The sequence below is a fragment of the Salvelinus namaycush genome, chromosome 1, assembly GCF_016432855.1.
Source record: "Salvelinus namaycush isolate Seneca chromosome 1, SaNama_1.0, whole genome shotgun sequence".
In the NCBI taxonomy this organism is placed as follows: domain Eukaryota; kingdom Metazoa; phylum Chordata; class Actinopteri; order Salmoniformes; family Salmonidae; genus Salvelinus; species Salvelinus namaycush.
Window position 1 is genome coordinate 33297480 of NC_052307.1, and position 72089 is coordinate 33369568.

The window sequence follows — 72089 nt, forward strand, 5'->3', positions numbered from 1 at the left end:
TCTGTGCACACGAAATGACTCCCACTGTTTTAACATGACAGTTCTATAATAGGGACGTCAGTCTCACGGCCAGGCGGCAAATCTCAGGATCCATGCACATAGGCCAAGGTATATATATATAACTACAGTCATTTGTGTATGTAATGTAGCCCTTTGGCCCTGTGTCATACGTTATGACAAATGAGCTCAGTGCCAGAGTATAGGCAGGGTGATCATTATGTGGAGGCCTATACTGTTGGAACAGTATCCTGTTGTGTTAGGCACTCACCTTTAGCCAGTGACAAAATATCTCTCCATCCCTGCCCCTGCCACTTCCACTGACTGGGATGGGAAAGTCAAGAGGACATGAACTTGGGGAGAAATGCCAACTTTCCCTGTAAATATGGAGGAGTTCCAGGAGTAGGGTATGTATCCTTTCCCTGCTGTGGCTGACACTTACAGTAAGTGACCATGAGACCATGAGAAACAGCCAGGGCTGCACCATCCGCGCCAGCAGGAGGGGGGAGTATCACAAAGCCCTGATAAGAATATTAACTTCAGACACTGTATGCTCCCCCCTCCTCTCGACCAGTCCAGGGGAGGATGTCTTGATGGTGGTGTTGCTGATTATGACAGTGCATCTGCTATGTTCTGTTGTGCTCTCCCATTGCAGGCTGAACAGGCCAGGGTCTTCATTAAAAGTGTGTTAGGTTGCCTCCCCTGTGCTCCGGCCTCACCCATCTCTCCTCACCTTCCCTGGCCTGAGATCTCTCCGCTCGCACCCCAAGCCAACAGCCCACCTCACTTCAGCACTGACGTCCAACAAAAACAGCAGGACCTGGGAGAACCCATGGATCACATTTTCCATACTACCTGGTTGTGCACATCTACCCCAAACCTCCCACACGCACACTATTCTCTCCCTCTCTTTCTCTCTCTCTCTCACACACACACTCACACACACTAGATTTTCTTACAGAACAAAACTCCAGCATCATGTAAGATTTGTATTGTTTTAATGTAATGAAAAATAATTGTTATGCTTCAAATTGACCAATTAACTTATACAGACATCTGTGCCGGGCATGAGAGCCCATCCTTGAACAGTATTAATCATTGGATTCACCAGGATGTTGAATGCTTAACTTCAAACTTTAGTCTTCCAATATACATTTTGGTAAGACTCTGGACTGTGGCCCATTGGCCAAAATCCTCTGAAAGAGTCACTGCCTAGAGTCGACTTCAGACTTGACCACATCCACTGGATACATGATGGACAAAAACCTACATAGTTAGTACATAGTTTATTATTCCCTTGTGAGAATTTCTTGAGCGCAGTGCAAGGTGGTGACTTATAGTGGCAAGTGTTTGTAGGTGTTTGAAGGTCTGTAGACAGTAGATACAGGTGGTCCAATATCTTAACACACCACAGCACTCTCCACATTAACCTAATACCTCTACTCCTCTTCTTCAGGTATTTCCAACACTAAGTTTACCTGACAACATGATACACCTAAACAAAAAACGGAGAATGCTTGAGGTTTAGCTGGATATAAAGATGAACTTGTGTTGCCATTTCCTGGTAGTTGTAATGGATAGCTCATGCTGTGGTGGCTGTTGAAAGGCTTTGCCAGTTCCCACAGCCATGCAGATGTGGCCCTAGCTGGCTGCAGTTCTGTGAGAGTCTGCTCCACTGTCAGTAAGGGATCTGTACTGTCATTAAGGGCTCTGAACCAAAGGAAAGACAGCATGGCACAGCATGGTAAACCGGGTTAGACGGCATGGTAGACAGGGTTAGACAGCATGGTAGACAGTGTTAGACGGCATAGTGGACAGGGTTTAGACAGCATGGTGCAGCATGGCAGACAGGGTTAGACAGCATGATGCAGCATGGCAGACAGGGTTAGACAGCATGATGCATCATGGTAGACAGGGTTAGACAGCATGATGCAGCATGGTAGACAGGGTTAGACAGCATGATGCAGCATGGTAGACAGGGTTAGACAGCATGGTAGACAGGGTTAGACAGCATGGTAGACAGGGTTAGACAGCATGGTAGACAGGGTTAGACAGCATGGTAGACAGGGTTAGACAGCATGATGCAGCATGGTATACAGGGTTAGACAGCATGATGCAGCATGGTAGACAGGGTTAGACAGCATGGTAGACAGGGTTAGACAGCATGGTAGACAGGGTTAGACAGCATGATGCAGCATGGTAGACAGGGTTAGACAGCATGGTAGACAGGGTTAGACAGCATGATGCATCATGGTAGACAGGGTTAGACAGCATGATGCGTCATGGTAGACAGGGTTAGACAGCATGAGGCAGCATGGTAGACAGGGTTAGACAGCATGGCAGACAGGGTTAGACAGCATGGTAGACAGGGTTAGACAGCATGATGCAGCATGGTAGACAGGGTTAGACAGCATGATGCAGCATGGTATACAGGGTTAGACAGCATGATGCAGCATGGTAGACAGGGTTAGACAGCATGATGCAGCATGGTAGACAGGGTTAGACAGCATGATGCAGCATGGTAGACAGGGTTAGACAGCATGGTAGACAGGGTTAGACAGCATGATGCATCATGGTAGACAGGGTTAGACAGCATGATGCGTCATGGTAGACAGGGTTAGACAGCATGGCAGACAGGGTTAGACAGCATGGTAGACAGTGTTAGACAGCATGATGCAGCATGGTAGACAGGGTTAGACATCATGATGCAGCATGGTAGACAGGGTTAGACATCATGATGCAGCATGGTAGACAGGGTTAGACAGCATGATGCAGCATGGTAGACAGGGTTAGACAGCATGGCAGACAGGGTTAGACAGCATGGTAGACAGGGTTAGACAGCATGATGCAGCATGGTAGACAGGGTTAGACAGCATGATGCAGCATGGTAGACAGGGTTAGACATCATGATGCAGCATGGTAGACAGGGTTAGACAGCATGATGCAGCATGGTAGACAGGGTTAGACAGCATGATGCAGCATGGTAGACAGGGTTAGACAGCATGATGCAGCATGGTAGACAGGGTTTAGACAGCATGATGCAGCATGGTAGACAGGGTTAGACATCATGGTAGACAGGGTTAGACAGCATGGTAGACAGTGTTAGACAGCATGATGCAGCATGGCAGACAGGGTTAGACAGCATGGCAGACAGGGTTAGACAGCATGGCAGACAGGGTTAGACAGCATGGCAGACAGGGTTAGACAGCATGGTAGACAGGGTTAGACAGCATGGTAGACAGGGTTAGACAGCATGGTAGACAGGGTTAGACATCATGATGCAGCATGGTAGACAGGGTTAGACAGCATGGTAGACAGGGTTAGACAGCATGGTAGACAGGGTTAGACAGCATGATGCAGCATGGTAGACAGGGTTAGACAGCATGATGCAGCATGGTAGACAGGGTTAGACAGCATGGTGCATCATGGTAGACAGGGTTAGACAGCATGGTAGACAGGGTTAGACAGCATGATGCAGCATGGTAGACGGAGATCTAGACATAGTGTCTGATGGATCACTAAGGGCTGTTGCTTTTAGCTGCGTTATCTAAAAAAATGGCTCAATTGTCTTGTTCTTGGGTCAGATACTTGGTTTTTAGTTTTTTTGCTGTCAACAAGAATATATAATTTAGCTGAATAATAACAGGTATTAGGCACAACACAAGCAATAAACATGTGTTCTATAGATTTGATGTTAATGTTCCAGTTTCCACTGTATGTATCAATTACTGTATGGTATGTATCCATTACTGTATGGTATGTATCCATTACTGTATGGTATGTATCCATTACTGTATGGTATGTATCCATTACTGTATGGTATGAATCCATTACTGTATGGTATGAATCCATTACTGTATGGTATGTATCCATTACTGTATGGTATGTATCCATTACTGTATGGTATGTATCCATTACTGTATGGTATGTATCCATTACTGTATGGTATGTATCCATTACTGTATGGTATGTATCCATTACTGTATGGTATGAATCCATTACTGTATGGTATGTATCCATTACTGTATGGTATGAATCCATTACTGTATGGTATGTATCCATGAACTAACGCTGCAGTCTTGTTTGTTGAGTGTTTTGCACTGGATGGTTGGTGTATCTCCTCTGTGGTGAGAGAGAAGACTATTCTGAGTGAGTGACAGGAGAATGATTCTAGTTCTATCTACGGTTTGGCTGCATGGTCAGGTCCAACCAACAACAGGACCCTGCTTGGCTGGCCAACCTAAAGCCTTTCTAATTTGGTGATGAGCTGTAAGATGACCTGCTTGCCCCTTCTCTCTTGGTTGGATGGATAATAGTGATCATAGTACCCCCCCTCCCCCTCCTTGGACCCAGGGAGACCGGGGCACTGGCACCCAGGTGCATTGGGCTGGCAGACATTGTCATCCACACGGGGTAAACTGAGACACAGCCACCAATAATTGATGAAGATGTAGGGCATGGCATTTGACCAGGCCAGTCAGCAGACACGTTCCTGTGGCCCTCCACTGAAGGGTCATAATCCTGCCACCTCCATTAGCTGTAATTGATTTAACCACAGACGCCCCTCCTTCCTCCTCTCCCCTCCTCTTCATTCCCTCCATCGACCGTCTGCATTATCTTCCTCCTCCCTCCCATCGCATTAGGTATAGGTAGATGAAGTGGTTCTTTCTCTCCCACTTCTTTTTGGTTTTTCAGCTGTGGTTGATGTAAAATAATAATTCATGACCATGTGTGTGGTCAGAGGCATATTTCCAAGCCCTCATAAAGACAATACGTCACACTGTACTTGAATTCTTCTTCATGCCAAATTCTTCCTTGGTCCCTAACAGTATTTTTGACCGAACACCTGTGATCTTGTATTCTTTATTGTTTCATTTAGGAGTGAGGGGGAATGGCTCAATGTAGCCATCTTCCAGCCTTAATCCATGGCCCCTAAAGAGGTTTAAAACACTCTGGTTTCATCTAATCTTTTCGCTCAGACCCAGCCGAGCTTGAAACCTCCTCTTTTCTATGATAGGAATGGACAAATAAAGGTCTCTCCCAGCACACTCATGAAAGGACACTGTGTGCTCTGTGGATTAGGGGCTTGCGTTTTTTTCTCTTTCTCAATTAGACTGAAAAATATATATTTTTAAAAATAAAGAGTCTCCTGTTTGCTCAGTATTATACCTTGCCAAAGGTTTTGCAGATTCTACTCGTCTATTTTCAAACCTCAGCTGTGCTCTCCAGAAACAGCGTATTCTGTCTTTGAAGGGACTCAGGATCTCTCAATGTTTTTGATGCAAGTCAAATCCAGGTTTCAGATTGAACATATTCAGAGAATATTTAGATTGCATTGCTAAATTGTCCGTGGTATCATTAGTAACCACCTTACAAGTTGAGTGGCTTTTATGGGGCTTCTTATTTTCATATGCTATGACTGAATCTGATAGATTTAATAAATGTGAAATTTGTATTATCCTTGGGCTATTCATATAGGCCTACATTCAGATTCAGACGTGTTAGGTTGTGCCATTAATTAATTGTAAACACAGCACACATCTGATATAATATATAATTCATTATATTCTGTTATGTTATATTATCATGATAATGTCTCGTTAGCATTGTATTTACTGTAGGCTAATCTTTAGAAATTCAAATTGTTTCATTTACACTACGAGAGAAAAGGGCACTCAGTTGGCGTTGGTCCAGCCAAAAGCTCAATGGTCCAGCCTGTCAGCGCATGAACTGCAACAAAAAAAATGCAGGCACTGGTAAGGACGACTGAAAAGAAGGGTCCTTCATGTTCAACCGGCGCTTGTTTTGCATCGCTTCCCCACGCTTTGCTAAGGTACCTTCCTTGACACCTTTCAAATTACATGCACATTGATAATGTATCGTTTTTCCTATTGTTAGTATCACTGGTATTTGGACTCACGTTAAAGAGCTAGTGCTGTGTTTTGTTTGCAAATGTTGCTAGCCTGTGGACTTAGCTAGCTAGTAAGTACACTGCATTGGAAAGCCTGTGCTAGCTAGGCTAACGTTAGCTGGGGTAGAAGCTTCTAGCTAGTAGTTAAATATGAATTTCTTAAACGTTGACAATACATACAATTGTAGTATAACTGCATCTGTATAGGTAAGTCAAGCTAGATTGCGTTGTTTACAGCAAACTCATAGATAGGAATCCCTGCTAGATCCCTGCTTCCGGTTTAACACCAACGTTAGTAAGAGACTAACACCAACATTAATAACAGACTATCAAGGAAGACTAGTGTCACACAGTTTGTTATGCACACACTTTAAACATGTCATGAGAATGTGTGATACAAGAATGCAGATGAGAACAGTGATTAAATTGAGAGCCAAAAAAGTTAGTCTAACTAGTTAGTCCATTTTATTGATTTGTTGTGTCTTGGAGAGGGCACATCGGGTGGTTAGCAAGAGGAGTACAGCAGTGGTGTAGGCTGGTGATGAATAGCAGGCATTCCTCTTGTCCCGCTATCCTGAAGTGTGCAGGTAAAACCCCAAGAGGAGGGAATTGGTGATAATACAAACAGATAAGACAGAGGTACCCGTTGCCCTAAGTCAGGACGATGCAGCGACAAAGTGTTCCATCAGTGCCTGCCTGCCTGATTGAGGCTTGTATGGTATTAGAGTCCCTTATCTACCATGGCCCCAGTTCAGCAGTCACGCCATTGACGGGAACAATGCCTCCTCTTCCCCCCCATTGGCGCCGTGAATGACAGTGGGCGTGGGTGCACTTGTGTCTGACTTTACCCTCTATCTAAGCTAGCTGCCGCTGTGCTGCGGTGTCATGTTATTTCAGTCCAGATACCCTCACCAGCAGCCGATCAGTCACACAATAAAAGGGTGTGTGTCCCTTCCACTTCCTATGCTGTTGAATAAACTGGAGTTTTATCATGGATCCGGGTCTCCATTCAGCTTGTTGGTTTCCTCCTCGGGAGAATCTGATAGTATTGGCAGAGATGTGGGGAGGGTCTCGGAAGAAAGGCTGACTAATGGTTAAAGAGTCAAGGCAGCCTGGCCCCCAGTGAAGTGGAAATACCCATGGAGGAAAAGGGAAATGCAAGATAAGACTTCCGAGGCGCAAATTGAAGATGTTGGAAAAACCGTCCACGTTTACTTTTCGTCAGCCAGCAAGATGAGTAGGCCTAACGAACAGCAAAAGCACTGGCCTATGTCAATCTACTATCCCCTATAGTACAAAAGTTGACCTATTTTATTATGCGAGAAATAAATATTCCAAACAGTACAGCTGTCCCCGACTAAAAAATAATATTGGTTGACCGAGAATCGTCCTGTTCTTTCAACCAATCGATTGGTCGAAATGTTTAAACTTATTTTGCCACATCATTTTATCCGTAAATTTTATTACTTGTTTCAGACTGAACATTTCTGTTACCGAAATCCCTAATTTGTTTAAGAAAAACATCCCCTATTCCCTCAACCCTTGCTCTCTTTACGTGAAACATGTAAGCATCGCATGCATATGACCAATAGGGCCTGACCTATAGCCTATCATAATCACATCAATAAATTGGTTATAACAAACTCTGAACACAGTAACACATGAAGGTAAAATAGATGCGGAGGACGTGAAAAATGTACTTGAAACGGGCGAATGTTTACTGGTTGCTCAGGAGGGAAAGGGGAAGTCAGATCTGTGGAAGACATTGAGTTAGTTGTTGAAACTACTGGAGATCCAGATAAAGGAGGGTATATGAGCAAGAGTTGCGAGAGGTATTGTGTGTCATGAAGTTGATGTCAGATTACAATATACATTTTTCTGACCGTTTGGAACAGTGTAAACCACTAAATAAATACATGTACCGGAGTGTCGTTTCTAACGAGAAAAAAAGATATCTGAAGCCTTTATTACAGCAAAAAAAGTGTTGCATGCGTTTGTGAATTGCCGTTTATTTATTGTTTAGGCTAATTATTCAAAGCTGAAAGCTCCCTTTTTGATATTTATTTAAAAACTAAAATGCTTGATTGCATTTCAAAGCATGAATGTCTTGCGATTGCATGGACGAATGAATGATTGATTGATTGATACACTAGGCCAGGGCTGCCCAATCCTCTTCCTGGAGATCTACTGTCCTGTGGGTTTTCTGTTCAACCCTAATTTAACACACCTGGTTCTACTTATTAGCTGCTCAACAAGACCTTAACTAGCTGAATCAGATATGCTAAATTAGGGTTGGACTGAGAACCTACAGGACAGTAGATCTCCAGGAAGAGGGTTGGGCAGCCCTGCACTACACTATATATTGAAATATAGGCCTAAGTAAGTTACGGTATTAAGACCAAACAGGATGTGCTCTTAAGGCTACAGTTCAATGGTGGTTTTACAAGGATACTATACTAAGCCTACTAATGATAACGACATTACTTATTATTATAATGATGATCATCATAATAGTAACTATAACAATAAGGAGATCAAGAAAAAGGAGTGTATAGGAGCGAGAGCCTCTTTCGAACAGTGTAAAGAACACTGAATAAATGATAAGCAATACCAGTCTATTATAACCAAATAAATTGTAAAGCCTTTATTACAGCATAGCACAGATTTAAAAACAGCTGAATCTGTGAAATTGCTTTATCCAACGTTTTGCCATTGCATGAGGCTTGGTGCTCGCGGAATCAGTAAGCTATTAAACAAACACTCAAACAGGCAACAAAAGCTAAATCTGTCTCATTTCTGTAGATCAATATGGACTATTTATAAAGCCAGGCACATTTTAACAGTTAGGCTATTGATTATAGACCTAATTAAGTTTAGTTTCCTCTCTCCTCAATTTTCTTAGACAATTAGGCTTAGGCAAGGGCTGTTTTCTTGTCTCTGCTGCTGCTGGCGGCTCCTCCTCTGCTTTCCCCGTGGTTCATTTTCATGCCAGCCAGGTAGGGTATACTCCTGTTGTAAAGAGAAGCAATGTGCGTAATATTAGGAAAGTTGAAAAAAACATATAGTTGGCCTAGCCTATAGAAAGCTGATGGGATCCTCCTCTTTTTATTAGCGGCCATCACTCTGTTTTCTCCCACAATTACATAGCCTATAGAAATGTTGCGCAACATGAGCTCATGGGCTCTCATGAAGTGTTTGATAGATTTTTCATATACGTTTCTATTGATGTCAGAGTGATTTAAAGGGACAATAGTACACGTTAGCAAGTTTGGTAGGCTACTAACGACCATCGGCAGCATCAGAGCTTGGAGAAGCCTAGTAACCGTAGCTAAACGGTCATGTGGAATTTGACTGCGGTCATGACTCGTGACCACCGTTGAGGCGGTAATACAGTCACCGTAACAGCCCTAGATGTGGGGAGGGTCTCAGAAGAAAAGTCTGACTAATGGTTAGAGTCAATGCAGCCAGGCCCCAGTGAAGTGGAAGTGCCCACGGAGGAACAGCGAGAAAAGGGGGAAATGCAAGATAAGACTGTTCCGATAAAGAACAATGACTAATAGCTGAGGTATGATCTCACTAAAGGAAGCATTTCTTAGTTGCCATGGAACCTACCGTAGTGTGTTTAGCCAAGTAGGTCAAACCTGTAGTAGAAATATATTGTAGTTAATTAAAATGACCTGTAAAAGCAGGCTATTCAGAATGTGTGTGTGTGAATGCTCTGCAAGGTGCTTGTCATTTTCATCATGCTTATCAAGGCTGAAATTTGATGATTATAATCAGACCCTGGCCCTGTTCTCTCTACATAATGGGTTTTGTGAGACTGGGTAGTATATTTTCCGTAACAGCCTCCCTGTGATCTGTATGTCCTGCTCGTATTTATGAATGGCATAATATGACAGGGGCAGCTCAGGTGGGTAGCTAACTATCATGTGAGAGGCAGCTACCAACTCCAAAGAGCCACTGAAGGAATGTGGTCTGGACAGCCGTTATTCCACAACTTTGAAGCCCCCCCCCCCCCCTTCATATAAGCAGCAAGCTCTGCGAAGCAGGGGACACAGGTAGTGGCTGCGTTTGATCTGAAGGTCGCCAGCCCCTTGCCGGTGTTGAGCGATACCTGGCTGGAGGAGCTGGCTCTTATTTAATAACATGAAGGGGAAGCGGACTCTCATAATTAGGCCTAATTACCCCGCAGGTGTTGACAGATGGGCCGAGAAGAGACACGCTGCCTTTATCCACAGACTTAGAGTCAGATTACCAGAGCTGTCTTATCTGTTACAGGGCCAGTAGGAGACTCACTCTTCCCCTGGCCTGGCGGCCTGGCTCTTCCCACCGGGACAGGCAGGCAGATCTGGTCCGGAGGAGCTCAGGTATATTAATCAGTCAATGTGATTTATTATTCCCTTCCTCCCTGTCCCACAAATTTAATTAACTGTTCTATAATTTCTTGCGGGTAGGCCATATGACAAATTCCCTGACTGACCCACTGGTTTTATGGTTATCTGTTGGTTCAATCATTTTTAAAATGTCGGGTATTTAGTTTTATTAACTTGGGGGGGGTTTAAGACCTGTGGTTTGCCCAACAGTGATGATCCTCCACAATAGCGTGTGGCCGACTAGCCTGGTGTCCTATTTGACTTCTATAGACCTACTGCTACTACTATCCATTCCTCCACACAAAAGGCGAGCGTGCGAGGCGTGTGTGTCATATATTTTAGAACGCATTGTTTTGAATTATAATGACCCAACCGAAGCCAGGCGGGCAGGTTGTCCGCTTTGACGCCTTTCTCAATTTTGTCTGGCACTGTAGTCACACATGGAAATGTTGTCTTTGTTCACTTTTTTTCCCCAAGCTCATTTCAGTTGAGGTAGCTACGGGTTAAGGCGTTACCGTACATGTTAAATAACATCAACGCATCCACTTAATAGAAACACAACATCGCTATCAGCGAAGGTGATTGGAGATATGGACTATCCTGCTAGCATACAGGCACTGCTCTGCCTGTCCCATCCTTCCCACCCGCCTCGCTCTGTTTGTTCCGCCCACCCGCTTCGGGTGAGTTTTTCGCTTAAGTACAGTATTTGTCTTGATTTTACATCAGTTTTCATACAACATTTGGACTAGAATACCAATTACAGCTTTGTTTGCTTGGTTGCCTCCTCAGGTTAGCGTGAAACAATTGAAGAGCCTCTCTGAATGGGTTTGAGTGACACCCTGTCACTGGACTGTTTATTTGTCTAGTTTCACTGCCTCCCACATGTTTGTATTGGGGTTCTTGGGTGACTTGCTAACAACCAACCACCACAACAGCTCCATTGTTGGGGCAATCACAGGCAGCGGCTCTGGAAATGCTGACGCCACTAAACAGAGGATGAGGACAGTGGGCTGAGGAAGCAGTGGTGTGGTAGATGGGTTGTTTCTATTTCCACCTTCAACATTCTATTGGGGGGGGGGGGGGGGGGGTGTGCAGGCTGGGTGGTGGGCGTGCAACCTACTTCTGTGATATTTCCCCAACTGCAGTAGTTTCCTTGTCAATCATCCAAACACCCCCCCCATGCACAGCCAGTGTGTTTGATTGACATGCAGGCGGTTGGTCAGGGGAGGAATGTTCTGAGGCCCAGGCAGTCAGTGTTTGTACAACGAAAGCACAGTGTGGTTCCAAACTAGTTGAGCCTCAGCCCAGCTCCAAGAGCTGTAGGCCTGCAGTAGTACAATAAGGGAAAGGTACCTTAATCCACCTGTTGTCAGGGTGAGCCTCCCTGTCACATACAGAAACGGCCACAGAAACAGCACGATAACAGCTATGGAATGTAGCCTGGCCTTCCCACCCATCCTTTCACAACCTCAGGCTTAACTAATATATCTTCACAAACTTCTACGGTTGCCGTTTTGTTCAATTTCTTCATACCCCAATGTAGGTTACTACACTGAGTGTACAAAACATTAGGAACACCTTCCTAATGTTGCACCCCTTCCTTTTTGCCTTCAGAAGAGCCTCAATTCGTCGGGGCATGTGTCGAAAGCGTTTCGCAGGGATGCTGGCCCGTGTTGACTCCAATGCGTCACACAGTTGTCAAGTTGGCTGGATGTTCTTTGGGTGGCAGAACATTCTTGATACGCACGGGAAACTGGGGGTGAAAACCCAGCAGCGTTGCAGTTCTTGACACACTCAAACCGGTGCGCCTGGCACCTACTGCCATACCCCGTTCAAAGGCACTTAAATCTTTTGTCTTGCCCATTCATCCTCTGAATGGCACACAGTATTCAGACCCCTTGACTTGTTTCACATTTTGTTACGTTACAGCCTTATTCTAAAATAGATTTAAATAGTTTTTTCCCTCATCAATCTACACCCATTTACATAAAAAAAAAAAACTGATATCACATTCACTTAAGTATTCAGACCCTTTACTCAGTACGTTGTTGAAGCATCTTTGGAAGTGATTACAGCCTCAAGTCTTCTTGGGTATGACTCTACTAACTTGGCACACATGTATTTGGGGAGTTTCTCCCGTTCTTCTCTGCAGATCCTCTCAAGCTCTGTCAGGTTGGATGCGGTGCGTTGCTGCACAGCTATTTTCGGGTTCGGTCTCTGGCTGTGGCACTCAGGACAAGTCTCTGAATGTCCTTGAAACCACTCCTACGTTGTCTTGGCTGTGTGCTTAGGGTTGTTGTCCTGTTGGAAGTTGAACCTTCGGCCCAGTCTAAGGTCCTGAGCGCTCTGGAGCCGGTTTTCATCAAGAATCTCTCTGTGCTTTTCCCCATTCATCTTTCCATTGACTAGTCTCCCAGTCCCTGCCACTGAAAAACATCCCCACAGCATGATGCTGCCACCACCATGCTTCACCGTAGGGATGGTGCCAGGTTTCCTCCAGACGTAAGGCTTGGCATTCAGGTCAAAGAGTTCAATCTTGGTTCCGTCAATCCAGAGAATCTTGTTTCTCATGGTCTGAGAGTCCTTTAGGTGCCCTTTGGCAAACTCCAAGCGGGCTGTCGTGCCTTTTACTGAGGAGTGGCTACTGTCTGGCCAATCTACCATAAAGGTCTGATTGATGGAGCGCTGCAGAGATGGTTGTCCTTCTGGAAGGTTCTTCCATCTCCATAGAGGAACTCTGGAGCTCTGTCACCTCCCTGAGCAAGGCCCTTCTCCCACGATTGCTCAGATTGACTGGTCGGCCAGCTCTAGGAAGAGTCTTGGTGGTTCCAAACTTTTTCCATTTAGGAATGATGGAGACCACTGTGTTCTTGGGACCTCCAATGCTGCAGACTTTTTGGGGTACCCTTCCACAGATCTGTGCCTTGACACAATCCTGTCTCGGAGCTCTACAGACAATTTCTTTGACCTTGTGGCTTGGTTATTGCTCTGACATGCACTGTCAACTGTGAGACCTATATAGACAGGTGTGTGCCTTTCCAAATCATGTCCAATCAATTGAATTTACCACAGGTGGACTCCAATCAAGTTGTAGAAACATCTCAAGAATGATCAATGGAAACGGGATGCACCTGAGCTCAATTTCGAGTCTCATAGCAAAGGGTCGGAATACTTCTGTAAATAAGGTATTTCTGTCTTCGCTTTGTCATTGTGGGGTATTGTGTGTAGATTGATTAGGGGAAAAAATATTTAATATATTTCACAATAAGGCTGTAACGTAACAAAATATGGAGAAAGAGAAGGGGTCTGAACTTTTTGAATGCACTGAATGCACAATCCATCCACAATCCAATCCATGAAAATCCTTCTTTAACCTGTCTCCTCCCTTTCATCTACATTGATTTTGAAGTGGATTTAACAAGTGACATCAATAAGGGCTCATATCTTTCACCTGGTCAGTCTATGCAATGGAAAGAGCAGGTGTTCCTAATGTTTTGTACAGTCAGCGCTTTAGATTGTTAGGTCGCTTGTGGTAAACCTATAATATGCATACGATGTAGGCCTATGTCTCTGGTTTCTGGTTAGACTAGTCATTTATGATGATGCAGTGACCGATTCCAGAAGCTTTCGGGGATCCTCTTTCTCTCTGCTTGAGCGGTCAGACCCTGGGTGATAGTGTGATAGTGGTGGCTGGCTGGCTGAAGTGGTAATGGGATAGTGGTGTGGTGTGGGACTGGGGATGACTGTGGTCTTTGTGAAGGTTCGAGTTAGACGGTGGTGCAGGTGCCCTCTTCTTAATTAGGGAGGCTGTCCAGAGGTCTGTCTCTCTCAGCTTCACAGATTAACATGGACAATTGAACCAATAACCTTCTGAAATGAGCTTCTCCAAAATACCTGCGGCTCCAGTTTCAGCGTGTGCCGATGTGGAGGGCAAGGGTTAGCCTATAGGAGTAGGGGTGGGGTGTGATTATAAACTAAGATTGCCGATAAAGGAGTAATACAAAAGTCTTGAAACAAAATCGTCCTATTCTCACGTTTCCTACGGAGCAATTTCAGTGCCAACAGAGATTGTATTTTAATTCCAGAATGTTTTACTTTGTATTAAGATAATGAACTTGAATTTGTTTTTCAGTGGTAGTGCAATTGAATCATTGAATTCATAAATTTAATTTATAGTTCACGATTTGAAACTGAATTGAATGAATTGCATTCAGCTTTAAATTTCCATTTCAATTTATATATTCAATATTTATATATTCAGTTTCAATATATATGGTATATATTGCATTCATTGTCCGTGTATCAAGTTTACAACCAATAATTTAAGTTGTCAACGTTTCATATATTCAACTTCTCAGGTGCATTCAGATTCAGTTCTCTAAATTCAGATTCAAAACCAGAGATAAAATCCAGGTATTTTGCCAGCCAACAAAGATACAGAATCAAACGCTCTCTGTTGTCAACAGTAGCCTCTGGCTTCAGAAACCGCCAATGTGACATGTTGAATTTATTTCCTTCCTATGAATTTGTCTCTAGCGTTTGAACCGTTGTGTCTATAAGCTATTATGACCCCATTCCTGAAAGCGAAGACTCTCCCCTCTATGATGATCACAGGGACTAGCCTTTCCACTCCTTGTTTAATGTGTGACTGACTGGTTTCGAACCAGGTCTCCCGCATTTTACAAGACTGTGTTAGCCCACTTAGCTTAAGCCCATGGGGAGGAGTTCAGGAAGCTGACACAAGTCTTCAAGTCTCCAGCAAGGTTAGGCCTTCTCATCAAAACAGCATGGTTCATCAAACCACCGCAGTTAGATTTCACCCCCCTTTGACCTCACACTGAGGTCACAGCACCAATATAAGTGACTGGGTTTGAAATCAGGCCTACTGCACAACACTTTCCGGAGGATCTGTGCACCCCATTTAATGAGAGTGCAACAGATCCATGCATGTGATCCAGCAACCTTGCCTGAGACCTGAAGACGTGTTAGTTTGACTGATGCGGTTCTAACCATAGATATAAAACAGTTCTGTCTCGATGGTTCTAACCCAGGTCTCCTGTTCGCCAGACAATGCAATTTTGCAGGTCTCAGACAAGTTGCTCATCATGCAAGCGTGGTCACTGAACCACCTGTCTTACACATCACCCCCCCCTTTGACGACCTCCTTGAATAGACGAATCCTAGTCATAGGACCAATCCTTAGGCTTTAGCTCAGCAGGCTAACACAGTCTTAATCTAGTCAGTCACACCCTTATAATAACTACCCTTGCTGGAGACTTGAAACTAACACGTCAAACGAATACGTCTTCAGGTTGCTCATCACATAAGCATGGATCACCAAACCATGCTCTTTTAAGGCGTAACCTTGCTCTATCTTGAAGACTTGTATTGGTGTAGCAGGTGGAGATCTGTGAAAGTCACTCCTCGGCCTGAAGTGTTGCCCATTACGCAATTGAAGAAGGCCTTTTTTAATAGCACGATGGGTTGGAATGCTTCAGGAGGGCGGCCAAGTGTCTTTCCGGGGCAGAAGTCTTGAGTTCGAGTCTCCATATGAGCTGAATCAGGGGGAAGCGGTACTCGCTAAGCAGGTGGAAGCGTGACGTCCCTTACAATGGTACCACTGGACTCAGATCTACAGTTGTGCTGAGCTCAACCACAGGGGTCACTGTGGAGTGAGTTTGGGGGGTGAATGTAGCAGATGGAGTTCTGTGAAACTCACTCATCAGCCTGAAGTGTCACCCCTTGTGCAATTTGAAGAAGGCCTTTTCAATAGTGTGTTGGGTTTGAACGCCTCAGGAGGGTGGTCACGTGTGTTTGTGAGGCAGATGTCCTGAGTTCGAGTCTCGGGATGAGTGGAAACGGGGGGGGGGGGGGGGGGGGGTGTATGGAAGCGGTAGGCTACTTGTTAAGAAAGCAGCTTGTTGTCCTTTACGTGAACCTCCTGAACGTTACAGGGTTATTGAACTACATTTTTATAGTGGCCAAATTAAGTTTAATACAAAAGTTTTTTTATACACGCCATTCTAACGTCTCCTGCACGGCCTGTGATTATCATAAAGGTGAACAGAAGACACGTCCATGTTCAAGAGAGTCTTCGCTTTCAGGAATGGGGTCATAATAGCTTATAGCCAAAACGGTTCAAACGCTAGAGACAAATTCATAGGAAGAAAATCTATTCAAAATGCCACATTGGCTTCAGAACCGCCAGCAGCTACTGTTTACCATACAGCGTTTGATTCTGTTGAATCTGTTCTCTACCTTTCCTGGCTGGAAAAGTACCAGGATGTTGTTTCTGGTTTTGAATCAGAATTGAATTGAATATATGAAACTTTGATCAACTTGAAATTATAAACTCAGGGAAAAAAGAAACGTCCCTTTTTCAGAACCCTGTCTTTCAAAGATAATTAGTAAAAATCCAAATAACTTCACAGATCTTCATTGTAAAGCGTTTAAACACTGTTTCCCATGCTTGTTCAATGAACCATAAACAATTAATGAACATGCACCTGTGGAACGGTCGTTAAGACACTAACAGCTTACAGACGGTAGGCAATTAAGGTCACAGTTCTGAAAACTTAGGACACTAAAGAGGCCTTTCTACTGACTTTGAAAAACACCAAAAGAAAGATGCCCAGGGTCCCTGCTCATCTGCGTGAACGTGCTTTAGGCCTAAGAGAGCGCTACAGGGAGACAGGATGGACAGCTGATCGTCCTCGCAGTGGCAGATCACGTGTAACAACACCTGCACAGGATAGGTACATCCAAACATCACACCTGCGGGACAGGTACAGGATGGCAGCAACAACTGCCCGAGTTACACCAGGAACGCACAATCCCTCCATCAGTGCTCAGACTGTCCGCAATGGGCTGAGAGAGGCTGGACTGAGGGCTTGTAGGCCTGTTGTAAGGCAGGTCCTCACCAGACATCACCGGCAACAACCCACTGTCGCTGGACCAGACAGGACTGGCAAAAAGTGCTTTTCACTGACGAGTCGCGGTTTTGTCTCACCAGGGGTGATGGTCAAATTTGCGTTTATCGTCGAAGGAATGAGCGTTACACCGAGGCCTGTACTCTGGCACGGAATCGATTTGGAGGCAGAGGGTCCGTCATGATCTGGGGCGATGTGTCACAGCATCATCGGACTGAGCTTGTTGTCATTGCAGGCAATCTCAACGCTGTGCGTTACAGGGAAGACATCCTCTTCCCTCATGTGGTACCCTTCCTGCAGGCTCATCCTGACATAACCCTCCAGCATGACAATGCCACCAGCCATACTGCTCGTTCTGTGCGTGATTTCCTGCAAGACAGGAATGTCAGTGTTGTGCCATTGCCAGCGAAGAGCCCGGATCTCAATCCCATTTAGCACGTCTGGGACCTGTTGGATCGGAGGGTGAGGGCTAGGGCCATTCCCCCCAGACATGTCCGGGAACTTGCAGGTCCCTTGGTAGAAAAGTGGGGTAACATCTCACAGCAAGAACTGACAAATCTGGTGCAGTCCATGAGGAGGAGATGCACTGCAGCTGGTGGCCACACCAGATACTGACTGTTACTTTTGATTTTGACCCCCCCCTTTGTTCAGGGACACATTCCATTTCTGTTAGTCACATGTCTGTGGGACTTGTTCAGTTTATGTCTCAGTTGTTGAATCTGGTTATGTTCATACAAATATTTACACATGTTAAGTTTGCTGAAAATAAATGCAGTTGACAGTGAGAGGACTTTTCTTTTTTTGCTGAGTTTAGTTTGTAAACTTGATACACAGACAATGAATGCAATATCTACCATATTTAAACTGAATATATTCATGTTGAACTTTGAATAGTCAGTTAAATTGAATTTTAAAACTGAATGCAATGTTAATTCAATTCAGTTTCTAATCATGAACTACAAGTTCAATTTATGAGTTCAATGATTCACTTTGTGCATGACAAATTCAAAAAGATTTAAATTCAAAATCCTAATACAATTCAAAATTGTGGAATTCAAATGCAATTTCTGTTCTCACTAAAATCGATCCATAGTTTCTCAATTGTTATTGTGTCTCGTTGTCAAATCGGTGTGACTTGACATTGAAACATAATTTCCTCTCTACATTTTTGTGGTCGGGGCGGATTTCCCGAGCAGCCCTACCTACACAAACATAAACGCCTGTGTGCTGCTGCTGCCTTTTGAGAAGCGTATGCCGATCGAAACTCGAGTGAAAATCCTGACTCTCTCTGTGTTTGCAGTAATTAAGCTGTCAAGTGGTGTGATTTAGGACGTATTGAGTAAGATCAGTTCTTATGTAGGCCTAGAAGGACGAGGAATAAGTATCTCATCCACTTCTTCACCTAATGCCCGCAGGCCTTATTTGTGTAGTGAATAGATAGACTGTCTGTTAGACATTCTCAAATTATTACCATAATGGAAGATGGCTGAGGATTTGAGGGATGAATGAAATATAGTCCTTTGACATGGTCCCAAAAATATTTTTATAGCAACAAATTAAGATGGATACTAAGGCTTGTTTTTTGCACATTATTATTATTATCCCTCTAACTTGCACAAATTCTTTCTACAAGAGTCAATCTAATCAGCTCTGTCTGGAGAGTAGTCTTCATTAATCCCCTTTTTGTTAATGGCAAGGTCTTTCTCAATCACAGCTGACACTGTTGACATCAGCCCAGGCTTCTTAATGGCAAGGTCTTTCTCAATCACAGCTGACACCGTTGACCTCAGCCCAGGCTTACATGTTAGCCAAACTCCATCTCACTATCGATTTGGATCTGCACTGATTGGAATAATTCACCTAAATGAAGTTAAAATTACACCCTCATTCCTTTCACTTATTATCAACCCCCTCAATTCCATTGTAATCAGAACAGGATTTACCCAACTCACTTCAAACAGTCTCCAATGTTTGGTTGACCTCTCTCCTTTTTAACACAGTTCAGTTGTGACTGTGGGATCTTACTTGTGTTCCAGTGGATGAGATGACTGTGGTGGTGACCTCCAGAGCTTCGAGAGTGACCCAGTGATGGCTCGTCCTGCCCCTGCTCCTCTGTACACCCTGAGGGGGGCTGGATCCCCCCTTAATGCCTTGCACTTCGGCTGCTGTGAAGGGGACCCTCCCCTGCTCTTTTCTGGGTAAGGGATCACGCCCCGTCTCCATAGAACAGCAGAGCTGCATTAGTAGCCAGACACGCAGCATTTGTCTTTTTGAAAACATGTCCTTGTGAATGGTCGGGTATATGATTGTTGTTTTTGAAAACGTCTCATACGTAACAATGTGATTTAGTTACATGCAGATGAATCTTTATGACGTAAGAATGATGAGGACTTGAATGTTGTGTTGTGTAGCTCAGGCCAGGGGTCAGTCCATGTGTGGAACCTGACCACCAGGAGAGCTGAAAAGGTTCTAGAAGGTCATTCTGGAGCCTCTGTCACCTGGCTCAACACGCTCCACTCCAGAGACACTCTCATCAGGTAATGACAAACTACCTTACTGACAATACCAGGCCTCAACTGCTCATCAGTTTTTACTCACAATGCGCATTGTTTAGCTGTATGAAATTAGCCAGGTTCAATGTTAGCATGACACAAGCTGAATTAAATGTAAAAGGATTTGAAAATAAAAAAAGCTTGGTATACTCTGTGCTTGTTCTGTTGACATTGCAGAGAGATTTGCTTGTTTTTCTTTGAGAAATCTTCAAGACAGAACTGGAATTTCAAATTAATATGAAAAGCGTATACTAAAATATGAAAATACTACTTGTCAAAATTGATATCCATCTTACCTCTTGTTTTATGTCCTGCGGATTCGAAAAGCTGACGAGTGAGCCTGTCAGGTAGCCTTAATCCTTGCACAGATTCCAGCCTGGTTTACAAGGTGCAATTGTCCAGATTTCTTACTGCTTTTTTTCTGTGGTCTCCATTGATTTAGTCACCCTAATTCTGGCCAACCTACTAGGGTAAAAACTCCAATAACCTTTTGAACGGATTATGATAGAGACATGAGGTTGGACCATTGGTTTTCTTAGAGGATTATCCACACAATGAACATATTATTTTACCCATTGGTCAAAAGATCAGCTTTTGATTGGACACCCTATAACGGGGATCATCAACTAGATTCAGCCATGGGCCGATTTTTTTTTCTTTTTTTCTTGAGCAGATTGTCGGGGGGGCCGAAGCATAATTACTAATAATTTGTAGACTGCGGGTGCCATGTTAACTGCAGTCTTTTCTGTTATATGTTAGTGTGTGATTATGATCTGTGTACGGTCGGTCAGTCAGGGGCGCGACATGCGTGTGTGCTTGTGGGACCTGGCAGAGGGGCGCGGTGATGTCACGGACGCCCTGTGGACCGGCAGTGTGGGGTTCTGTCGCTGTTCCCTGCTAGAGACTGGCCCTGGGAGATGGCTACTGGCCCACGCTGGAGAAGCCATGGAGGAGGTGAGAGAGGGAGGGGCTGAGGGATGCTGAGAGGGGGGGGGGGGGGGGGCTGAGAGAGATTTGTGTTTGTGGAAGGGCTTTAAGCCTCTCTTATAGAAACTGTGTGAGCAAGCGTAGGTTTAGTGTGCATCAGCCAATGACAGACAAATGATTGCACATTTCACCTTCCCCCCCCCGCTTTCATGTGAGTTTTTCTTAGTGTGTGCGACAGGCAGCTTTCCAGACACCGTTATTGCCTTCAGATTCATGTTACTCACCCTGTTCTGATGAAGCCTCACATGAAAGAGACAAATGTGCCGCCGCTAACTCCAGCCTATAGAGACAGGCAGGGCGAGGCCACGGGGCGCCTGCAAGACCAGCACCCTCAATAATGCCATTGTGACGGCACTCATGCGTGCGCACACACACACACACACACACACACACAAACCCTCTGCCTTATCACTCTGTCCCGCTCTCCTGTCTCACCCCTGGCTGCCCCACAGTCATCCATGCCTTTCCCACAGTCATCCATGCCTTTCCCAGGGGATCCTAATCATAGGTCTAGACCCATGCCTCCACACACACACACACTCAGCTACAAAGCATGGCACACTGGTGTAGATCTGAGCCAGAGGCGGAGGGAGGGAAGGAGTTGCACCATCAATTTGGGAGGCAGGCAGGTTTAATGTTTCCCCCTCGCTACCTCGTTGCCATCGGATTGCTTCCATTGCAAAAGCATTAATTAAAAGAGTGGGTGTTTTATTTATGGATATCAGTATATGCACCTGAGGCACAGCGAGTGAAGCAGCTACTTAAAGCCCTCTTTGTCTGGCTGGCAAGTTCGGGGTAAACATGAGGCACCCCGATTAAAATACAGATCACTCCCTTAAACGGGATGTGAAATCCGATTGGTCCGCGTAACGTGATGTGTGAATCGGATTGGTCTGTTGAACAGGATGTTTAATCTGAGCCTTAATGAGGATGTATCTCTCTCTGTTTCTGTGTCAGTCAGAGAGACTGAGTAGTGTAGCCATAGGGGCTGCCTCCCTCTCATTAGATTGTATCTAGGTACAGAGAGCTGTAGGGTCTCTCTCTCTCATGGGCTTTCATTAGACTGTGTATTTTATCAGTCAGTACCAGCGTGTCTAGGTCAGGAAGTCAGGTCTTATTGGGATGTATTATAGACTAGCTCCGCTCCCCCCGAGTCTAATAATAATAAGACGGCCATAAAGTGTAAAGCTGTTATGTCCCGTTGCGTTTCCTGTTGCTGCGCTGAAATGAGGGATTCGAGTTTGAACTTGATTCATGAAAATAAATAAATGAAATGACTGGCACCCGGCCTAAAGTTTGCCTCGTCTCTGTTGTTCATGTTTTGTATTTATTATGGATCCCCATTAGCTTCTCTTCCTGGGATCCAAACACATTAAGGCACTTACATCACACATAAAACAAAATATTAAACAGTACATCATGTAACATTATTACACCACTACATATCTGCTTGTTTGATCGTCTCTTGCCTGGGTGGGATAGTCAATGACTTAGTTTGAATGTAATAACCATGTAAAAATTTAGAAATCCACTTCTTATTCTGCCTGAGTGTTTGACTGTTCCTCTTCCTACAGGTGAAGATCATTGAGCTGCCCAGCAAGAGCCCAGTTTGCGCCCTGATACCACAAGCCAAGCTGGGGATGGTCATGTGCATCAAGCTATGGCAGGTAAGGACTATCCAATACACTGTCTTGTTCTCCCAGAAGTCTAGGGCTGCGTCCCAAATGGCACCCTATCACCCATATAGTGCACTAGTTTTGACCAGAGCCCCTATGTACTATAAAGGGAATAGGAGACCTTTTGGGACACAGTCTAGCCACCTGCAGCTACAGTGCAGAATCACACTGCACTATAGAGTTCAGTCAGTTCACTTTTCAACCATAAAAGGGAGAAAAAAAATATGTATTTTCCCTTCCTCTCTTCCTTAATGTTTCTATTTTTACTGGTTGTAAACGGATTGGCTGAGAGCCTTCGACAAGACGCATACATAAAAGATACGTCAACAAATATGAGACTACTCTTGGCTTGGTGATTTATAGCTAGAACTTGTCCCGGGCCATTTTTTCCAGTGCCTTTCTCGATTGACGACGAGCGAGTCGAGTCCCAACACTGTAATTACAGTGTGTGCAAGGGCTGAGGTTCAACAGCCATATATCAGCCACTCAACCAGCCCTCTAACCACCAGCCAGCTGCACATTGCATCTAAAGATTCTTCACCGCCCTCTGTTTTGTAAATACTGTCGAGTTTTATCCCCCCCCCCATGAAAGAGACCTGTAATTATTTTCACGGTTAATTAATATTTCTTGCTTTGCAGTATTTCTGATTTTCTGCTTATGCAAGACGTTTAATGATTTGCGGCCGGTTGGTTTGATGACACAACAGGGGCGGTTTGGGTCTGCGTTCGTTGGGAGTTTAGTGGCAACAGGAAGCAGAGCAGGCGATGCCGTGTGTGTACTAGAGATCGTCCGATTATGATTTTTCAACGCCGATACCTATTATTGGAGGACCAAAAAAGCCGATACCGATTAATCGGACGATTTAAAAAATATATATATTAAAAAATGTTTTTATTTATTTATTTGTAATAATGACAATTACAACAATACTGAATGAACACTTATTTTAACTTAATATAATACATCAATAAAATCAATTTAGCCTCAAATAAATAATGAAACGTGTTCAATTTGGTTTAAATAATGCAAAAAAAAAGTGTTGGAGAAGAAAGTAAAAGTGCAATAAGTGCCATGTAAGAAAGCTAACGTTTAAGTTCCTTGCTCAGAACATGAGAACATATGAAAGCTGGTGGTTACATTTAACATGAGTCTTCAATATTCCCAGGTAAGAAGTTTTAGGTTGTAGTTATTATAGGAATTATAGGACTATTTCTCTCTGTACGATTTGTATTTCATATACCTTTGACTATTGGATGTTCTTATAGGCACTTTAGTATTGCCAGTGTAACATTATAGCTTCCATCCCTCTCCTCGCCCCTACCTGGGCTCGAACCAGGTACACATCGACAACAGCCACCCAGCGTTACCCATGCAGAGCAAGGGGAACAACTACTCCAAGTCTCAAAGCGAGTGACGTTTGAAAAGCTATTAGCGCGCACCCCACTAACTAGCTAGCCATTTCACATCGGTTACACCAGCCTAATCTCGGGAGTTGATAGGCTTGAAGTCATAAACAGCTCAATGCTTGAAGCATTGTGAAGAGCTGCTGGCAAAACGCACGAAAGTGCTGTTTGAATGAATGCTTACGAGCCTGCTGGTGCCTACCATCGCTCAGTCAGACTGCTCTATCAAATCATAGACTTAATTATAACATAATAACACACAGAAATACAAGCCTTAGGTCATTAATATGGTCGAATCCAGAAACTATCAACTCGAAAACAAAACGTTTATTCTTTCAGTGTTCCGTATTTTATCTAACGGGTCGCATCCCTAAGTCTAAATATTCCTGTTACATTGCACAACCTTCAATGTTATGTCATAATTCCGTAGAATTCTGGCAAATTAGTTCGCAACGAGCCAGGCGGCCCAAACTGTTGCATATACCCTGACTCTGCGTGCAATGAACGCAAGAGAAGTGACACAATTTCACCTGGTTAATATTGCCTGCTATCCTGGATTTCTTTTAGCTAAATATGCAGGTTTAAAAATATATACTTCTGTGTATTGATTTTAAGAAAGGCATTGATGTTTATGGTTAGGTACAGTCGTGCAACGATTGTGCTTTTTTTGCAAATGCGCTTTTGTTAAATCATCCCCCGTTTGGCGAAGTTGGCTGTCTTAGTTAGGAAGAAATAGTCTTCACACAGTTCGCAACGAGCGAGGCGGCCCAAACTGCTGCATATACCCTGACTCTGTTGCAAGAGAAGTGACACCATTTCCCTAGTCAAAAGAAATTCATGTTAGCAGGCAATATTAACTAAATATGCAGGTTTAAAAATATATACTTGTGTATTGATTTTAAGAAAGGCATTGATGTTTATGGTTAGGTACACGTTGGAGCAACGACAGTCCTTTTTCGCGAATGCGCACCGCATCGATTATATGCAACGCAGGACACGCTAGATAAACTAGTAATATCATCAACCATGTGTAGTTAACTAGTGATTATGATTGATTGTTTTTTTATAAGATAAGTTTAATGCTAGCTAGCAACTTACCTTGGCTTCTTACTGCATTCGCGTAACAGGCAGGCTCCTCGTGGAGTGCAATGTAAAGCAGGTGGTTAGAGCGTTGGACTAGTTAACTGTAAGGTTGCAAGATTGAATCCCCGAGCTGACAAGGTAAATATCTGTCGTTCTGCCCCTGAACAAGGCAGTTAACCCACCGTTCCTAGGCCGTCATTGAAAATAAGAATGTGTTCTTAACTGACTTGCCTAGTTAAAAGGTGTCCAAAAATTGCGATTTCCGATTGTTATGAAAACTTGAAATCTGCCCTAATTAATCGGCCATTCCGAATAATCGGTCGACCTCTAGTGTGTTGACCCAGGGCAGTTTTGGTGGCTGTATGTATCACCAGACATCAATGGTAATTGTCCTTTATTGCTTAATACTTTTTTGTTTTCTTTCCTTGTTGTGTTCTTTACTATTTCCTTTCATTAGATTCTGGAAGCCAATTCAGTTTCAGTGTTAAGTGGCAGAAAATATTCTTATTAATTATGGAAAGTCAATGGGAGGGATACTTTTGCAGGCAGTCAGATGACACCAGGCCCAGGTTACATTAAATCATTCCAGTTTGATCCTTTCATCACCGGGCCAGAATATTCTGTTACTATCACAGAGCTACTTGAGAACTTGCTGCAATGCTGCTGAGTGGAGATCGATACAGAACCTTAACTGCCAGGGGAGAGTTGAAAACAATGTGTGTTTGTGCGGACAAGAGTGTGAGAGTGTGTACTATGTGCGTGTGAGTGAATGTGTGTGTGTCTGTGTACGTCTTTGTGTGTTACACGTCTCTGCATGTGAATGTGTTAACCAAGCGTTGAGGGGCATAGTAGGCCCAGCCACACACAGGCAGCCTGAATATATTGCCCACACATTCTGTCAATCAATCACAAGACGCTCACCTCGTTATCCACGTGATTCCTGCTGGTGCAGCCCGCTGTTTCCTCAACCTCTGACCCACTGGAGGGGAGACAATGAGTTGGCTCTCCTCTCCTTTCTCTCTCCTCCCTCCATCCCGCCACAGAGTGAGAGCAAGGATCCTCCATCATGCTGACGGAGACCTGAGAACAGATTTATTGGCGCCTTTTAAACGCTCGACGCTGGACGTTTGGAAAGGATTAAATCCATATTACGTAGCTCTTTCATTTGCCCTCCCCTCTTGGGTTTTTGCTCTGTGTTGCTCCCCCTCTCTCCTCCCCAGGCCTCCCTAAAGTTAGCATGCGGAATGGGGTCTGGGTCTGGAAGGTAAACGAGCTAACGGATCATTCTGATTGGCTAAGGCCGGCGAGTGGAGGGAGAAAGTGCCTCCATGTGTTGTGCGGAGGGGAGATGTGGACGTGATGTATGATGTGCAAGGCTTTTAACATGAACAGAGGCTGCCGGCTAGAAGGAAATGTTCCTATACAGATATCCATCACTCTCAGCTCATCGCCCCAGAGCCATCGTCATGGCGAAGTGGAGTAGAGTGGATGGATGGACGGGGATGGGATTGGTTCCGTATGTGCTGCTGTGGTGGGGTGCCCACCGCTCCTTTCCCCTGATCACAGTCACATCACCGGGCCTCTGTCTCTCTCTCTTTCTCTCCTTTCCCACCACTGGTTTGGGACGTACTGTAGTCTGAGTCCTGTGACTGTGTGACTGATGATGATGAACAGGTTGAGTATGGTGTGCTACATTACCTACAGCAGATTGGTAGAGCATGTGTGACCCTGCATTGGTTAGAGCACATGAAAAATCCCAAGACCTCTTCTTCTGCTCAAGTCTGACCCTCTACTCAGTGAAGCTAAGCTTCACACACATATATACATATATATGGTGCCATTCTGTACAGACCTAACCTCACTCTGTGCTCCTAAGCTTTGCTTCGTGTGTGTGTGTGTGATCAAAAGTAGTGCACTTTATAGGGAATAGGGGGCCATTTGGGTTGCACCTAGGAGATGGGGTTGGATGGTGAACAACAGTTTCATGTACAGTACAACGGCCCCACTTCTCTGACTCCGGGTGCACCGTTCATCCATCTTGCCAACGGTGCTTTATGATGAAGAATCTTTCCCCGAAGCGTGAGCCCTACTCCAGCAGAGAGCCCTCTCGTAGTGGGGCTACGGAGGATGTAATGAATTAGGTGTCTACCCGGGGTTCCCTGACCTCCGCCCTGTGACATCGTCAATCGAGGAGCTCCTACACTTAGAGTGAAGTGCAAGGGCCGAGGGGCAGCAGGCGGTAACGCTTAGCAACCCAGAGAAACCCAGCCGGCAGGCAGGGGAACGCTGATTTTCACTTTGTTTTTATTTGTTTTCATAATCTCATTAATATCGTTCGTTAGTGACGTGTTTAGAAGGAATACACGAGTCTGTCTATAATTTGTTTAAGGCTTGAGAAGAGAAATATACTGTTAAGTCTTCGGTTCTCTTGGCTCCTTACACATATGGAAAGAATTTCTGTCGTCCATCACCCTTGCCTTTGCAGGGCACACTATCGCTTGAGGCCAGATGGTATGCCCAGCCTCTAGATGGGACAAGTTTGTAGCTAAGGCTCAAAGACGAGTGCTAACAATACGGAGAAGCATAGTTGCTTTCTAAATACTTGATGGTTATGGAGATATCCTCCCTCTAAACTGGTTGGGTTGCGATACCTGCCAGCATTCTATTTTTGTTTCCACTTGACTTTTCCCCAGAAGACATAATGATAGGTAGTGTGGAGGTGGATGTAAGGGGGTGGGGCTTTCAGACTGAGGGGGCTGTGCGTTTACTTTCCCGAGAAAGATGAATGGTGGGCCCGTGGTCAGGGGCGGAGAGAGGGAGGCGCCCTCCCTTTCTCCCGCCTTTCCTTTTCTCCCTTCCTCCCTTTCTCCAGCTGTGAGGTAATCTATGAAGCCCACTGCTTGTTTTCATCCGCTCAGCTGATTTAGGAGCCCACCGTATTCCTCCTCATAACTCCTCTTCCCTGTCTGATCAATACCGGTGATCCTTCAGTCAGCCAGTAAACACATAGTAAAAGGCTGTTGTCTGGATGTGCAGTAGAATAGGATATATAGAATACGTCTGTAAAACCAGTGTGTGTGTGTGTGTTAGACAGTGCAGTGAGTCTATTTGCAGGTCTGCTCCTGCAGGGAGGGATACAGATGAGGAGTAAAGTGACAAGTACTGTAATAGTCTGCCTGCCAGGCCAGCTGCAGAGTAATGGTCCTCAGAGTTGCACAGTGTCAGTTGGTTGCTCTGTCTCCACAGCCCTCTTGCTTCTATGGTAACATCTTCTCCCCCCCCTCCCCCCCCCCTCTACCTCCTATGCTATTTCTCCATTGCTCTCTTTTCCCTCTCTCTCTCTCACCCTCGTTATCTCGCTCTTTGACCCCCCCCCCCCCCCTTAGCCAGACTCAAGCCCTGGCCCTCTCCTCCTGGCTGGTTATGAGGACGGCTCGCTGGCGCTGTGGGACGTATCCCAGAGGTCCGTGCTGAGCCGTGCGGCCGCCCACCCTGAGCCCGTCATGTGTCTGGACTTTGACCCCGCCGGGCAGAGGGGCATCTCTGGCTCCTCCGAGAAGAGCCTCGCCTCCTGGATGCTTGACGGACAGCACAGACTCCAGGTCAGTGAGTGTGAGCCCTCTCCGCAGACTCTCTCCTAGACCTGGGTTCAAATACTATTTAAAATCTTTCAAAGGCTTTGACGTTTGCTCTAGCCAGACTGGAGTGCCATGTGGGCGGGGTTTGCCCTTTTGAGACTTTTCTATTGGTTCCGTCGCAGCAGGTAAGCTCAATCATTCACTAATAGTATTTGAAAGGATTTTAAATAGTATTTGAACCCAGGTAGGTCTGTTCTTTCCAGACTCTTCCTGGCTCTCTTCTCTCTCTGGTAAAACATACAGTCCAGAGGAAGAGTCTCTGCAGGGCTCTGGGACATAAATCAGACCGCTGGTTACACAGCGTTGGCAGGCCCAGGGCTGGGGTGTCACTCTAGAGCCGCAGACCGTCCCCCACACACACACACACACCCACATACATACATACACACGCGTGCGTGCTCAGTCCTTCACAGACCAGAACCATCCTGATGCTCTAGTCTAGCTGCTTTAGTGACTCTGAAAAAACAAACATCCCATCACTCTTCTGCCATATATTATCTTGCGTAACAACCGAGCGCATCTGAGCCGCAACGCCTCATTTGACGCTATATTTTCTGTTGATTTCATGAGTCGAAAGGAACGGCCCAATATTTCACGTCTACCCCATGAATCAGTGTAGAGGGGAACCTGAGACTTGATATACTACAGTTCTGTACTGTGGAGGGGTGTTATTCTTTCCAGGCCTTTTTACAAATGAACGCTTGAATTAGAAATATTTGTAAACCCTCTGTTTTTTTGCTGAAAACGCCTGCAATAACACTGGAAAGGGTTTGATTCAATATACTGAAAATAGGAGCCCTGGCTGTTCGGTTTATTTTGAACAAACACAAAATATTGATTTAATATGTCATTCTGGAGAAGATTTTAAAAAGTGAGTGGGGGAAAGGATCCAACTGGGGCTTTTAAATGATCCTGAAGTGCAGCGCAGTGTGACGCCCAGACAGCCATCTCATACTTTTGTGGGGACGGCAGTATAGTGAGGCGGAGGGCTGGGGTATCTGCCTTCCGGGTGGCTGCCCTTCTCGGCCCTGCTCTGCCTTGCCTGTTGAACGACCCGCGAGAGGTAATACAAATATAAAAACCTCGGAGGCCGTTAACCAAACAAAAAAGACATCTGCAGTAAAGGAACAGTAGTTCACAGTGGGAGGCTACAATCAAGTCTGAGGAGCTGGAAGTGCCATAGGACCCCAGTCCAGATATCACCCCCACACCACCCATAGTAGTGGAATCACCCCCACACCACCCATAGTAGTGGAATCACCCCCACACCACCCATAGTAGTGGAATCACCCCCACACCACCCATAGTAGTGGAATCACCCCCACACCACCCATAGTAGTGGAATCACCCCCACACCACCCATAGTAGTGGAATCAGCCCCACACCACCCATAGTAGTGGAATCAGCCCCACACCACCCATAGTAGTGGAATCAGCCCCACACCACCCATAGTAGTGGAATCAGCCCCACACCACCCATAGTAGTGGAATCAGCCCCACACCACCCATAGTAGTGGAATCAGCCCCACACCACCCATAGTAGTGGAATCAGCCCCACACCACCCAGCGCAGTGGAATCACCCACACACCACCCAGCGCAGTGGAATCAACCCCACACCACCCAGCGCAGTGGAATCACCCCCACACCACCCAGCGCAGTGGAATCACCCCCACACCACCCAGCGCAGTGGAATCATCCCCACACCACCCAGCGCAGTGTGTGTGTGTGTGTGTGCGTGTATTGAGCAGGGGAGAGTGCATAGATATGGATTTAGGTTGCTGCTCACTACTGACAGACACTGTGAGATGGTTTCCTCCAGTCAGATATAGATAGAGCCTCCCGGGTGGCGCAGTGGTCTAGCTGCGCCACCAGAGTCTCTGGGTTCACGCCCAGGCTCTGTCGCAGCCGGCCGCAACCGGGAGGGCCGTGGGGCGACGCACAATTGGCATAGCGTCGTCCGGGTTAGGGAGGGTTTGGCCGGTAGGGATATCCTTGTCTCAGTATGTAAAAATGTAATAAAATGTATGCACTCTACTGTAAGTCGCTCTGGATAAGAGCGTCTGCTAAATTACTAAAATGTAAATGTAAATAGACAGATGGAGGAGAGAGAGACTGAGGTAGAGAGAAGTGGGCATAGAGAGAGACCGAGGGAGATTAGCAGTGTAAATCAGGCATGGCTGACTCTGAGAGGCCAGAGACATGATGACAGCTCTCATAGGTGGAGCTCCACATCCCTCAATCACAGCCATCTCTAACCCCAGCCCCATCTCAACCTCCCGACCCTGGCCCAGTCCCCGAATGCCAAGCATCCCCGGGTCACCAACACATACCTGCATAGACTCTCCTGTGCTGACCTGGGTTCAAATACTATTTGAAATAATTTCCCATACTTTAGGTGTGATAGGGTGAGCTTGTTTGTGGAAAATTTTACTGACACCAATAGAGAAGTCCCAAAAGTGCATATCACACCCGACTGGCACTTCAGGCAGGCTTAAGCAAACGCTCAAAGTATTTCAAATAGTATTTGAACCCAGGTCTGCTCCTGTGTACCAAGAATTCTAGTGAGGCCTACATCTATCAGCCCGACAGGGAGCATAGGTCAGGTCATTACAGACTGATGTCTAATCTAGGCTGGAGGTGATGGACTGATGGATGGATGACTTGGATCCCTTCTTTCACAGTTCCTCTGAGGCGTGGCCCAGCTGCCCGGTGTCAAGAAATATTCTCTTTTAGTGATTTTTTAAAATGTTTTAAAGGGCAGGTACAGGTGTAGCTCTTACCTGTCCATCTCCTTTCCTGTCTCTTGAGACGGGGCCCCTGACACTGACACCCACAGTGTTATTCAGACCTGGGTGGGGTGTCAGAAATACCTGCCAGAATTCTGGAATGGAACGTACACGATCTGCTCGAGTGAGACTGTGATGATGGGACGTTACAATAGATCAGCGTGGAACTTTGCGCTCCGTGCCAAGAACTGGTCCTCCTAAACTATCTGTGCCGAGGAGCAAAGCAGACGCTCCTTTTGAACGTCCGTCTTATCTGTCCGCATCGCCAAGAGCAGGATCTCAACGTATGAATTTTCATTGGACCAGACCCTGTAATCTGGGGAAAGGAATGGCTTTTTGGGAAGGCCCAGCTGTGGAACTGAGCAGAGCAGGAGGTAGCCTAGTCGTGACTTACTGCTGAGATTACTGGCATTTAGACAGCAGGCCTGGTGTGTGTGTGTGTGTGTGTAACCAAGCCAGGAAAGAATGCTCAAACAGAAAAATTAATGAGTCCCAAAGACTTATTTTCATGATTTAGAGAATTTGATTGTGAGGGATGAGAGGGGGGAGTTAAGGAACGAAGGCCTAGTAGAATCCCAGGACAAATCTAATGGACTTTATTCATGACTGAGGTGGGGCTAATGACACTGCTAGTGGATGACTACACTCACTGGAGGAAGTGCCTGATGTAGGAGGGAGGTGTGAGACAGGACCATCTAGACTACAGAAGGTTCTAGAGGACAGCCCTGCAGCCATTTTCTCAGCATCATGTCTCAGATTGGAGAAAGTATAGAGAGAATAATTAGGCTTACAACCTAACAATGGATGGACAATTACTTACTGTTTTTTCAATGGCTTACAACTGACCCCTTCATTAAATAAATACATTTTCCTGACACAATCTATGGGAAGCAAAACAAACAAAAATAGACAGTTGAACCTATCATTATCAAGGTCTGTAATGACAACCAGATGGAGAGGGGTTCGGGCATACCAACTTCTTGAGGTAATAATGGGATTCCAAATGATCCCTCTTTCACCCCACCCACCCACCCAGCCAGCCAGCCCCACTTTGTTGGATAGTAGGTCTCTTACATGGGCTGGTCTAGTTCGGCTGACAATACGTTCCTTACTATTAGCTTGTTCTAAGTCTAGTAAGAACCCGTATTAATCCTACAAATTATTCTAGGTTTTTGTACTGGTTCGTTGGTTGTTTTTTGATCAATGACATTCCTCTGTAGTCTTTCTCCTGTTGCATTCCACTCTATCCACTACGCTCGGGACTGGGAGTACCTGGCTTACGTCTTCCACAGGCAGCGCTGTACTCCTCTGATTTTCCCATCCGGAACAGGAGCACGCAGACAAATTCTTGGCCCGTCACCTCCTGCACGAGACAATTAATCTGCAAGGACACAGTTTATGAAGTCAAATTTTACGCTGTCCAGATTCATTCCTGCTTCCATGGCTAGATGTGGATGTCCCATGCAAACGCACCAGCGTTACGCTGCGTAGTCTTTACGAAGAACTGGGTAGAGCACGTGCGTTCCTCCACTCGGGAATGTCAGCGGTGCGTATGGCCCATTGATGGGGATCTAGGCGACATCCGTTAGAATGTGTCACAATGTTTCCCCCCTTTACTGAGATGAATTCAGTCTCCGGGGACATTGTTGATCAGAGAATGGGAGCGGATGGTGATCTGAAGCAGGCAGACGTTACAACTGTGTGTTTCTCGGTCTCTTCTCCTGTCGACCAGTCCTTTCAATGCACATGTAATTCATCAGAGGTGTTTAAAGAAACACAGTTCTGCAAACGAGGATTTCAACGAGATGGTCTATCTCTCTTTCTTTATTTACTCCTCTCTCTCTCTCTCTCTCTCTCTCTCTCTCTCTCTGTCTCGCTGCCGCTCTCGCTCGTAAAGAAGTGACAAAAGGTATCTCAGCCCCATTTGCTCTTGCTATTGAAAACCTCCCAGCCTCTAACTCCAAACCAAATAGTTGAATTGTGAGGGATTTGCTCTCCACTACTCGTGTCGTAATGTTTTATGCCCGATGATTGAGTCCCTGGAGTTTCTTGGCCAGGTTCAACAACAATCCAGGCCTCCACTTGGACCTCAATCATCAGATCAGCTGATAATCTCTCTCTCTCTCCTCTTTCTCCCTCTCTCCTCTTTCTCCCTCTCTCTCTCTCCTCTTTCTCCCTCTCTGTGTTATTGGGCACACTTCCCCAGACGGGAATGATTAAGTAGCTTGGTGAACTAATTGGTGTTTGATAATTATTTTTCCTCTCTCGGTTGGTTGCGCAATTCTGCTGAGTCGTTTTAGATCATGTGTGAGAAGAATGCAACAAAATTATTTCCTCAATTACTGTGCCGAGAAGGCTATTTTTAAATCTCCATGAGTTTCTGTTTTGCGTGAACGTCTTGCGTATGTTACTTAGCAACTGAAAAGCCCTGACCCATTAACAGCCTACAATGTTATACCCACATTGGAGTGCGTTGCTGTGCTTTTCTTTTGTTGAACACTGTGTGTGTGTGTGTGTGTGTGTGTGTGTGTGTGTGTGTGTGTGTGTGTGTGTGAATGAGGCTCTCTGAGAACAGTCTATGTATGGATTCTTATTCTCTTCCTTCCTTGCTCTCTCTGTGGTCTTTGCTGTTCAATCCTCAGCTCCAGGAACCCGTAGCCCTTGTGAATCCTGGGATCTCCCAGCTGTGCATCCGGGGGGACCGTAAGATCGTGGCGTCGGCCGGCTGGGACCACCGTGTCCGTGTGTTTGGCTGGAAAAAGCTCCGGCCCCTGGCTGTCCTCCAGCACCACACAGACATAGTGCTGAGCCTGGCCTTCTCAGACCACCAGGACCCCAGGAACAGGATGCTGGCCGCGGGCTCCAAAGACCAGCGCATCAGCCTCTGGTCCATATACAACCAGGGCAGCTCGGACACTGGGTGAGCTACTGGGCCCTGTTGGTATGTTATGGATGTGACCATGAATGTGTGTATCTCACTCCACATAGGGAGTCTTCTCGCCAGTGATTATACCAACTCTTTTACACTCCTTTTACTATCCCTGGACTGTATCTGAATGTACTGACTAGAGCTGGACTATGTGAACTACTGGGCAGGAACTTCTGTCTCAGACTGTGAAGACATTTCCGACAGCCAAGATGGATCAGGTCAGGATGAGATGTCTTTGTGCTTCCAAACAAAAGCTGTCAAGACAGCTGGTTAGTTCTGCTAACAATTCACTGAGACTTAATTTGAACACATTATTTTTGGTCAAAACCAACTGTTTTATTGTGTTTGCTTATCTGGTAGGAGATTTGCCTGAGCGGACTTGAATTTGAGGTATAAGTCGCGCCTGAGTGACTGTGTAATCCTGTGTTGTTGATCTAGTTTAACATTGCCCTCTGCTCTGACCTATACTGCATCAGTCAAACAGGGTTAACCACAGAACTGGGACAGAAGAGACAAAGCTGTTTGTTAAGGAGGGCCACTAAACAATGTTCCCTCAACTAAGAGAGGCTGTCTGTACGGATTTGGACTAAAGAGGTTACTTGTATTTTCAGTTTGGTCTTGAATGTATTTCTGTTTGTCATTGTGAGTACAATATGTTGCCCCTGTGCATTGTGGGAAATCATGTGTCAAATTCAAAACTTTGATTGGATACATTTAAGCTTTGTGAATTACACCCCAGGTACACCAAATGTAAATAGTATATACTGTGCTTTGTTACTTTTTTATTTCCTGGCAATAAATACGTTTTTCTGTACATCCACCAAGCATCAACAGTTGTATAACTGCAACCTAGAATCTAAATGAGTCTTCCTTGGTCAGGGTAGTTGAGAAGCCGTCCGCCATACTTGTTGTCAAACTACCAGAGAAAACAGAAGTAATGTTTGTCTACTGGGTGTAAATGGTGTCTCTAATAATATCCCAGTGAGTCAATGAGCAGCATGGGATCCCATGTGTTACAGGGCTGCGCTGCCTACACCGCTATAAACTTCAAACAGACGTTCACACAGACATTTTGCTTCATAAAGCCCCAGTCTCCTGGGATGACCTAGACCGGAGTAGCTCGTCAGACTACAGGAAAAGGCCAGAGAAATCAAAGACTCCTGACGTTCCTAACAGCAGTGAGATATTCCTCCTTCCCAAGTAAGAGGAAAGAGCAAGCCGTTCATTACATGAACTAACTCCCCTGGCGCGTGCTCCGTCCTTGTCTTCCCTCCGCTCAGACTTCTCGCCGTACCTTTGTCCGTGACCTCTGCCGCGACTTCTTCAATCTCTAATTGCTTCCTACTTCTCCTGTAGACTTTGAACAAACAACAGAAGTGGCGTGGGCCGGCTTCCGTCCGTTCTCTGATAAATCAGATGCTGCTTCATTGCTGCAGATGTGTGCTGAATGGAGGGAGGACGGGGGAGGGGGGGGGGGCGTCGTAAATCGGCTCATAATGGATCATTTAGGAAGTCAATAAATGAAGAGACGAGAGGACCCCACAACAGGGCCGGACGCACAATAGAACCCGTGCCTCAGTCAGTTATCACCTAGCGTGTCTACCATGGCCTTGGAGGTCAAGGGTCAGCGGCCCATTGTGATTTTGAATATTTTCTTTCAGTAGAGTATTTAGCTTAGCCTAGGCCTCTTCTGCTATGCTATTACAGCACAGGTTTTAATAGACCTTGGTGTATTAATGGTGGGTTGGATTACTGGGTGATGACGTGAGACGAACTGAGCATGAATGTTTATAGAATAGAAATGAATAGGAATATGATTGTAAGAAAATAGTTTTCTGCTTGAGAGCAGGTAAAATGCCATGCTTTGTAGGCAGAGTCATCTTTGTTTGTCATCTGCACACTAATATGAATGCATCACGGTTGTTTCTCTCTCTAGTGATCTTTTTTATATTCGGCATAAAATGTCCGTCCGCGTTGGCAAATGGAACAAACTGTAGTACCTTCACTCGCTGAAAAGCTTTGGGAAAATGTGAAACACTTGCTCTGCTCTCTCTGCAGAACTTTTAGGTAAACGACTCCAGTAGGTCTACCTCGGCTTGTTTTTAATATCTGTCCACAGATATGCCAAGCTGCGGCAGGAGAAATGTACACAAAGGTGAAACAAACTGAGCACAGCTCTGATAGGCTTGTCACAACAGATGGGCCAGATGCAGATGAGTGTCAAATGATGCCTCTGGTTGCATTATCATTCATTCTCCTGAGTCTGTCCTCATATGGCAAGCATGTGGCATCCTATCTTCTTTGGAGCTGAAGACATCTGTGTGCATAGCTAGGCTGTACAGAAATACCAAATATTTCACTCAAGTCTTATTTTTCTGTCTGATTGGAGTATGTTTTTCCACAGGCTCAGCCTGAGACATGCCCACTCACCTTTTAAAGCATTGGGTTAGTAGTGGGGAAACACCGGAATTCATGTCAGTGTTTAGGCCTACCTGAGCTGAATGTGCAGCGAAAATGAACAGTCATGGCCTTATGTCTAAAATGTAGCCTATGTATCAAAGATCATTGTGAACCATTATTATGGTGAATATACACTGAACAAAAATATAAACGCAACATGTAAAGTGTTGGTCCCATGTTTCATTAAGTGAAAAATAAAATCCCCCAAATTGTCCATACGCTCAAATAGCTAATTTCTCTCAAATTTGGTGCACCCATTTGTTTATATCCCTGTTAGTGAACGTTTTTCCTTTGCCAAGAAAATCCATCCACCTGACAGATGTGGCATATCAAGAAGCTGGTAAAACAGCATGATCATTTCACAGGTGCACCTTGTGCTGGGGACAATAAACGGCCACTCTCTAAAATGTGCGGTTTTGTCACACAACAATGCCACAGATGTCTTGAGAAAGTGTGGCATGCTGACTGCAGGAATGTCCATCATAGCTGTTGCCCTAGAATTGAATGTTAATTTCTCTACCATAAGCCGCCTTCAGCGTTGTTTAAGATAATTTGGCATTATGTCCAACCGGCCTCACAACCGCAGACCATGTCTATGGCGTCGTGTGGGCGAGCAGTTTGCTATGAACACAATTGCATTTTATCAATGTAAATTTAGGCCCATTGTCGTGTCATTCTTCTGCCGCCATTACTTCGTGTTTCAGCATGATAACGCATGGCCCCGTGTCGCAAGGATCTGTACACAATTCCTGGAAGCTGAAAATGTCCCAGTTCTTCCATGACCTGCATACTCAGCAGACATGTCACCCATTGAGCATATTTGGGATGCTCTGGATCGACGTGTACAACCGCAAGTTCCAGTTCCAGGAGATGTGTCATGCTGCATGAGGCAAATAGTGGTCACACCAGATACTGACTGGTTTTCTGATCCACGCCTCAACCTTTTTTTTTAAGGTATCTGTTATCAACGGATGTATATCTGTATTCCCAGTCATGTGAAATCCATAGATTAGGGCTTAATTTATGTATTTTAATTGACTGATTTCCTTATATGAGCTGTAACTCAGTAAAATCTTTGAAATTGTCGCATGTTGGTTTATATTTTTGTTCAAAAATAGTTTTAGTTGTAGCAGTTTAACTTTTTTTTTGTTGTTGCAAGGAGCAGCATCCAGACCCTAAAATTAAGAAAAAAATAAGTTTTAGATGTGTTTTTAATTCCACTTGTCCCACGGTTTGAGAGCAGGTATAGGCTACTTTATCTAGGGTGGTATGTTTACAGGGCATTTTATATGACATAAATATACATAGAAATTTCATTCATAGCAATTATCAATGATATTTAGGAGTTATGCTACTTTTGAGCCGTAATGTAGGCTATAGCATACCCCGTAATACAATCTGTCATGCGTAAATGTCCAGTTTGGATTTAGTTGACGGTGATAAGTTTATGGGACTCAGAACTCACAAATATATTTTTTCACTCTAATGATATAAACTACTGCGCATCGTCCATCAAATAAATATTCACCTTGCTCTGAGATTATTTTGTTGTCTCCAAGCGGTAATTATCTGTCAGTTATGGCCATGGACTTCTGTCCTCACCTGGCGGCCCTCAGCGAGCGGACAGTCGGAGAGTGGCGCAGGTTCGGGACCACTGGCCCAACATCAAGGCGAAGCACTGCGAGGATAAACACAGCTGGGTCTACCTAACGGAAGAGTCCTCGACCAAACGGAAGAGGCCTGGGTCTCGGTGTCCTTGCCTTCCTGATGGGTCACTTCTCATTACGCCCAGCCGAAGTTCAGCTCACGCGAAGGGAGCCTCAATTCTCCAGACTGACGCTTCCTGTCCAGGTCACACAGGAACCAGGAATATTGTGAATGTGAAGGAAAATGTGTTTACGTATTTAGCAACTACAAAATTGTTAGTAATATTGTTTAGAAATTAGCGTAAGACGGTATAATATTGTAGAACCAGTCCATATCGAATCAGTGCATGATGGTAGGCCTATAAAGGTAAACTTTCGTGAATACTTTCTTTGCTTCCAAATGTATCATATAATCACACTTTTATCCTGGATTTCATGCAAATGTAAATGTTAGAATTGTTTATACATTAGGCTTGCATTATTTTAGTTATTGAATAACTATTGTTTAAATGTGCCAATTTTGTACGAATGTAGTGTCAGGAATAACTTTCAATCGAAACAAGTATTGTTTTTCCAAGGCTAATTTGATCATCAAATTTATCGGCGTGTGTTTCAATTTCAATATTCATTTTGTTCCAACTTGGAAATATGTAGCCTAGTCTTAATTAACCTACAGTAAAATGATTGTCTTTTGAAAAAACGATTTCCCTCAAACGAGAGCAGCTCTTATTCCATGATATTCCTGAATTGCACGTGTTCAGGTCCCTGTTGGTGTTAGTACCCTAAACAGAATGTATACGATCAATTAGTTGACGGTCAAATGAGTGGACAAATTATTTAAGCTTCGATTCCTTCACAAGTCATTGACAGGCAGAGGTCAACCTGCGCATGGGCGTCCTTTTCACCTACCTTGGACCCTTCCGCAGCTGCATGCGCTTGAAGAGAAGATGCATACTTGAAATGAATCATGACGTCTCCTATTGTCATGATAGTCCCAGATCCCCGAACAGCATGTTATTTTAGCACAAATTATCCTTGAGAACAAAGCATCCCTTTATAGGACCGATTTCTAATAGAGACAGCACTGCACGGAATAGGAATGTGTGTTTTTGGCTAGTGATCCTTTTTAAGCAAAAAATATAGCACTACTGTGGCATTTCATGTGAGGAATAGATCCTTTAAAGGTCCAACGCAGCCGTTTTTTAAAATCGATATCAAATCATTTCTGGATAACAATTAAGTAGATTTACTGCGATTTTCCCCCCCCCCAATGTAAATGGTTAAAAAGAAACAAAAATAGCTTCATAACAAAGAGCAATTTCTCAAGCAAGAATTCTGCTAGGACTGTCTGGGAGTGGTCACGTGTTTGACTGCACCGGGCCTTTAAGAGGAAATGTTTCATGTTTTTTTATTGTCTGTGTAGAAGAGACAAAGTGGGTATTTTTCTGGGAAGTCAGATGGTTGGCTGTATGACCTGTTGTTCATGGTTAAAGCTATTCCTGATATTGTAGAGGCTTTTAAGTTAAACAAGTTGAATGTTGATAATACGCTTGAATCCATACTGCACTATTTTGTTTTCTCATTTTAATGTAGCAATTGCACAATTTTATTTATATCCTGGTCTGACCAATTGACAAATCTGGTTGCAAAAATAATTTGTTTTATAGCCTACACTTTTTGTTTAATTTGCCAAGAACATTTTGAAATGTATTTAAAAAATCTAAAAATTGCATATAGTCCTACACATGCTTATTACATTTAAAGCTTTAAAAAAAAGTGATTTTTGTTTCAGAACAAGAAATAAGAAATGTTTGATTTAATAAATTTGGTTTGGATAGAATTCCTGATTGGGTATCAAATTTTGTTGCTGGGTTGCTCAATGGCATGCCTTGTTGATTTTACTGTTTTTTGCCTTTATTTTCACACACACACACACACGCCCGCACTACCCCACACACTTGCACACACAATCCACACACACACTTGCCCGTGCACACAACCCACATATATACATGTGCACACAGAACACACACTTGTGCGTGCCTACACACACACACACAATTAAGGGGCTTGGCCTTTCCATGTGTGTGTTTACCTTTTGGAAGTATGGTCCTATTACTGTGCAACTATGAGTGTGTATGTTTAGCGTGATTCCTCTTCTATGCAACACACCATTTGAATAATTCTGTAGACCCAGGTGTGGATGCTGACCTTTGAACTGTAGCATATCGGTCGGTGTACAACCTAATGTTTAGACAGGTTCCAAGTCCCCTCTCTCTCACACATACACTGAACACCATAATCCAACTGGGTAAATCCAGTTTGAGGAAACAGAATAATGCAATCAATGAGGCAAGGTCTTTCCTGGCCCCATGATAGCGCACAGGCAGGGAGGACTCGTGCTTTATGAATTAAAAGTTAAGAATGTGATGTTTATTTTACAGTTACAGAACAGTCATGCTGCTGCTTTATTTACTTAGAATTGCTGCAAGTCAGTGCCATGGTACAAGCTTCTCAGGATGGTTAAAAAAATCAAATCCATTTTTTTTCTCGAACAAAAAAAACATTTCAAAGGCATTTTAACACCTATCTGATGAGCTCAACATGCAAATATCTTGTATATTTATGGAAGCTTGATTGACTATATAACATATGGCTTTTTTGAAAGCAAAAAAAACAAAGTGCATCCAACACAAAAAAATAATAATTTCCAGTCCGTGATAATGCATCATCCATGTTTTAAGAGAGGGCTCACTGTCTGCTTCGCTCTACCACACAGTAAAAAGGTACCCTCATATAGAGCTATTGCTGTCAACGTTCAGAGGTCAAGACAGACCCCTGCGTGGGCTCAGAAGGCAGTCTGTACTTCCTGCCAAGATATGTTTCCCTAAAATAAATACGGAAGTTTTTGTCTCTCTCTGAGGGGTGGAGGGTATCCAGCAACAGGCGCACCGCGCAATCTCCCGACTCACTTGACATTGCATCAGCCATGAAGACAGAGTTGTGTTGTCCCTCCCCTCCTGTGTGTTTGCTTTTCCACAGCGCTAGCTAGCTAGTAGCGGTGGCCCAGGTGTGTCGGCCATGGGCAGCGGCTGCCAGCTACAGCTATACATTCATTATCTTGGCCCGTAGTCATAGTTAGATGGGGCGCTGGTGGCAGAGTACATGTTAGCTGTGGCTGGGTTCATGTGGTGGTGGTACGTGTGTCCTCTGATGCCGGGTAAAGGGTACGGCGATGGCCGGGTCTTAGCCCCCAGGTAGTGTTCGTAGGATGTGGGGTACTTGTAGGGGTGGTGATGCAGGGTGTCTGGGGCCAGCGGGTGGCCGTCCGGGGTACGCAAGTCGTGGGGAGGGCTGGGCCGGCCGCTGGTGAGGGGGACGGCGTGGAGGCCTCCTGGGATGGGGAGAGCGGGGCTGAGGACGCGTGACATCAGCTGGTGGGCGGGGTCGGCGTGCATTGGCGTACCACTGGGGTCCCGGTCGTAGTCCCGCCTACTGTCCTCTAACGTCAACAACAAACAATAGCAGACAGTCAGAGATCGGCAAAACCTTTATTTAGCTAGGCAAGTCAGTTAAGAACAAATTCGTATTTACAATGACGGCCTACCCCGGCCAAACCCTAACCCGGACGACACTGGGCCAATTGTGCACCGCCCTATGGGACTCCCAATCATGGCCGGTTGTGATACAGCCTGGAATCGAACCAGGGTATGTAGTGATGCCTCTAGCACTGAGATGCAGTGCCTTAGACCGCTGCGCCACTAACACATTAGCCAAGCCAAGAGCAAGCACACCAAAGCATCCTGATCTGTGGTCATACAATGCATTTCTATAATTCTGCAATCTCCATTGTGAAAGTTACATTTACTGTAGGTGATATCTGTTCAATATTTTACATGGATATGAACTTATGAAAGCAAACATTTACTCGTATTTCAGTTATAGTATTGCTAAATTAAGATGAAATGTGTACATTTGTTATAAAAGATCATTCCTGGATTCATTAGGTCTCTCAGTGAAGGTAATGAACTTGTTAATTATATTCCTCATCTGAGAAAGGGAGGGCTACAGACCTTTTTCTGAGCTGTTCTGCTGTGGGGGAGACGACATTGGGTTCCTTGTTCTTGCAAAGGCACTCATAATTGGCATAGAGCCTGGCCTGTGATTCCTGGGCCTGGAGCAGAGAGAATGAATTCAGTTACACTGTCAAATATTTGCTGTGTCAAAAACACCAATAGCTTTATTATGTATTAAGATAGAGGATGCACATTAACAGAACCACAAGACACAAATAATTAAATGTGATTTACTTATGTATGACATTGGCTGTAAATAGACTAGCACATTTCATATTCACTGGGTCCATTAAAACAATTTGATGCAGTTTTGTGAAAATTGATCAAATTGTCACTGATAAATTGAGTAGACCTAAATGGAGTTTAAAGTTTTCTCACCAGTCCTCCGGATCACAGTCCCTGAAGCCCTTTGCAAAAGGATTACTGGCGATTTTCAGCTGCGTGATCTACAACCAAAAGGACAAAGTCAGGTAAACCTCCATGTCAAAGTGGAAAGTCCAACCCAGAACAACACACATTACGTGCGGCTTTTTCAGGCTTTTGGGTTTAGGTTATGATTAGGGTTAAAAACATAACATTCGAACGTGTAATATTCACGAAATACAATGTAGCCTACGCCTACTCAACACGAAAAAAATGAGCGGAATGTGTATCTGCCTATGGCGTGATATAGGCTTAACTAGTGATGGTCAAAGCGTTTACCGTTACGTTGCCATAAAGAACGATGCTATAGCCGCTCCCCTTTTCCCTTGTATAGAAACATGCCTATTATAACCAAAATGTTAAAGGTATGCAAGGCTACAAATATAAAACGTATTTTTGTAGTAATGGCTAGGCCTATGCCTAGAAAATGACAGTTTAGTCCTAAGAAGTGATTTATTGTGGCCTTGACACTGAATAAAAATGTCAGCTGAACATGTCATTTTTAATAATTGATGAGGCTAATAGTTTTGTACATCCGCGAATGAAGTTATGTGGTCATGAATTTCCGGAATGAGTTGAACAACAAAATGAATGCCCCTTAGTGCGCGTAGAAGACCAGTTGGATACGAAGGGGTCAAACAGATAGAACACATAGCAGGAAAGACAGAGGAAAAACAGAAACTGGACAGCTGTGCAGGGGCATCAGTGACACAGATTTCCAGGCGCAAAAATATCACGTAAAGGAATTATGTTCAGCTATTTGATACAATCAAATATTTTGTAAAAAGTTAACGGGGATCAAGCTGAAGAGGGAAGAATCAGATGTTCCGTAAAATGAATGATCAGGCTTTTTTTTTCACGGTCAGAAAAGCGTTTTTTGGCCTATAGCCTATTTCTTCAATGTGTTTGTCATGTCTTTAATTTAAAGCTTGTCAGCATAATCCATAATCTATTTCACTGGGATATAAATACTATTCTTAGTCATTTTTTTTTATGTGGCCTAAATTGTTCTATGCAATAAAGACATGTTTACTTGCAATGAATGCTGTTAGGTTGTGCCTTGTTCGAAATATGGAATGGTCAAATAATGCATACATGAATAAAATATATATATATTTGCGATCCTTGCGTCAGTTATAGGCTATTCGTTTGCCAATATAATTATTTGTCCTGCAAATTATTAAGTTAATTACTAATCTAATACAAGTTTATAACCTAACAGATTAGGCCCTATTCGTTTTACTTCATTATTATAGAAATACAGGCCAACAGGCTGGCACCACGTTTATCCTGTTGTTTAAGGCCTGCTGATTCATATTTGGCCTCATTCATTTATACCTTTTAAATTGTCCCATTTTTGTAAAAACACTGCCTGTTCACGAAATACAGTGTAAAACCAACAACAATAACAACCATCTATTATCATGTTATAATATGTTACAATGTGTGTTATTATATCTGCATAGCACATAGAGGGCGATATCTTACCCTGTGGTTTTGGTATGCTGTTACCGCCGTGAACCGTGTTTCCTCAAAAACAAAGGTCTTATAATTCTCCTCCGCATACTTCTCGCTGTCTTTGCGTGGGTCCACATAGACGACGTGGAACCTTGGCTGGTATCTGTGCATTGAGTTTAGAATGATCTGCAGGGGGAGAGAGAGGAATAGGTTAGGCCTATTTTACTTAGCTCAATGGACATTTGTCGATTGTGATGTCTCTAAATAGTGTTTTCTTAACCCCATGTTGGCTCGTCAACGCAAGGGTCAGTTAATTAATGAATGAGCATAATTCTTATGGAAGTCCATAGATTTTCCGCACTATAGGCATACCATTTTACGCACAACCAAATGTATCCAATTACGCACGGATTAAAATTATGTAGAATCAAAAAAATGAACTAGACCTATATAATTACCCAGAGCTATCCAACACAAATGGAAAAAAAAATCTTCCGCGGAAACTATTTTGGCGCACAAGACCTACACATGTGCAGGTATAGTTATTTTGAATCATGCTCTCTTTAAAGTCATTTGAAAGCAGATACAATCAGTTCAAATAAATAATTTCAAATAGTATGATTTCATGTGACATGTGGCCTATAGGATATAGGCTATAACATCGTACTCATGGAAACACATGTTATTTAGTAAACCAGGGTCTTCGCTGCAATATACTTACATGTCCATTGTCATCCAGTAAATTGTTAGTGAGTTTTAGTTTATCGAATGAGACTATCTGCTTCATCCACTGTGCGCCCTTGGCTGGAGAGTCGGGGTGGTAGTGAACTCTCCCCGGAGTAGCAGGGTCAGCTTTACCCGCCACCAGCCACGAGGAGCTGTGGAAAGCATACCTATAAAAGGAAGAAGAAAAACGAGCAACATTTTCACCGAGTTTACAGGGGGTGTCAATGGATTGTATTCCTACGTTCTGTTGTCCAATTAAATGTATTGTCTCGGGCCTACTGTGAGTTGGATGCACGTCCACTAGAACTATAGGCCATTGCTCTACACCCACTGCAGCTAATGTTCACTGGCACAAAATATTTCCCAAGAAAAGTGTAGATTTGTATCTTGTTCGTTTGGTAAATAAAACGTACCTGTATCTTTTGTCGTCGACTGGTAAGAAATCCATTAGCAGCATGTAGTCTGCCATAGGATCCATTCCAAATAGTTTCACTTGAAACGTAGGAAACATTCGCCTGACAGAGAAAACACATGGATGTATTAAAATCAGTTTTCTTCGACTTGGCTCTATCATTGTATGGGCTGATCTGCAAGTGTTTGTCACTGGGGTTTACTTGCGATTTTGAGAAATTCCCATCAGGATATAAGCAATATGTTGTGATATGCTTTTTGATAACATATTGGTTTTTACAACAGTCGAAAATATTATTTCACCCGCAGCCACAACCGTATTGTTATGGTTTTTGGGGTTTGTTTTTGCAGTAGGCCTACATGATGTTATGACGCCTTCCTATTCAACAAAAAAGCAGGCCCGGGATTTTAGGCCTATACTGTGTATGACGCGATTTAATGGGTGGATAAACGACGTGTTACATTTTTGGTTAACGCAAATTACGCTTAGCTTTATATAACACTGCACATCCACTTGCATTTCTCTTCTACCCTTTGATGGATTCCAGTCATTTATACGCACGAGGGGCTGTTCTTTTTTCCCGTCTCTTTATTAAATATGCCTACTTTCTCTCTGTCCTGCTCACACTCGCATGAGGGGTGTATCATACCGTAAAACGTTTTATTGTGTGTGGAGTAATCCGCCAAACCAGTGAAAGTGATCCTAAAATCACCGCTCAATTAACGTCAGAGTCTATTCAAGGCTGCAGTTGTGGATAGGTGAGGTTAAAGTAGCTTTTAAAGTACCCTCCCTCGGATCCTGTGTTGCTTAGTATCTCTGGAATGACAGATGCTTTTCTGCTGTCACCCTATAGGTAAACTGAGCCTGCGTAAATGCCATCTCTTATGGAGCTCAAATCCATAAAACACAACTGTAAATATTTAATTTAAAAAACGCAGTTATTAAAAGTTAACTGATAGATATGGCAAGTGGGCCTAGTCATACAGCGAATTAATCAATATGGTTTTTGACTATTACAATTACATCAAATATTGTGTTACTCTGTTGCCTATGAGACAGCATGTACATATAAAGTTATATTAGAGCAAGAAATAGGTTATAAACCTGTCATTTTACTATTATGTGGAATGTTTACAGTAGGAAGTTATTTTTATGCGAAACATCGGCCTATTTCAAAACTTTCCCTAGCTTTTAAAAGCGCTAAATGCTGCATTTCAGGAGGGTATCAAGAGCAAAATGTAACCGTAAAATAACTATAGCACCAAAGGAACCTCGTTATTCATTGCCCGAAAAAAGTCGAATTCTGGACCGTTCTCTATCTGTTTGAACAATCTAATGTAGCATCCCCTAATTCACTGTAGTGAGACTCAGTGGAGTAATGTTTATGTTTGAGTGCCGCTGCTTTGTTGGTTACCGCATATACCCAAGGCCTACTGTGACCCTAATGGTCTTATAACGACCTGTGACATTGGCGCGTAAATCGGGGTTTAGGGTTCCAGAAATAAATGCCTTAGGTATGGTGTTATTACTCAGAATAGGAACGCTCAAGTTCACCGTTTGTGCGGTGGGCTTATGTCAAGGAAAGCACGGCCCATTTAGGGGGGAAACAGAAGGGCATTTACGCGTACAATTCTTCTCTAAAATGCATGCGTAAACTGTTGGATAAATATCGTAATTTTATTCAGTCGGAAATATTGAGCTTTCTCTGCGCAAGCATGTAGGCCGTTTTGAATTTATTTGTGGGGAAATAGCATAGTCTTAATTGTATCTACTACTACAAATAAAAATGCTTACTTTAAGAGAATGCTTAACATACCAATAGGCTAATAGGCATATTTGATTCCGTTCCAATCTGCCTAGAAATTATATCAGGGGTCTGCCTGTCTATTGGCTAGTTATATAATAACACTACAGAATATTCCTTAAATAGTTTATTTGTGAATAGTTTGTCTAGGTAGTATGGTAAAATGTGACGAGCTATTAAAAAAGCATGAGCTGAAAGATATTTTCAGTAGATCGAAAGCCTGTATATTGCTGCGTAATTTCCATTGCAGCATCACACCAACATCAATTTGTAATTGACTATACACACCGACTTTAAATATTATCTCCCAACATATCTCATGATTTACGTTGTATGTGCGAGCTCTCGGGGGATGCATTTGAAATGGGCAACTAAATATTTGTTAATGTATAACATGAGCTCATATCTGGAGGCCCAATGCACCCTAACCCAGTGAAGCCTGCATGTATCATGGTGTAAATGCCACTCACCTTCCAGCCTTGGTAACGATCATCTCTGTTCCCAGCTGATTAAATTCATCCCATAAAGCTTTCATCTCCAACTGAACGTTAATGTTGGCCACCTTAGGGTTCTTTTTCACCAGAGACTTGCTGTTCGGCGTGGAGCTGGAGGACGATGAGGAACAGTTGGAAGTCCCGGTGTCGCTGTGTTGGGCCTGGGCCGGGTTCGACCCCGAGTAGTTGTAGCTGTGTTGAGCGGCCGGGCAGGGCTCAAAGTGGGTTTCATGTTGGCTGTAGGGGTCCCCGGGGGACGGTGAGAGATGGTAACTTCCTGACGTGTTGAGGCTGCTTAGGCTGCTAGTTGTGAAGGCTGCAACATCGCAAAAATGGGACAGCTGCGTCAGCCACGGACTGGATATTGCTGAAATCATTCCAAAAGCTGGATTTTACTATATGCGTTGCACTTGTGGATAGAAATAAAACCCTGAAAAGCAGTTGTAGGCTCGAGTTATTTTCTTCAACGTCAAACTCCCTTTATAAATGTTCGAGTAGTTTTACAATGGTGTGTCTTAGTGTTTTCTGCGTTCATTAATCATCGCTGTTGCATCCGATGCTGTAATAAACCACAGCCTACATCTTACAATGTCTGTTGCAGTTACAGAATTCGATCGCAGCATTTCTCGCAAAACGTCCAAATAGTGAAAAAAAGTTGATTCAGAACTTTGTTTTTTCGGCGACCCTAATTATAATTCCCAACCCTGATCAAAAATGGTTTTGTAGAACTATAACCCCGTGCACACGCAAGTTGTTTTTTTCGAGGGATTGTGTTCAAAAGTATTCCAGACGGCCTCTGCTCTGCTGCCCTACTGCAGTATGATACACTGCAATCCAGACTTCTTCTCTCTTATCTAGGGCCTCCCCTTCACGATAAAACCAGGTCTTATTTCTATTTAGATAAGGAACTGCAGGTAAAGTCCCTTTCCCCCCCTGCCTTGGGACGAGACTGATTGACAGTGAAGTGCGCCCCTTTTTAATGGGCTTTCCGGCACCCATTTACTTTTGGATAAGGGAATCGCCCACATCGTCTTCCCGTAACAATAGACGGGATAGCTGGCACAGTGGAGGGTAAACGTTTTTACAAGGTAAACAAACACTTATTTGCATGCACAAACAAACACATAAGGTTATTTCGAGGTGAATTGTATGTTACATTGTTTTGCCAAATGGAACTGGGATAAGGGACACATGCCAATGTGTTGGATATAGGCCTATCAACTGTTTTTTTACCATTTAATACGAACTGGTGCCCCATGTAGGCTACCCCGGCCACTAACTTCTCGTTCCTTATTTTCAAAATGTGTTATCGTGCTCTTTTCTTCTCTGAAAGTAGTATTTACGAACTCACTGGGATTTGAAATGGAACTGAAATCCCTATTTTGTCAAGATATGTCAGTTCTATGAAGATAGGCTACATTGTGCCTATGATTACTGAGTTTATAAGTTGTGATTCGTTTATTAGTTATAACTTCTTATCGTCATATGCATCAATTCTCCCCGAACTTTCCTATAGCCTACTGGAAGGGACTTTCGGGAATATTTTCATAGAAGCCTACTTTTTTTAAAACATTCTACTCCAGTATCAACATTGCTTTAGTTATTCATTTCATATCTACACTAACGCAAACATGGTTGCTCAATTGTAGGATATTACGGGAACAAGATCACACCTACATGCAACAAGAACCTGAGGTGATCAACAAACAAACTTAACGCAAGCAAATATTTACACGGTTATTGTCAAGACCGCGCTCGTACCTTCCATTTCCCTGGTGACAGTGCTGTAGTGCATTTTCAATGAACTGTAACAGTCGTGCTGGTGTTGCTTGTCCAGGCCAGTGCCGTGTTTGTCAAATGTTGCGTTTCCTGCTTGCTCTGCAGCTGAAATCAGAGAGGCTATACTGAAAGCATTTGCCTTTGGAGAGAGGGGACCGCTGTCGTCCATAGGCGAGAAATGAAGTCGAGAAAAGCCGTCTCTCCTCTGCTTCCTTTATGCTCTATTCCAGAAAGCAGGAGACAAGACACAATGCGCAAGAACATACGCTACAATAGTTATAGTTTTACATTTCGCCTCTAACATTCGTTGGTAGCTTATTCAGGGACCTTTCGGCGAAGTAGGCTATGGGTAACTCCGCTGTTTTCAAAGCCAACTATTCCCACGGAATCTTTCTGAAGATTATAACAACTTTAAAAACTTTTCCCTTGCACGAATTCAATTGATATGCCCAAACACGTCCACTTCTATTAAAACATCGTTCATCCGCAGAGAGCTGTTCCCTTCTTCCCCCATTCGGTGGCTGGGTGATGTCATAAGAGTTCGCTAGTCTGCCTTGAGGAGAAGCTACTGCAGAGAGAGAGAATGTCAAAAGTGAGAGCTCCACGCCTCCCATGCAGGGCTCGAAAAAAAAGTGTGCACGCTTTGACGAAGTTTTATTTGAATAAGACCTTGTCAATCAATGTGCCAAATGTTTTATTAATTTTGCAACAAAAAAAATGAAACGTCATTGCAGATGTCAGGCTTCAAAGTACTGCGATTGTACAGTGAATTATATGTTTAGGTCCTTTGGTTGTGCAAGGATAGCGCGCGTAATTTCCAAATAGTCTACTTTGGACATGTGGGCGTTGTTGTCCCCTGCTGTCTAATGAACTAGCCTATGCATTGTCGTGTTGTTATCCCTACTGTTATAGAGGTAGGAATACTGTATTCATTTCGGGTTATAGTCAGTTAATTCACTCCCACACACTCACTCATGAATTGTACGCATTGCCTAGTTGGTGCAATGTCTGGCCAAACTAATAGGCCTAGATGATCTCACCATCAGACAATTTTAAGCAATATGGATAATATCATTATTATGTGTCCACTAAATGTCTTCTTTTTTTAAATTTTATCTCGCAACGCTTACAGATATACTCAAACGTAGGATAATGTAGTTTGTGGCTGGCCATGGTGGACTGTAAACAAAGTTCAGCGCAAGTGTTAATAAAGTCACGAGGGGCTTGAGCTGCTGTCCTAGGAGCCTGTCTGTAACGCAAGGAGAGCTGCCATCATGCGCGATCCTAGGCACTTGACCATTATCTTGCGTTTACAGTAGGCCTATCGGGTTATCAGCTTATCAAGCTTCATAATTAATTAATAGTAACAAAAGTAATGTTTTGTTGAGCCTCTGCGATAGCAACTGGGGTTTAGTCTAATTTACACTTGGGCGATTTAATAACTTGCGGCCGCAGCGGGCTACTAATGGGATAACCTAGTTAGCGGCACCGCTGTTGTCTTTGCGGATCAGCCCTATTTGTTTTGGATGTTTGTCTTGGTGCTATCGAGCATAAATAAACTACTGTGGTAAACTGTTGTTTTTAAGTGTCGAATTTTACAGAACTATTTGGATCGTTAATATATTTAGCCAACATAATTAACAAATGCAAATAACCCTGGAAAGGGACACATTTATTTAACAGCCAGCAATCCCTGATTATTTTTCTATTTGTTTAATCACTACAGTATCTAAACATATAGGCCCTACACTTAAGAGGTATGTTGTTATACAGTAGCAGGCAGCTTAAAATGCATAACCATTTGATAGCCTAATAGACCTAAACCATTTCTAGATAGGATATAATACACAATGATATGTTTATATTGCTGTATTCCCATATAGTCTATAGGCCTATATGTTTACTATGCTATATTGATATTTCAAGAAAATGCAAGACTAACAACGTATCAAGTAGTCCACCTCAATACAACGCGGCCATTTCCTTATTCTTATCAGATGATGCCTTTGATACCAGCTCACTTCATCATTGCCAAGTCGGAAGCGTCCTTTGTAAATACCCAGGTGATAACAGACAAAGTACAGAACCTGATAAAATAGGAAGACTGTTCAGGAATTCGATTGAAGGCCTTGGCGCACTGGCGGGAGGAGAATGAAAACAGTAGACTTATTCATGCGTTTTGCATGAATACTTAAGACGAGTTAATAGATACATTTCCGAATTATTGAGAGAAATGGTTTATAATATTAAAACATATATTTTCATTAGGCTACCAGGAGACTTGAATAGACATAGCCTAAACATCTTTCCTATTGAGCTTCCTGATGTTGAGCCTGTCAGAGTTTTATCTTCACTCACAAACTCAATTAGCCTATAAATGTTATAGCCTATAAACCTATAGGTAGGTTATATAGGACTACTTTCACATCGCGAATAAGAAACTAAATAGGTGTAACCCAAAGCATTAGTGCATAGGCTATACTGCACCAAACGTTTAACCCTTTTTAAATGTCCATATTAATTGTAATTATAATGGAAATGTTTCCTGAACGTTTGAATCCCGTATTTTACATTTATTCAAAGCGTGGTTAGTTTCGCGGGACTCCACAGACCCGGCCATGTTTCCTGTTATGATTCCTGCTGGCTCCTCACTCTACACCAGGTGTGCCTGTTGCTTCTTCGCATAGCTTACCGTAGTACCTCTAAAGTTTTTGCAGTTCTGTTGTGCGCAGTGAGAAGCACCCCTTCGTTGTTACTAGTGTGTTATGGGAAGTAATTAGCATAGGTCTACATTAGCTCTCCAGTCTCTAGGTGCAGCAAGACATCCTCCATAGCCTATTCCGATTCACTTCATTGAGCACTTGGGGGCAAGTGGCCTAACCGATTAACAGGCAGCTCAACCAATTTTAAATTCAATTAAACATATTAATTTTGTGAGGCATATTTTTTATCTCATCCAATGCTATTTAGTAAAAGGATCATGTGGTTTTCATTAGCGAACTCCTTTATTTTGTTAAAACACACATTCAGATGGTTGAAAGGAGGTGAATGTTGGAAGGTTAGCAAAACCTAACCTTGTTAATCACACATTTTCAGTAGGGTACTAATTGTGTGTAAAATGTTGTTGACCTCTGACACATCATTTTGTAATGATGAAATTCTAAAAATATTGTTTTATAATTTTCGGAACTCTTGAAAAATATGCTCTACCTGGCGGTTGAGTTGCCCATTAACGCAATGTTTAGTCAAAGCTAGCTATTATTGACAATAGAGAAATATTGTTATGTTATTTTTTGGTCTGTGCAAATAGAAAACATGTTCACATTTATATCAGTAGCTAATTTACTGTATGCCTGTTATGTTCAATATGTTTCACAATATTATTCAGTCGATGTCATTTTACAGGTATTATGAGCATATGAACCGTATACACATTAATTTACATATTTTTTTAATATTCATATTTTGGAACGCATGTAGGCCTATCATTTTATTCATATTTGATATCAGTCCTCATTTAACTAGGCCTGTCTTCATTATAAATCACTGAAGCAGACAATGTTAATGTATATTTTTTTTAGACGAAGTCTACCCTAATTGGGCAGTTAAACGGCTAGTTGAGATGTTTGCAATGCGTTAACTATCAAATGTTAAGTCATGAAAATACAAATTATTCAGTTATGGCCTATATTAAGGCTAAATAGGCCTCCACATAGTTTTCAGAAATATTTTTTTATAGGCTATATATTTCTTGGTGTGCCACTTAAAGGGTTAATTTGTTGGTCGGCTACATTTAAATGATTCTATTGAGGTTATTTCAAACCCTATAATTTAGGCTACCTACTAGGTTATTACACCTTTGTTCGTTTATTTGTGAACGTATTCAGAAGTCTTCGTTTTAATAGATTACCCTGGTTTGTTTGCATGAATTATGCTGTTAAAATCGTGTTCTCATCATCCATCGTCAACAGATGTAGGCTATAACTTTATTAAACTTCTGGACTTGTCTTAAACAGGCGGCATGGATCAGTTAGCCTGCAAATGATCAACAAAAAAATAAAATAATAATTCTTTCTATGTTTTATATTTCAGTTATAGCAGACGAGATGTATCTGTCGTTATTCCGATGTAGGCTATAATCACCAATGAGGTATACCCATTTAACATTAGCCCAGCAATACTGATGTGGAGGCCTTACGCATAATTATTGCCTGTTTTACTGTGCTTAAACTGTGTTTATTTTACGAAGTATCGTAATGTAATTTATTTCGTCCTTCTGTATGTTGGTTATTAGTTGAGAAATACTAGATTCCCTAATTTGGATGTTGACGCATCGGAAGAGGCCTTAGTGGATATTGTCCAAATCCGGGGCGTCATCCCCATCAGTAACGCAGATATTCCGTCTGGATAAAGAGCCGCGCACAGGGACAGCAGTGCCATTGACCTCCAACTGCAGGAAACCGGGGACAAAGGAAGTGGTGTTGAGCTAACATATTTTACTCATCTCGCTGTTTGCAGTTCTCTTGGTTTGTATGTTGTTTCAAGAAGCATCCAGGCCTATTATTGTTCACACGTCTCAAGAGTGTAAATATCAAAAGCCAAATTGCAATTCTATGATCTAGGCCTATGTTTGATATCCAACAGCATTCATATTGCCCTCCGTTTGCGATGGACCTTTTACACCAGTGATTTTACAAATATGTGAATCCATTCCTTTATCTTCTAATTTGTGCCCGATCTAATGCCATTTAAAAAAAAACTAACCCATCAAACTAGCCCTATAGGTAGACCTAGTGATGTAATAATATTATATAGCATAGCCTATATTATGTTTTATTTATTATTATACATTTTTGGAAGATTCGTTTTCAGGTGTGTTTCTTATTCTACGTAAAGCCGAACGCTTTTTCATTAAGTAGGCCTATAATGATTGCCCCGAAAAAAATGTTGGGCGGCAAACCATGCCTCGAGGTTACACGCGCAATATGAACTGTGGCACAGGCCCCCAGTGTATATCAGTGGTTTGCTCAAAGCATTTTAACGTGGCCAATCGAGCGCTTGGGGCTATAAGGTTCTACCTGCAAAAAGATGATTCTGAGATCATTGTCTTTAAGGTTCCATGGTTTGAATGGTGGCAGCAATTTTGATATTGTATTCTTTTGAACTTAACAACATGAGTTGGGGGTATTGAGAGTACTATGTAGTTAGAGAGCCTTGTTTCGTTCAATGTTATGTCCATTACTACATTTGGACGAACATGCAGATAGAACGTTGTAGTCCCAAGCTCTCGCAATGATTTTACATTAGGAATTTAAAATGAGGATATGCACAGTTTTGCAAAACATTATATTGTGTAGCCTACCAGCATATAGGCTTTAGAATTGTATGAGTTGTGTGTAGGGATATAGCCTATATTTATTTTGAACACTCGGGAGTTGTAATATAGACAACTCTTTTAATATCCAGTTGAACGATTTAGACACAGGCTTACATGACTTGTTTTCATTAGCCTATTATCGTAAAATAAATAATACATGAATATATTTGGCGAGTTGTCCCGTTCTCTGAACAGATAGCATAGCCTATTTGGTGAGAATGAGGTGAATAAACCTGTGTCACACCATGGACGAAAAACGCTTTCAACACGTATTTCTCTCTTGTCTTAGTACCTCTTATCACTACTTTCTCCCATGTATGTAAAATGGTATAGTGTCTGTCCTTATGTGTTTCTTTAGGATACGTCATTTATGCTGGTCCCAGTAATATTTATATTCCACTGCCATTGTGCGTTAAGCATGTCTTGCGCAAGGTAGGCCTAATTTATATTGCTAACCATCGCTCGTTTATCATTTCCGTTTCCCCATAGGGCTGATGTATTGTTGTGTTGGATGTATACGTCTCTGCAACAACAAAAAAGAGGCATAGGTTATGTAGCCTGGTGTAGAGTTTGTTATTTTTTATTAGATCTTAAAACATCATTTATGAGTAGGCCTATAGTCTACCAGATTCGAATTAATTTGTCTATTAATGTTAATGTTGTTGATGTGATTATTATAGGCCTATTCATTCTTATCGCTGTTTGTTGACACCGTGGTGCATGTTGTTTTTGCCGCTGTCAAAAGTTTGAAGGTGCCGTAGTCTCCTGTTGATATATTTGCTAAGTCCTGTGTGGTCCACAGCTATGTGCTAAATAGTCCTCTGTTGTGGTTACATGATATATCGCTAAAACAAGAGCTCCAGTCCATGCCTCATTAAATAACTTAGGACACACGGTATCGGTTTAGGCATGTTCTCTGCTATCTTTGTGTGTTATCAAACGTCTAGGTGCGATGCAGATTAGGTTTAGACACTTGGGCATGCTTGACTCAATACACGACTCGATTGCAGTTCTGGGTTAACTGATCCATGACTATGAAAATCATTGACTAATTCTAGAACACACCACGTGAGCGTTTTTTTTTGTGTTTGCTTTTTAGAATATGGTTCGATTGAATTTAAAAATACATTTCATCATTTTGGACCATAATTCATCTTCAACGACTTTCCAGGAACTATTTTCTATACCTGCATAACCGCCGAGACAAAAAGTTTCGGTGTTAATTAGGACTTTAGATCAATTAACAGACGATAAATCAAGTGGTGTCCAAGGATCATAAAACAATAATTTTAACATTCATACAGCGTGACTGAAACTGTTGGGACTGACCCGGCGCGCTCCATATATAAAAGTATATCTTATGTAAATATTGGTCTAAATCTTGGAATTGGACAGAGAGGAAGTCAGCTAGTTGACCGCTGACAGTTGACTTGCTGAATAGCTGCTGCCCAACCCGGTCGAGGTGTCCCGTCTTTCCACGAACATTTAGAAGTAATAAACAGCCAACAGTGCACATATAACCAGTGAAATAAAAATTCATCAATATAAAAAACGTTATTTGTTTAATTGTCTAAATAGGTCCACTGGTCATTATTGTCTATCAAATTATTGTCACCATACCCCTGTACGATTTTAATTCGAGAGATGTGATAGGCATGAGTCAATTTCTATGTTTCTGTTTACATACAAACTAATTTCAACGTTGAATTAATAATAGCACCAGATTTTAATTCGTTGCCTATTCTGTTTCATGTAAAAGGTATTTCTGCTACTGGTCCCAAATGGGAGGGAAAAAAATTAAGCTGGGGATTCATGGACCTCTTTGTTTGATGTCTTTATACACGCATTGATAGATACAATACAACATTATCGAGGTTATGATTTACATGCCACCTGACAATCGGTGCAATCTGCTTTAGGCTACTCATTACTCAAAATATTTGACTGTAACAAATGATTGGCTTCTTCGTTAATAAGCCTATGTGGCGGATTGTGATCGGATGATTTAATTTAGAATTTCGTTACCCAGCCATCAGAAAACAAATATGGATAATGTTTTAGTTATTTCGGTCGATCAATATGAGCTTTACATTACCACAATTATTCGATTTTCATTTACGTTAGTTCATAAGCTATTTGTTCAGATATCACAATAGTAAATAACCAGCGGTGTAAACTGAGATATCGAATAATTCGAAACGACGTGGATCATTCATTTTGTGATGTGACAAGTTTTTTTTGTGTGGTGAAATATGAATAATTTCCCATCAAGATTATGCTATATATGCGCTGAATTTATATTGTCACACGCGATACATAAGGATAGTATCAGAAAAGTAGGCCTATTCATTTGACAAATGAGCACGAATTCGATAACGAACTAAAATGGTAGCTTACATAACCCCTGACTTTAGTTGGCAGGAAACTTGCAGACACAAAAGGCGTAAAGAGCGAGCTGCTTTCTAGTCTTGTACTAGCCGCCCAACAGGTGTTTTTAAATCTATATGTGGGGATAACCTTACCAGTGGACACAGTACAGCATGGGACCATGATGACCAGCCACACACACAGGTGCTTTGTGTCACTGTAGACCCGTCAGGGATCATCTGTTTCAAAGGCACTTTGACTGCCGTGCACTTTATTTTAAATTCCATGCAAGATGTGAATTTATACTTCTGAGAGCCACTTTTTTATCCCTTGGCTGAAGACTTAATGTCGTATATTTGTGATTGGTAAATTGTGGAATATTTTTGCGATTAAATGAAAATTGCATGTGACCAAATATGTGACAAAAGTTGAAAACATAAAAGGAATGAATAGCTTCTGGGAAATTTACAGTGAAACACGTTTCCTTGTTGGCTTGAAAATCTACCTTTCCTGTTCAACCCTTTTGAGTTTGGTCATCTTTGAAAACGGACATGGATGGCCATAAAAACACAATGGACACGAACAAAATGGTGTCTGACCATCATCCCCTTGTGTCCAGACCAGGGCAAATTCCAACACACTAATAACTAAAATTTCTAATCACGAATCACAGCACGATTTTTAACCAGTGATTGCTTATTTGTGGAGAGCGATGTGATGAGTTATTTAAGTTTAAATTTAAACTTTTGCTAATTGAGTCTGAGTGTTTAATAGTTCTTTTAATATTTGTTAATAGGTTTTGCTGGTGTGTCCGTAAAATGATTCTCACACTCACAGGTTGACACGTGCTGTCGGTTGAGTTTGAATCTGGCAGGTTGGAAAGAGCAGGTGCTTTGTGGATGGAGAAGTGTTGAGGCCGTGATGAAAGAACCTCCTGGTGTATATATCTCAATTTACTGTATACAGGAATTGACCAAACATAAGGCCTGTATTCTTGAATGTTTCCATTAATAGTGCCCTGTGCAGTCCATACAGGTTATGTAAGAAGTCAACACATGGTCACAAGCTTCATCCATATACATCCCTCTCTCTTCATCTGTGTTAGTCTGGGTTATAGTACACAGTGACGTGTTTGTGTAGAAATGGGGAATATGAATCACAGACATTGCTTGTCTTTTACAATCAAAATGTCAAAAATAATACTACTACAGTGAACTACTATGAATAAATAGAGCCATAAAACCATTGTTTTGTATTTTCATACCTCCATTAAAAAAAAAAAAGCTGCATGATGACTGAAAGCTAATGATGTATCCCATCTTAGTGAGTTCAACCAACCTTGATGACATTAAGCCATCAAGACCCTGGTAAAAGCACCACAGTATCATTTAAAGTACATCAACTTAGACCAAATCACTTCCCCTACCCGCTTCCTCAACCTGGCTATTTCTTTCTTTTCCTTTCTCTCTTTCTCTCTTTCTTCCTTTCGAAGATGTGTGCCAACCCGGTTTGTTTATTTTGGGAAGGATGGTCTTCTCTCCACATGTCTTTACAGAGTTAACAAATATAGGCCTGACAGCTGCCAACTGTGCCCTTCAACACGTCTGAGCAGCCTGACCAGCCAGCCCAGTGCTCTCACCAGTCCCTATGCATCTCACCTCAGCTCTGATGCAGCCCTGCCTGCCAACCCCAAGGCACAGCCTGAGGTAGAACGATTGGGGCAGAGGCAGACTGAGTGGCAGCCATTAACCCCTCATTGATAGGCCTATCATGTTTGCCGATGCATGTGTTCAGAGAAAAGGTAGTACTGAGTTTAGTCTTTATGAATGTCATCGTGCGGTGCTTAAAGCAGATTTCTCAGAGAGAGAAAGAAAGAGAGCGAGAAGGAGAGTGCAGAAACAGCCTGGAATGTCTGGAGGAGAGGAGGGTAGAACCGATCCTTTTCAAAATCACTTCTTCTCTTTCCCCCCCCACCTTTGTTTTAAAACTGGGAAGCTTTTAGCTTTTGAAAAGTATCCTTTTCCTATCTGTGGGGAAGCGGCCGGGACGTCATCACCTCTCCTCTCCCTGCCTCCAATTGAACTTCCCGTAAATAGCTTGCATTCCTGCCACAAAGAACCGATGATATGGAGCTGGGCCCTCGGTGATCTCCCAAATTAATTAAGGCCTTTCTTCCTCATGACCTGTGCTGAGCTGAACAGGATCTGGTTTTTTTTGTGTCTCTAATACGACTTAAGCCTGGTATTAAATGCAAGGGCAAGGTCTGTGCTCATTATGAATCTGTCACTGCCTGCTTTCTTCTTCTCAGCTAGCCCCATGAGCCTAAATAGGCTTTAATGTAGTAGAGAAGCCATCTTACTCCCCCTGTCACCCCCCTCGGTCCCCCCTCTCCCTGCCCATCCCTGTCACCCCCCTCGGTCCCCCCTCTCCCTGCCCATCCCTGCTACCCCCTTCGCTCAGTATTTATTTGAATATGAGAAGGCCTGATGTTGTTTCTGGCAGAGGGGGTCTTAGACACTATAGGAGCTCCCCCCCCCCCCAGCTCTCTGCTACCGCGGCCTGCTGCATGTTCACTCCTCACTAGTCATGTCCTTTACTTTCATCAACTTGAACCAGAGCCTTGTCTGCACAGACCCCAGTCAAAGGCCATTACAGACAGGCCCATGTTGAGTGTGTGTATCATTTATCAGCATGGTGTGTTTTCTTCCTTAGGAGCCCCTGCAGCAGCGATTAATAATGCTGTTTAAATGGTGTCATGTCCAACTCAGTGCGGTTGCTAAATCCTGTTCCGCTGCGTTCCTGAATGTAGCTGAGTGACTACTTCCTTTTACGTCAGTCCAGTCTCTAAATGCACCTTTCAGGAGCTGGAACCCAATCACCGGTTCCTCCTTCTCTTCATCCTCCGGCCCACCGCCCGGCCCCATGACCGCTCGAAACCCCCTGAATGCGAAACACTGGATGTTTTTTGTGGGAGTTTAACGTGCCGATTCGGTCTGTGACAGTGGGACGAGATCTCCACTCACCATGAGCAGGAAATGGATAATATGTCCATTTGGGGATTCCCCACCCCTGCACCCCACACGGAGCCCAGACAGTGATATTGGGGATCATAGGCGTAGAGATCCAGCCTCTGGAATGCTGATACCCACACTACACACACCCCCACTCCCATGTCGGTAACACACTGTAGAGTTGAGAGCAGACAGGAAAATTAGCAACAATATGGCTTTTTGTTTATGTGTAACGGCAGTTTCGGGAAGGTTGGGTCGAGGCGAGAGAGAGATTGCTGCTTCCTGTGCTCCTCTTCCCCCTTGCTGCTGCCTTCCCCAGATGAAGAGCGGGAAATCACATGGTCCCTTAACAATGTGGAGAATGGGGGCCAATTCGATTCCGAAGCCCCAGGAATTCCCTTCCCTAACCCCATCAATTTGTTTCAGGGCCGGCCCATAATGGATATGCCGGCGCCCACCACCACCACCAAAACATCTGCTTAAACTGGTACGTTTCCCATTTCTCCCTCTGCCATTTTCCCTTTACAACTGCTTGCATTCAGAGGCTCGGCAGAGTCGGCACCGTATACCTGTGGACAGCTCCACAGTAAAGAAGGAGGATATTTTATGTTAAGTAGCCGAGCCTTGCTCTGATCTGTTACCTCCCTAGTCTCGGATGGGGATCCAGGTCACAGATCCCACTGTGTGTAGCCTGTCACTCTGCAGGGAATCCGTCAAACCTCAGCTCGCCAAGCTCTGCCAATGGGAGAGCAGTGTGAGTCGCCTGATACTGATTACAGTCATTCATCATCTCAGGCCGTGCCCGCCACCACATGTTTGTTTTGATCTCTTCCCCACCAGCGTGGTGATAGTGAGAGATGAGGGGCCATGCAGCCAGGCCCGGGCCGGTCGGCACAGAGCCATGGAAACCTGCCTGTAACACCAGCAGCCCCATCTCAGAGTGCCATGGGCCTCTACCCAAGGGCCGTATTCAGAAAGCATCTCGGATTAGAAGTGCTGATCTAGGATCAGGTCCCCTGTCAATTCATTATAATCAGAAAGGCAAAACAGATCCTAGATCAGCACTCCTACTCTAAGTCGCTTTATGAATAGGGGCCCAGAGCTTCATACCCAGACCCAGCTCCAGCCGTAGCCCTATATCTCAGTGGGGTGTGGGTGGCTTAGGCCGGCTGGCTAATTGCAGGCCGGGTGCAGTGTAACATCAGGTGATGGGAGGATTATGGCATGTTGACTTGTGTTCACTGGGGGAGCTAAACTGACACTCTTTCACCCCTGACCGGACAGTTCTAGAAAACTCTAGTGGGGGGGGGGGGGGGGGGGGTCTAGGGGTCTGGGTCAGATTAGGGGTTCACTACGTGGCCTGGTTGATGTCCCTAATGGCACCCAATTCCCTTTATAGTGCACTACTTTTGACCAGAGAGGGCCCAAAAGTAGTATGCCATTTGGGATACAACCTTGGTTAGGCAGGCAGAGGCAGACCACATGGCTGCATGGCTCCTAGCTCTAACACAAGCAGTACTGTTGTGTTCGTGATGTCAAACATTTCCTCCATTTGCATCCGTTAGCCCGTTGTTCGTGGAAGCGAGGAACATTTGAGCCCAGAAGGAAAACAAAGGATCCAGATTACATGTCCTGTTTCTAATGAAAAGGTTTCCTCAGCTCGGCTCTTGGATTTACAAACGCCCAAAAATTCAGTTTCTGTATAAAAATTGGCCGTTAATTTTGTGGAAAGTAAATCAAGATTACAATTTAAAATATATTCAATACATTTTAAGCAATATTTCATTATTTAGAAAACATGATTCATGAATTTATTTAACTTTACGTTCAATATTTTTAATCACTTTTATAAATACATTTTGTATGAGAACAACATTTAAAATCTATCCATAATTGATCAACAATGCTAATTTACTATATTTGTCATTCGTTAGTCTCATCGAAACAGAAATGTGAGCTATAGGAAGTGCAACACTAATGTTATTTCAGCACACTACAATTCCTTGGGTAATTTTCAATCACATTTATCATACATTAGAATCATTCCTTTCTTCTAATTATGCATTCACTTCATCATTTTAGGCATGAGGTTATGTATTATGTTGTCAACATTTGTTATTTTTATTAAATGGAATAAATTCATTTACATTTGTGTCATACATTTAAAACATGTATTTTTTTAACTCACTACAAAGATTTACTAATATTAGAGATTTTGGTTTAAACCACATGAAAAAGAGAATCACTTGTGACTCGTCCCAAAATGAATGAAGAGGATTACAAAATCTCTGCAATTACAGCATCTACTTAACATAAAATATTCCAGAGTGGTGCAGTGGTCTAAGGCACTGCATCTCAGTGCTTGAGGCGTCACTACAGACACCCTGGTTCGATTTCAGGCTGTATCACAACTGGCCGTGATTGGGAGTCCCATAGGGTGGCGCGCAATTGGCCCAGCATTGTCCTGGTATGGCATTGAAGGGCGACAATATGATTGTAAATAAGAATTTCTTCTTAACTGACATGCCTAGTTAAATAAAAGTAAATATTTGGGGGGGGTCATTTAAATTTAATTAATTAATTAAATCTAAATTGGAAATGTACTTTCAGATATTAGTAACCTATGTATTATATATATATTTTACTGTGGTATAGGCCCATATTGTGTGTTTCTCTGTAAGATCTTGGTATGGAAACTATTCATGTTCCATACATACATATTTCCATATAGGCTTCGATTTTTTAAAAACTTTTCCAAACCTTAATTTGATGAATGATACATAGAGAAAACAATCCATTTAGATCTTATTAGCTATACTGCAAATATTTACTTGGTTTGTGTTCATGTTTTATTCATTTGAAACACATTCATTCGGATTCATGATCATATATATTAAATGTGTGAACTCTAAACTAAAATGAATTCTCTCAACTTCTCATAGTGTCGCTCTAATAACAAAATACCCAATAGGGTCCTTCTAGAAAACTCCTGTTGGACAACAGAAAAGCTTGAATAAAAAATGTATTTAGGTATTGAGTGGGGGAATGATAGTGTTGTGGTCAACTCTAGTCATGTGTGCGTTCTACCCTTTAAAAACAGTGTTTGCGCCCTACTTTCAGTTCCTCCACCTATATTTCAGGAGCCCACATCACTCTTTACCCACACACACCCTGTAAAAGTATTGGTGGAATCTATGACAAACGAACAGAGACCCTCAGAAAAAGAAAAAAAAATCCTTCTCAGTCACACATGGTTACAGAAGAAAAGGCCAAACACAGTAATTAATTTGAGAAAAAAATGGATGTTTGGACTTCTCAGTTCAATCGTCTTCATTCATCCAGTGTGTCTCAGAGGTTGGCATGGCCCAGAATGAATGTAATGGTATTTATTACAACATGCCGTAGCACGCACAATGTCTTTCTCTTACGTCATTGTCATGGCTACAGAGCTGTGTTTGACTAAGTGATTAACATGTTTTCAAAAAAACATATATTTTCCTATTCCTTTTTCTTTAACATCTCATATAGATCCGTTTGGATCTGTGAGCAGTTTCTATCAGTAAATGTTACTTATATATTTTTGTATATTTAACTTTTGTATTGTTCAATGAAAACATGCCCCCATTCCTGTATTTACACCAATATTTACATGTAACCTTGAAATGAAGATGAGTTTCCTGGTAGTGACTGTATGCATATTATTATTATTATTATTATTATTATTATTATTATAAGACCTTTTATTTGGCAGATTCCTTTCAGAACACTCAAGGACATGTTACATTAAAAGTAGGCCTACATAAAATCTAGTGCAGTACATAAAATCATAAAATCAAGTTCAGTATGAATTGTATTGGTGTGGTTTATAAAAGTCATTTAGGTTTTGTGTCCTCCTCATGAATATTATTGGTGAAATGTGATTTCACCCATAATTCATATTATTAACCTCTCCAATGGCACAACGAGAACATGTCACACATCGTGGAGAGTGAACATTTGGATCTTTCCTGCAAATGCATGTTCCAAACTCTGGTTTCTTGGATTGCAGCGTAGTGCTGGACAGATCTGATCCTGTCTTGTCTTGTCTTGTCTTGTCTTGTCTGTCTGTCTGTCTGTCTGTCTGTCTGTGTCTGTCTGTCTGTCTGTCTGTCTGTGTCTGTCTGTCTGTCTGTCTGTCTGTCTGTCTGTCTGTCTGTCTGTCTGTCTGTCTGTCTGTCTGTCTGTCTGTCTGTCTGTCTGTCTGTCTGTCTGTCTGTCTGTCTGTCTGTCTGTCTGTCTGTCTGTCTGTCTGTCTGTCTGTCTGTCTGTCTGTCTGTCTGTCTGTCTGTCTGTCTGTCTGTCTGCAGCAGGACTTGTAAAAAGCTGTAGCTCCCCTATGTGGTGCTGGAGTGTAAGAGCACCTGGTACCTCGAGATGGGAGAAGAAACATACACATACCCCCCCCCACAAACACACGCACACACACGTTGAGAGCTATTCCCGCGTCATGCCCCATTGTCGATGGGCCTTTGAGGAAGCCACTCGCCTGTTTACTGATGCAAATTAGCTAGTGGCAAGCCTTCCAGAGGATCAGCGACCGTGGAATGCAGGGTGGGTGGTGGTCTCGGCTCTGCTGTTCCCCCACCAGTCCCCCAACATCGCCACTGACCAGCCCCTCGACTCCCACAGCAGGAATGCTCTCAGTGGGTCTCACTTGACAGGAGCGCTGGGTCAGAGTATCAGGTCGTCAGGCCACAGGGGTCTGACACTGATACACTGTGCTCTCAGGGCTGTGGAGTGGAGGGTAGTGGGCCTCCGAGGTGTTGAAGCCTAGCCTCTAGTCTAAACTGTAGTCTTGGAGGGCTGAGGACCAGGGAATCAGAGCTGACATGAGTAGACCTTTTAGGAAGAAATACCTCACATAAGTTAATGTCTCAAGGGTCCTGAAGAAAGGATAGCCACCATGATATGCTAATCTGGGCTAATCTACAGTCGCATTTTAACAAGATGCCTGAAATGTGCTAATATTGTGTATTATTTGTTATATGCTGTGTATTGGGCTGTTGTAATATTTGATATTTCCTGCCAAGGCAGTAAACATGATTAACTATTTTGATAGCCAACAACAAGTTGCGTTTGGTCCTCAATACATAAACGTGTAAATAAAGTTGTCCCATTGGGATTCCCGCTGTTTGTTGTTTCAGCGTTGAATGGTGAGAACGGCTGACTCCATGTTTTCCCACTTACTGACCCAAGGACAAAGTGGTGTTGAGCTGTGGGTGTGTGAGCTACGCACACTTCCCTCTAAGTGTGTGTGTGTGTGTGTGCGCGTGCGTGTGCTCATGTGTGCTCCTGTGTGCTCATGTGTGCGCATGCGTTCGTGTGTATGTGTGTGCGCAGATTTGTGTTCAGCAGTGAAGGGTCTGAAATGGCTGAAGTATGATAGGCTTATCCTGGACCCCAAACAGAGAAACCCCCAGACCTCAAATGAGTGCGTCTGCTAAAAGGTTTTGGGGCCGTTTCTCACTAAGGCAACCACAGATACCAGGCTGCAAGCCTAGCAGACAGTTTTTGTGGGAGAGCGCACGCATGCACATACACATACACACACGCGCACTCATGCACGAATGTGCACACACATTAACGCATACGCACACACACAGGGATCTGAAGGGCCGCTGTGATTTGGATAGGGGGGAGGCAGAGATTTTGGAGAGTAGGGGTGTGTTTTTTGGGGGTGGGGGATGTTTGCTTTGAAGAAGGGTCATTATTGGTGACGGGGATTATCGGTCCCCCCACCGCCCCCATCCTCCACACCCTCCTCCCGGGACAGCCGTCAGTGTCACTCACTGGCCATGGAGGTCCCGGCTCTAGCACATCTGCAGCTGCACAGAGCCATGCAGAAGAGTCTCGGCAAAGCCCGGATGGGGAGAACAGGGGGTGTTTGTGTTGGGATGTGCAGTGCAAACAAGACTCAGGTTACCTCAGGAGGGTTTCCAACTGGAAAGGGGTCAATATCACATGGAGGATAACATGCACGCATAAAAGTGTTCTACATAAGAATAGATGCTAAGGTATCCAAAGTGTCATTCAGACAGACCATTCCACATTTATTTCGACATGGTGTGGTGTGCAGAAGGAAATCATTAACTCAGTATAATACTGTACACGCTTACTTCAGTACTTATTTAACAGCTGAATTATACTGTACATTTCTAGAAGCTCCTCTCTGCTCCCCCTCCCCCCCGATGTGTCCCTGGTATCTGCTGTTTACCTAGAGAGCCCAGGTGTGCGTGGTAAACTCCCCTCGGGGGGGGGGGGGACATTCCAGGCCGCCTCCTCTCCTCTGCCCAGGGAAGTCCCGTTCTTCCTCATCAACCTCAGTCTCAGCCCCAGCTCCTTACAGCCATTTCACCAGCCCCTACTCATGCATCCCCCACCCCCAGCTTCTCCAACCTACAGTCCTAAATACCTGTATGTCAGCCCTAACCCTATCTATAATCCTAAAAAAACACCCAAACTCTGGCAATGCCCTTTACAAACACCAATACACCTTCCTCCCTTACTGAGGCTCATACTCAGCCCCCTACCCACCACAGGGGCCTCTATCAGGGCCACGAGACAGTAATCACCCCCAGCCTACCCAGGGCCTCAGAAGGGAGGGACCAGACCAGACACTTCCGATCAGCCCTCCCTCTCCAGCAGCCACACCCTCCCATGTTTGGCTGCCTGCCGCCTGCAGTGCTGTGGTGGTGAAACAGTCGGGCCTGAAGCACAAAGACAATATGTCAGTGCCTTGGCTGACGCACTTCAGCTGCAGCTGGTGCAGCCTACACAAGAGATTTGCACATGTCTGAACTCAAGACACTCAGACCCACTCAGTCAGACAGCCCTGTGAACTGAAGAGTGTTATCAGTTTAGCAGTATAGCTCCCCCTGCTGAGTGGGGCATGGATAGTGGATGCAGCAGTGAGTGGGTGGTCCACTTGCTACTAGCTAGACTCTACTTGGTTCATCAATACCATATCCTTTCTCTACTATAGCAGCCCCTCCTCGTACAGAGACATATTGTAGATACACACACACAGACAGATAGACAGACAGATAGACAGACAGGCAGGCAGGCAGGCAGGCAGGCAGGCAGGCAGGCAGGCAGGCAGGCAGGCAGGCAGGCAGGCAGGCAGGCAGGCAGGCAGGCAGGCAGGCAGGCAGGCAGGCAGGCAGGCAGGCAGGCAGGCAGGCAGGCAGGCAGGCAGGCAGGCAGGCAGGCAGGCAGGCAGGCAGGCAGGCAGGCAGGCAGGCAGGCAGGCAGGCAGGCAGGCAGGCAGGCAGGCAGGCAGGCAGGCAGGCAGGCAGGCAGGCAGGCAGGCAGGCAGGCAGGCAGGCAGGCAGGCAGGCACAGACACACCCCTCGTGCTCTTCTCTGCCCTTCTGCTCTATGATTAGCAGCCCCTGACACCTGTGGGGTTTGGTGTGTGTTTGTGTGTATTCCAGGAGATGGGGGGGTTAGAGGAGGTTACATTAGAGAGCTGGATTCCTCAGGTTTGTAGCGGGGACTGGGAAGCGCTCCTGGCCCATGCAGCTGTGCAGGACCCTTCATCTCACTGCCTGCCTCAGTGCTCCGAGGTGTAATTCCTGTAAATTGGCTTCCGACTTTTGTCTTGTGACCCCCCCTCCCTCCTCCACGCCTCTAGGGCTTGGCCCTCCTTGCTGTGTAATATGCTTCCTTTCTTTAACTTCACACATTCATGTGTGCAATGCAGGCAGGCAACAGAGTGATCTGGGGCCCAGTGGCATGCGGATGCGTCTGCAGAGAGAGAGAGAGCGAGCAAGAGAGTAAAAAGAGAGAGGGAAGGCGACAGCATGTGCTATTACATTTTTACGCATACACAATATGTTATTGAGCAATACAACTGCTCAGACCTGCATTGAAGGGCAACAATATGAAAAGTATCTTTTTTTTCTCTCCTCCTCCTTTTTTCTCTCCTCCTCTCTGTCTTGATTTATCCCCTGCTCTGTTTTCCCTGGCCCACATGGCCCGGGAGTTTGCGCTAGGCCCACTCAACCAGAACCGATGTCATTCAAATCCAGTGAAATAAATGGCCCTATAAATTTCCTCCAATAATAAGCCTGGGTGCTGGAGGAATGTGTGGCGGGGATGGAGAGAGGGGGGAGGGAGGGAGGGAGAATGAGAGGAGAGGGAGACCCAGACCCAGACAGCAAGGGCCTGTGCTGCAGTGTGAGAAAAGCAGGCTGCCGCTGTGTGCTGTTGCTGTGTGTTAGACGGGAGGTCTCTCTCTGTCTGCCTTTCTCTCTCTCTGTCTCTCTCTCTCTGTCTCTGAAACAAGTTTACATTGCCAAAGCAAGTGAATTAGATAATACAAGTGAAATAAACAATCAGAAATGAACAGTAAACATTACAATCACAAAAGTTTAAAAGGAATAGAGAAATGTCAAATGTCATTATGTCTATATACAGTGTTGTAACGATGTGCAAATAGTTAAAGTACAAAAGGGAAAATAAATAAACATAAATATGCGTTGTATTTACAATGGTGTTCGTTCTTCACTTGTTTACCTTGTGGCCACAGGTCACAAATCTTGCTGCTGGGATGGCACACTGTGGTATTTCACCTAATAGATATGGGAGTTTATCAAGATTGGATTTGTTTTCGGATTCTTTGTGGGTCTGTGTAATCTGAGGGAAATATGTGTCTCTAATAGGGTCAAACATTTGGCAGGAGGTTATAAAGTGCAGCTCAGTTTCCATCTCGTTTTGTTGTCCAGCGTGCACATAGCCTGTCTTCTCACGAGAGCCAGGTCTGCCTACGGCGGCCTATCTCAATAGCAAGGCTATGCTCACTGAGTCTGTACATAGTCCAAGCTTTCCTCAATTTTCAAATCAAATCAAATTTTATTTGTCACATACATATGGTTAGCAGATGTTAATGCGAGTGTAGCGAAATGCTTGTGCTTCTAGTTCCGGCCATGCAGTAATATCTAACAAGTAATCTAACAATTTCACAACAACTACCTTATACACACAAGTGTAAAGGAATGAATAAGAATATGTACATAAAAATATATGGATGAGCGATGCGAACGGCATAGGCAAGATGCAGTAGATGGTATAGAGTACAGTATATACATATGAGATGAGTAATGAAGGGTATGTAAACATTATATAAAGTGGCATTGTTTAAAGTGGCTGGTGATACATTTATTACATCCAATTTGTATTACTAAAGTGGCTAGAGATGAGTCAGTATGTTGGCAGCAGCCACTCAATGTTAGTGATGGCTGTTTAACAGTCTGATGGCCTTGAGATAGCAGCTGTTTTTCAGTCTCTCAGTCCCCGCTTTGATGCACCTGTACTGACCTCGCCTTCTGGATGATAGCGGGGTGAACAGGCAGTGGCTCGGGTGGTTGTTGTCCTTGATGATCTTTTTGGTCTTCCTGTGACATCGGATGGTGTAGGTGTCCTGGAGGGCAGGTAGTTTGCCCCCGGTGATGCGTTGTGCAGACCTCACTACCCTCTGGAGAGCCTTACGGTTGTGGGCAGAGCAGTTGCCGTACCAGACGGTGATACAGCCCGACAGGATGCTCTCGATTGTGCATCTGTAAAAGTTTGTGAGTGCTTTTGGTGACAAGCCGAATTTCTTCAGCCTCCTGAGGTTGAAGAGGCGCTGCTGCGCCTTCTTCACCCTGCTGTCTGTGTGGGTGGACCAATTCAGTTTGTCCGTGATGTGCACGCCGAGGAACTTAAAACTTACTACCCTCTCCACTACTGTTCCGTCGATGTGGATAGGGGGCCGCTCCCTCTGCTGTTTCCTAAAGTCCACGATCATCTCCTTTGTTTTGTTGACATTGAGTGTGAGGTTATTTTCCTGACACCACACTCCAATGGCCCTCACCTCCTCCCTGTAGGCCATCTCGTCGTTGTTGGTAATCAAGCCTACCACTGTAGTGTCATCTGCAAACTTGATGATTGAGTTGGAGGTGTGCATGGCCACGCAGTCATGGGTGAACAGGGAGTACAGGAGAGGGCTGAGAACGCACCCTTGTGGGGCCCCAGTGTTGAGGATCAGCGGGGTGGAGATGTTGTTTCCTACCCTCACCACCTGGGGATGGCCCGTCAGGAAGTCCAGGACCCAGTTGCACAGGGTGGGGTCGAGACCCAGGGTCTCGAGCTTAATGATGAGTTTGGAGGGTACTATGGTGTTAAATGTTAAGTTGTAGTCGATGAACAGCATTCTTACATAGGTATTCCTCTTGTACAGATGGGTTAGGGCAGTGTGCAGTGTGATTGCGATTGCGTCATCTGTGGACCTATTGGGGCGGTAAGCAAATTGGAGTGGGTCTAGGGTGTCAGGTAGGGTGGAGGTGATATGGTCCTTGACTAGTCTCTCAAAGCACTTCATGATGATGGAAGTGAGTGCTACGGGGCAATAGTCATTTAGCTCAGTTACCTTAGCTTTCTTGGGAACAGGAACAATGGTGGCCCTCTTGAAGCATATGGGAACAGCAGACTGGGATAAGGATTGATTGAATATGTCCTTAAACACACCAGCCAGCGGGTCTGCGCATGCTCTAAGGACGCGGCTAGGGATGCCGTCTGGGCCGGCAGCCTTGCGAGGGTTAACACGTTTAAATGTTTTACTCAAGTTGGCTAGAGTGAAGGAGAGCCCACAGGTTATGGTAGCGAGCTGTGTCGGTGGCACTGCATTTTCCTCAAAGCGAGCAAAGAAGTTGTTTGGTTTGTCTGGGAGCAAGACATCATGGTGCGCGACGGGGCTGGTTTTATTTTTGTAGTTCGTGATTGACTGTAGACCCTGCCACATACCTCTCATGTCTGAGCCGTTGAATTGCGACTCTACTTTGTCTCTATACTGACGCTTAGCTTATTTGATTGCCTTGCGGAGGGAATAGCTACACTGTTTGTATTCGGTTATGTTTCTGGTCCCCTTGCCCTGATTAAAAGCAGTGGTTCGCGCTTTCAGTTTTGCGCGAATGCTGCCATCAATCCACGGTTTCTGGTTGGGGAAGGTTTTAATAGTCGCTGTGGGTACAACATCACCGATGCACTTGCTAAGAAACTCGCTCACCGAATCAGCGTATTCATCAATGTTATTGTCTGACGCTATGCGGAACATATCCCAGTCCACGTGATCGAAGCAATCTTGAAGCGTGGAATCTGATTGGTCGGACCAGCGTTGAACAGACCTGAGCACGGGCGTTTCCTGTTTTCGTTTCTGTCTCTAGGCTGGGAGCAACAAAATGGAGTCGTGGTCAGATTTTCTGAAAGGAGGGCGGGGGAGGGCTTTGTATGCATCGCGGAAGTTAGAATAACAATGATCCAGGGTTTTGCCAGCCTGAGTCGCGCATTCGATATGCTGATAAAATTTAGGGAGCCTTGTTTTCAGATTAGCCTTGTTAAAATCCCCAGCTACAATAAATGCAGCCTCAGGATATGTGGTTTCCAGCTTACATAGAGTCCAATGAAGTTCTTTCAGGGCCGTCGATGTGTCTGCTTGGGGGGGATATACACGACTGTGATTATAATCGAAGAGAATTCTCTTGGTAGATAATGTGGTCGGCATTTGATTTTAAGGAATTCTAGGTCAGGTGAACAAAAGGACTTGAGTTCCTGTATGTTGTTATGATCACACCACATCTCGTTAATCATAAGGCATACACCCCCGCCCTTCTTCTTACCAGAGAGATGTTTGTTTCTGTCGGCGCGATGCGTGAAGAAACCAGGTGGCTGTACTGACTCTGATGACGTATCACGAGTGAGCCATGTTTCCATGAAA

At 43.8% G+C, this 72089-nt stretch overlaps 2 protein-coding genes across 3 annotated transcripts; one reads left to right on the top strand and one right to left on the bottom strand.

The window, feature by feature from the left end:
- The first annotated feature begins 5742 nt into the window (after positions 1–5742).
- On the top strand, positions 5743–35085 carry gnb1l (guanine nucleotide binding protein (G protein), beta polypeptide 1-like). The gene is made up of 8 exons (XM_038983317.1): positions 5743–5830; positions 10187–10275; positions 19247–19408; positions 19622–19747; positions 20554–20716; positions 22324–22416; positions 28299–28514; positions 33979–35085. The coding sequence occupies exons 3-8, from the start codon at positions 19299–19301 to the stop codon at positions 34258–34260; spliced, it is 990 nt and encodes a 329-aa protein (XP_038839245.1). The 5' UTR covers positions 5743–5830; positions 10187–10275; positions 19247–19298; the 3' UTR covers positions 34261–35085.
- A 6402-nt stretch (positions 35086–41487) lies between these two features.
- On the bottom strand, positions 41488–49559 carry LOC120054999 (T-box transcription factor TBX1). Of its 2 annotated transcripts, XM_039002828.1 has the most exons (8): positions 49526–49559; positions 47741–48080; positions 45468–45569; positions 45050–45221; positions 44359–44514; positions 42826–42893; positions 42445–42545; positions 41488–41873 (listed from the first exon to the last, which is right to left on the bottom strand). In XM_039002828.1, exons 1-8 carry the CDS (start codon positions 49557–49559, stop codon positions 41488–41490), a joined length of 1359 nt encoding a protein of 452 aa, XP_038858756.1. The 2 variants fall into 2 exon arrangements, with proteins under 2 accessions (XP_038858756.1, XP_038858747.1); XM_039002819.1 differs by lacking the exon at positions 49526–49559 and having other exon boundaries at positions 47741–48141.
- Between the last annotated feature and the right edge of the window lie 22530 nt (positions 49560–72089).

Excerpts from the sequence above, each read along its gene's own strand:
- gnb1l (XM_038983317.1), top strand. The coding sequence starts at position 19,299 with ATGGCTCGTCCTGCCCCTGCTCCTCTGTACACCCTGAGGGGGGCTGGA. Across the intron at positions 19,409-19,621 it reads CCTCCCCTGCTCTTTTCTGG|CTCAGGCCAGGGGTCAGTCC; the intron begins GTAAGGGATCAC and ends TGTGTTGTGTAG. Across the intron at positions 22,417-28,298 it reads TGTGCATCAAGCTATGGCAG|CCAGACTCAAGCCCTGGCCC; the intron begins GTAAGGACTATC and ends CCCCCCCCTTAG.
- LOC120054999 (XM_039002819.1), bottom strand. The coding sequence starts at position 48,141 with ATGATTTCAGCAATATCCAGTCCGTGGCTGACGCAGCTGTCCCATTTT. Across the intron at positions 45,570-47,740 it reads ATCGTTACCAAGGCTGGAAG|GCGAATGTTTCCTACGTTTC; the intron begins GTGAGTGGCATT and ends TTTCTCTGTCAG. Across the intron at positions 42,894-44,358 it reads CAGCATACCAAAACCACAGG|ATCACGCAGCTGAAAATCGC; the intron begins GTAAGATATCGC and ends TTTTGGTTGTAG.